Source organism: Psammomys obesus, unplaced genomic scaffold, assembly GCF_907164565.1.
Source record: "Psammomys obesus unplaced genomic scaffold, mPsaObe1.curated_primary_1811, whole genome shotgun sequence".
NCBI classification, from domain to species: domain Eukaryota; kingdom Metazoa; phylum Chordata; class Mammalia; order Rodentia; family Muridae; genus Psammomys; species Psammomys obesus.
Genome location: NW_026588752.1, coordinates 4,467,161 through 4,528,406, shown reverse-complemented (window position 1 = coordinate 4,528,406; position 61,246 = coordinate 4,467,161). Strand labels below are relative to the sequence as shown.

Here is a 61,246-nt window from a genome sequence, read left to right as displayed (position 1 = left end):
TGGGACTTCTGATCCCAGTGAGGGGGTCCCAGGTGGTCCCAGGTGGAGAGCAGACAGTGAACAGGGAGGAGGGAGATAGTGAACTTCCATGAGGGAGTTAGCATGAGGACTGGCTGGGAAGTAGGCCAGGCCAGCATAATTGAGTTAGAATAGATGAGTATTATCTGCTCAGCTATCATGCTTGTAGTTTATTAATAAATATAATAGTGTCATTATTTGGGAGCTAGGGCAGGCATAGAAACGCCATAATTTTATAGTGCACATTTAAACATTGAGGAAAAACACTCGTACACAGAAAATAAATCTTAAAAAAACAACAACAATAACAACAACAAACAACAGCCTGGGGTGAGGTGACACATGCATTGAATTCCAGCATTCAGGAGGTAGAGGCAGGAAGATCCCTGTGATGTTTGAAGCCATCCTGGTCTATATACATGAGTTCCAGGACTGCCTGGGTTATATAGAGAAACCCTGTCTGAAAAAAAAAATAGATAAATAAATAAATAAATGTATACAGTTCATTATGGATTCATTTCAAAGCAACTTTTCTTAAAAGGGGGACAGGCTAAAAAAAAACAATAAATAGCTACACTAGAAAAAAAAAAGCCGGGCATGGTGACACATGGCTTTTCACCCCAGCACTCAGGGAGGAAGGGGCAGGCAGATCTCTGTAAGTTCAAGGCCAGCCTGGTCTACAGAGTGAGTCCAGGACACCCATAGCTACACAGAGAAACTCTGTCTCAAAAAAAAAAAAAGATAAATAAAAATAAATAAATATTAAAAAATAAAAAAGAACTGGTTAACATCAATTTCTTCTAAGTTCTATCTTGTGTAAGGATTAAGGCCAAGAAAACATTTATATCTTGTTAATTGAAACCTGTGTTGTCGGGGGCCTTCTGGCACCTTGCTGCCCCCTAAAATTTGGCTTGACCGGACTACTGCCCGGATACAATAGTGCATTCTTGGCTGACCTGGGGCTTTCCATAAGATCATCTTCCTGAAATACCTTAAATCCTCCTCTCCCTCAGGGCTTCCTAAGTAACTCTTCTGAGGAACTTTTCAAATTACCATTATTAGCACATCTTGGTGGGCCTGTTATGCCAGGGTCACGGGACCCTCAGAGACCACCAGGAGACGACTCGATGCAATTGCAAGAGAGCTTTATTACGAGAGCGATCGAACTCAGGACCCAAGTCTCACTGGCGCAGCAGTAGAGAAGTGGGACCCCGAGCTCTGAGTGAACAGGATTTTTAAAGGGAAAGTCTGTGAGCTGGGGGTTTCCATGGCAGCAAGCAGGGGGGCACAAGCCTTGGCGTTACAGAATTGGGTGAAGTTTAGCAGGGCAGGGTGACCTTTTCTGAGGCACACAATCACAATGGCTAAGGCATATAATCACAATAGCTATTTTTCTAAACCAAATCTGAAACATTGGGGAGAATTTTCCCACCCGATTCTCAACCGATTCCCATTGATTATTGCCAGGGAGTTTGTCTCTATTTTCTATGAAGCATTTATTCTGTTATATTTCCTGGAGGCTGTTGCTAGGAGAGTTAACTTTGTTTTCTGCCAGGTGTACACTCTGTGATATTTCCTGGTACCTGAATTCAGTTCCCAGTCAAGATCTTTATTTCAAAATGGAGTTATATTCAGGCTATCTGAAGCTCTTCAGGCCATTCTGTGATTTCTAGTCACTTAGTAACCCTGCCAAAGGCAATTACATTCCTTCCGCTTCTGCCTATATAGTTGTATGGAAAACTCAAATAAACGGAGACTTTGATCAGAGATACTGTCCTGGTCTTCATTTCTTGTGCCCTTGTCTCCTTTTTCATACCCACTCCCCCATTCAGGACCTCCAGTGACAGACCTTCAGGACCGGTTACTGTGTGTTTGGGAAATTTGGCTATTCCTGCAAATTATTTTTCTGAATGTTAAGATAAATAATTTAGTTTCAACTTGGAAATGTGAAGCCTGAGTGATCATTTTGGTTTTTAGCCTGATCTGGTCAGACCTACTAAAGGAACTCATGCCAACATTCCCCTGTAGCCGGACATTTGGCTACTTTACTGGGTTCTTTTTACTACCTCACTACACCCATCCCTTCCAACCCTGTAACACTAGGTAGGAGGGAAAGGGACGTTGATATTGTTAACTACTTCCTGCTTATTAGGGCCATCGAGTTCCTTGAACCAGATTTGATCTTTGTCATCAGGATATCTTCACCCAGTAATCCAGCAAACAACAACAGCAGCAGGGGGAGCAGCAGCCACCATGCCTCTCGGGGCTCTTCAGACACTCTCTGAAGCGTCCCCAGAATTCCAAACACAAACTATCCTCATCTGGAAAAAAAATCATGTACTTGCTAGAGCATGAGGCAACCCATAGTGGGCTCCTGTAGAAAATCTGAAGCAGCCCCATAGCCCACACCTGAGATTAAAACAAAAACATACTCACATAACATTCCTATGTTTTTAAAGAAAGCAAAATTCTCACTAAACTCTCCAATAATTTTCATATGACAGGAGTATCTTTTAATGTGATGCAGTGATCTTTTTATTTATGTTTTTTTGGGGGCCTTGAAAGTATTTTAAATATACAAGTATATAGGAATAACTACCCAGAAGCGGTCTTATCTCAGGGGAGTGTGATGTACGAAGATCTTGCACTCCAGGCCAGCGTGGGCTGCATAAGCAAGAAGTTAAAAAGGTGAAAAAAAGGGAAAAGTTTATCTTTATTTTGAATTATGTGCATGTGCCAGTGGAGCCCAGAAGGGGGCATCAGATCTGGCAGTTCTAGACAATTAATTTGGGTGCTGTGACTAGGACTGGCTCCTCAGCAATAGCACTATTTACTCTGAGCCACTGTGTAATCTCCACAACCAAGGTCCACAAAGGAGACTGATAGGGACTCTTAGCAGAGGTGAACAGAAACTGGGAGTCAGAGTGAGCGTTTGCACTGAACTGCCTAGGGCTGGCTAACGTGCCGAGTGGTCAAGGGATACAAGTCAAGATTTACAACTTGGATCTTCCATCTCCGAGCAGATATGGGAGATTAAGCAAGAAATCGATGTCACTGTAAAACGCTCATTAATTTTTTCTTTCTCTTTTTCGGTGTTAAGAATCTAGTAATTCTTTCTCGACGACTTACATCCCCAGCCCTGTAGTGCTTTTGTTTGATTTTTGGCAAACTCTCCCACTGTAGCTCAGGCTGCCCTTGAACTCACCGCAATTCCCCTGCCTCAGGGCCTCCCCCGGACCCTCAAGCCCCTGCTGCCGAGTGCTGGGATGCTAGGCTCGAGCCACCACTCTGGACCAACAAACAGCTGGCTTTTGTTGACACACCTCTCCGGTCAAGTCCCGAAGCTGCGCTGGCAGGCAGGGTCAGCGTAACCACGTGCCTCCCGCCAGCACGGCTCGCTCGGGGGCGTGACCCGCCAGCCCCCGCCCCTCGCTGCGTGCGCACGTCGCGCCGTCCTCGCGCTCGCCCGCTCGGCTGCGGCGGCGCTGAGGGAGTCGCTGACGCGGAGATTGACGGCCCTGCGGAGGTGCTGAGGGTGAGTGGCCCGCGCTGTCCCGGCCTTCCCCGCCCGGGTCCTTGCCTGGCGGGGGCCTCCCCCAGAGCTGCGCTCCGCTGGCCCGCCGCGCCGCGCCTCACCGCCAGCCCGCGGGGACATCTGGGCGGGGGGCGTCCGGAAGCGGGCCGAGCGGGCCGGCGGGAGACGGGGGTCAGAGAGGGACCGTCGGACGGGCCTTGAGCATCGGGTGAGCCCGAAACCGCGGACGGCGCGCTTCAGAAGACCTCTGAGCTCTATACCCGAGCGTCCGCTGGTGTTCCGGTGGGGCGCAGCCCCTCCCAGCGTCCCGGATGCTCTTGAGGTGACTCCAGGGTCGAAGTTAGTGCAGCCCAGCACTTGAACCGACCTGGGGTCCCGTAGGAGCCCGGGGCGTGGTGGCCTTCTTGGCCTGTCCCCTAATGACTCCTCCCGGTAGAAAGGTCTCTCAGAATCCCTGTGGCGACTTCGTGATTGATCTCTAGTACAGGATGCAAGACTAGGAGTACTCAGACATAGATGTAGCCGGTTGGTCTGGACTGGGAGGTCACCTGTCACCTCCAAAGCGCAGGGCTCCAGGTAACTTAATTGCCTTGTAAAAACTGCCAGGACCGCCTTGCACACAGTGTTTGCACAAGGGCTCTCTGTGTCATAATTGGTTCTGAAGGATCAGTTGTTGTGGCCTGTGGCTGTTCATCCTTGCTGTCTTCTGTTGCTGATGCTGTAAACTCAACAAGAGTGAGTGTAAACGAAAGGCATGACAGCATTTAATGTTCGATTGAGGGAGCGATTCGCTTGCTCTTCATCCTTTTGTAAATCTTTGCGTGTTTTCTTACTTATAAAATGAGATTATTGAGAGACTCGTGAAGTAAATCGACTAACATCCCACCGACAATACACAGATGATTTTAAATCTGGTGGCCTGCCTGGACATCCTAAGCTTTTTCAGAGATGGTTATGTTGTTTAAATGGACATACAGGCCTTAACCAGTCCAGTCATGCAGAAAGAAATAAACCCATTACTGGTTTTGTGCTTTTCTGTTTCTGGTATGGTGCTATGTTTGTAATAGCTATTATAAACATATATATAATTATTATTAAAATATTTTTGGTAGTGGATGTTCAACATGATGAGCACGTGTTTTACCACAGAACCCTCAACCTACCCAGTGTTTTGTGTTTTTGAGAAGGTAATCTTGCTATGTAGCTGTGCTGACTGAATTCGAGATCCTCCTGCCTCAGCCTCCTAACTGCTAAGATTATGAGCTTGCACTTACAGTGCCCAGCCTAAACCTTTTTGTTTTTTCCTTTGAGTTAGGGTCTCTTAAAATTATATAGTCCTGGCTGTCCTTGAACTGGCTGTAGACAGGCCTCAATTCACAGAGATTCTCCTGTTTCTGCCACTCCAGTTCTGGGATTAAAGGTTTATACTGGGAACTGTTTTGATTACAGTATTTATCAATGCTTTTAATTTCTTTAAGGAGTGAAAATGATTTTTCAGAATTTTTTTTCCTAGAAACATCACAAGACATAATCTGTTTGCTAAGAGTTCCCAGCTCAGTAGGGCATTAATAAGTTCACTTGATTAAGATTGGTAATCATTTTCTAATAAAGTGCCTTTACCAAAACACTGATTAGGGTGTGAGAATCTGTGAGCCTTGGAAAGTGACATGCTCACTGGATGACTTGATTCAATGGGGACATGAAGAGGAAATCCGGTGATTCCTCCGGTTCGACTCGAGTTCCTTTTTTCTTTGCTTAGGGCAGTGAGTTGAGAAGCCGTTGAGTCACCAGAGTATTCTAGAACGGATAGGGCCTTTGAGCTGCAGAGGTCACACATTAACTGCCTTTACTTTACAAAATGTGTTGAAACTTGCAGACTTGGATATTTGGGCGTACCTTGATTTTTAATAGCTGACTGTTTACAGAACAGCTTGGCTTTGCATCAGGATTGCACCAGAAACTGAAATATCACCCTTCCAGAAAGCAGATCTTTTAGAAACTGGAATTGTATAGTTTAGAGTAAATTTGTAATCCTGCTTGTCACTTCTTGGAGAAACAACTAAAAACACAACCCTCAAATGTTTTTCTTTGTATCTTACTGGCCATAGTTGAGGAAAACGTTACTTAAATGTGTGCTTCTTTTGGAGGCTTGGGAGTAACCAGTAGGAATTTTGAGGCCCGTACAAAAGGAGGTGCTATGATGCTGCGATTTCAGCATTTGGAGTTGTTCAAGGTCATCCTTGGCTATATAGTGGGCTTGAAGCCAGCCTGAGCTACTTGAGAACCTATCTAAAGCAAAACAAAATAGAAAAAAGTAACAAAAATGGGATAAAGACTTTAAGATTTTTGTTGTAATCTGAATAATTTCTCATTACTTTTGTAGGTGGAAGAATGATACTATTATCAATTTAAATTATTTTTATTATTTTATATACATTGGTGTTTTGCCTGCATGTGTGTCTGTGGGAGAGTGTCTGATCCCCTGGAACTGGAGTTGTGAGCTGCCACATAGGTGCTGGGAATCAAACCCTGGGTTCTCTGAAAGAGCAGCCAGTGCTCTTAACCACTGAGCCATCTCTCTAGCCCCCTATTATTAGTTCGTGGCTATATATAGATTTTCTTGCTAAAAAAAAAAAAAAAAAATTATAGCCAGGCATTTGTTTCTAGACCTCTTTGTGGCATCTGAACTGGGATTGGTATGCAAAATAGTCTACTTAAAGATGCTAGTGCAGCCAGGTGTGACGTTGCACGCCTTTAATCTCAGCATTTAGGAAGCAGAGGCAGAGAGTTCCAGGACAGCCAAAGCTACAAATACAGAGAAACTCTGTCATGAAACAACAAAATTATGTGTGTACATTAGTGTTTCTGTGCTCTCTGGGGAGGTCCGAGCACAGCTTGAGGAACTTGGTTCTCCTTCCATGTTGAGTTCTAGGACTCAAGCTCAGGTGGTTCTTGTACTTCTGCCAGATAAACCATCTTGCTGCCCCCCAAAAGAGATATTTTTAATTGGTTGTTCTGTTTAAGTTTTTAAAATTGAGGTGGGTTAGGGTTGTAGAGGTCAGAGAACACCATGTGGGAGTTGGTTCTGTTTACACCTTGTGGGTCATAGGGATTAGGTTGTCAGGTTTGGTGGCAAATGCCTTTACCCACTGCGCTCTCACTGGTCCTGTTTTGTTTATTTATGTGCTTTTTATGTACATTGGTGTTTTGTCTGCAAGTATGTCTGTGTGAGGGTGTTGGATCCTGGAGTTACAGACAGTTGTGAGCTGCCATGTGGGTGCTGAGACTTGAACTTGGGTTCTTTGGAAGAGCGGTCAGTGCTCTTAACCACTGAGCCTTCTCTCCAGCTTGACTTTTATTCTTGAGAAAAAATAATTTTTTTTTAACTTAGGAGTGTTTTGCCTGCATGTAAGTATGTGTAACATGTGTGGCAAGTGCTGTAAGTGACAAGTGTGAAAGGCTGTAAGCTACCACGAGGGTGCTGGGAACTGAACCTGGGTCGGCTTCAAAAGCAGCAAGTGTTTTAATTTTAAGCACCATCTCTTCAGCTCCCATTATCTACCTACCTACCTACCTACCTACCTACCTACCTACCTACCTATTTAAAGACAGTATCACCTGGCTGTCCTGGAACTCCTTGTATTAGATTGGCCTCAAACTTGTAGGGATCTTTTCTTCCTCTGCCTTCTAAGAATTGGGATATGTATTCCCGGTTAGCCTGAACTTAAAGAGATCTGCCTCCTCTGCCTCATATCATTTCAACTTACATGTTCTCTCTTCAGAAAAGGTCTGGGTTTAGGACTGAAAATATTCACTTTAGTCAGGTGTGGTGGCACATGCCTAAAATCCCAGCACTCTGGGAGGCAGAGGCAGACGGATCAATGTGAGCTCGAGGGCAGCCTGGTCTACAAGGTGAGTCCAGGACAGCCAAGGCTACACAGAGAAACTCTGTCTTGGAAAAGAAAAAGTTCACTTTAATACAGTGGTTATTTTCACTAGAAAGTTCTGTGACTATCCAGGAGCACAGGCAGAGACACTGCATTAGAATAACAGATGCTTTTCTTGGAAACTCCAAGGGATTTGGGAGGTCTGCCTGCCTCTGCCTTTCAAATGCTGGGATTAAAGGCTTGTGCCACTGCACCCACCTAGAACCAAGAATGATTACTATGTCATTGTCTGTAAGGATTCTAGAAGCCATGTGTATTTTAAAAACCTCAGTATCACACTGGTGTATAGACCCAAACTTTAAAGGAGTTGACAGGCTAAGTGCATGTGCCTACCGCCAAAAGGAGACAGGGGCAGAAATGTGAGCCCATTTCATAGGTGTGCATTAAGTCTCCAAGCTGGGCTAAAGACGACAAAAACCTGGCATTACTTTTACTAGGAACTGACCGTCAGCTTGGGAAACCCAGAAAAGTACAATTGATGGAAGATTTATGATTATCCTTCTGATGCTCAGTGTTTTGAGGAGTCAGGGAAGTTAAATAACTGAGAAATTGAAAGTATGAGGAACTAGAACCAGACCCACAGCAGGTCAAGTAAAAGGAAGAGGAAAACAGGAAGGAGACCACAGAAAGGAGAAATCTGTAGAAGAACCTCAGGTTGTTGTGGAAGTTTCATGCTCACAGAAAAAGAATTTCCTAAAATTACACTAAGTGGGCTGGAGAGATGGCTCAGAGGTTAAGAGGGCTGGCTGCTCTTCTAGAGGTTCTGTATTCAATTTCCAGCAACCACATGGTGGCTCACAATTATCTATAATGAGATCTGGTGCCCTCTTCTGGCATGCAGGTTCACCTGCAGACAGAATATTGTATACATAATAAATAAATCTTTAAAAAAATTTATGCCAGGCACATAATTCAAGATTAGGACAGAAGATTCAAGTTAGCTTTATGGAGACCTGTGCTTGCTTGCAGATGGAATGAGAACTTCTTTTTCTGAATGGAAATGTGATTTGACCTAGAGCCTTCATCTGACTCTCAGTACAATGAAAAATGGCAAATGTCCTTCCTCTATATTCAGAGATGGACAGCTGTATCTTATACCTGTTAGACAAGCACTCTACCAACTGACCTATATCCGAACTCAGAGTTTTGTTTTGTTTTTTGCTTTTCAGCAACTTACGGGCATTGGTTTATTTTTTCTTTATGATGACACCCAGTGTGAACAAACATAGGATGTGAATTTGTTGTGTAGTTGTATTGGTTTTCTAGTGGTTGGCTCCTTTCTCCAAGGAACAAATGAGAAAAGACCTTGCTGCTGTGAAGTACAGACTGTCAGGACATCTGAGAGGACACAAAGTATACAACAAGGAATGTCTGGTGGAGGCTGAGAAGCATTTGTTGGCATGATTGTTAAAAAGTTGCCACTGGAGCCTGTAGAGTTGGTTCACTGTTAAGAGCAAGAAATGCTCTTGCAGAGGACCCAGGTTCAATTCCCAGTACCCACATGGAAGCTCATAACCATCTACAACTCTAGTTCCAGAGGACCTGATACCCTCTCCTGACCTCTGAGGTCACCAGGCACACACATGGTACTTATAAATACATGCAAGCAAAAACATTAATATACATTGAATTTTAAAAATCTATTTTTTTTAACTTTATTTTTTTTGGAATTTGACACAGGGTTTCTCTGCATACCCTGGCTGTCCTGGAACTCACTCTGTAGACCAGGCTGTCCTCAAACATGGAGATGCACCTGCTTCTGCCCATGCTAGGATGAAAGGTATGTGCCACCACTTGGCTGAATTTTTTTTTTTTTTTTTTTAATTTGCTTGTCTCTGTTTCTTAACTCCCCTGGAGACATTCACTAGGAACACTAGGAACACTTTTCTCCCCTCCCCCCCACCCCTTTTTTATTTCTGTGCTGGCACATGCCTCTAATTTGGGAGGCAGAGGGAGATCTCTTGAGTTCAAGGCCAGCCTGTTTTACATAGCGAATTCCAGGATAGCCAGAGCTATATAGTAAGGCCATGTCTTTTTTTCTCCCCTATATGTGTCTCTATATTATATATGCATGGGTATGTTTGCCCGAGTTTGTGTGTCTATGTGGAGGCCAGAGGTCAACTTCAGGTAGCCTTCGCCTCCTTCCCCAGAGAGGGTTATGCTGTGCAGCCCTGGCTGTCCTAGAACTCACTCTGTAGACAAGGATGGCCATCAACTCACAGAGATCCATCTGTCTCTGCCTCCCAAGTGCTGGGTTGAAAGGCATGGACTACCACTGCTTAGCTGGTTCTTTATGTCCAAGATGATCATGTTGCCAGATTTGGTTTCTATTGAAGCTTCTATGCTTGGCTTGCAAAGGTAGCTTTAGTTACTTTCCAGTGTGTCATTGAACCCAGGGCTTGGAGTTTTGGCTCAGCTGTCTTTTCAGTGAGCCTGAAACCTTCCTATCTTTGCATCTCTCATCCCCTAGCACCGAACTTGCAGGTGCCTGCCACCATTCCCAGTTTTTATGTGGTTACTGGGGAATCTTAAGTCTTCCTGCTTGCATAGCAAACACTTTACCCACTGAGCCGGCTCTCTAGGGCAAGCATTCTATTACTGGATTGTACTCCAGTCATCCTGTGCATTTATTTGTTTATTTTTAAAAGGTGAGGTGGGGGTTTAGGGTTTAACTTGCTGGCAGAGTGCTTGCCTATTATGCCCCAAGGCTCTGGGTTTGGGCCCTAGCACTGCCTAAGCAAAACAAAAGCACAGAGGTGACTTGCATTCTCAGACTTTTCCATGACCTTAACACAGAATTTAAAGGTCAGGTGCTCACTGGACCCTTATCTGTGGAAGTGAGGGAACCTACTTAAACCAATGTAACCCAATATTTTTCCTCTAGAAAATGAACAGAAATCACCATATGATTGATAACCCCCCAAGGCCAATCTTACCCTACTAAAAGTTTCTCTTTTGTTTGATTGTTTTGTTTTTGAGACAGGGTTTTTCTGTAGGGTTAGAGAAAAACTGTCCTGGACTTGCTTTGTAGACCATGCTAGCTTCCTCAATCGAATTCACAGAGACCCATCTGTCACTGCCTCCCTGAGTGCTGGGATTGCAGGCATATGCCACCATGCCTGGCCTTACTAAAAGTTTCTGCCATAAAAATGCTCTTAAAAAATGCTTACTCCAAAAGAAAACAAAATTTTAAAATGCTTACTTTCATAGAGTGTGGTGATGTATACCACCTATAAATCCCAGTTGGGTGTCTGAAGTAGGAGGTTAGCAAGTTCTAGTAGAGTCTGGATTACACAGTGATATCCTGTTATAAACTAACAGGCTACTCCCTAGCTAGCTATTTTCTTTATTTCTGTAAGTAGATTTTGTTTATATGTGTGTCTGTGTATACGTGATGCCTGTGCAGGTGTCCACAATGGTCAGAAGAATGTGTTCACTGGAGCTGGAGTTACAGACAGACTTTCCGTTGGGTGTTGGGAATCTTTCTTGGGTTTTCTGGAAGAACAGCAAGCACTCTTAACTCCTGAGCTTTTTTAGCCCCTCTGGATTTCTCGTTATTTATTCTTTGTTCTTTATCATCAGCTCTTTTGAGTGTGCCTCTATTTTGAGAATACCTGATTTTTTTTTGTTTGTTTTGTTTTGGTTTTCCCTGAAACAGAGTTTATCGGTGTAGCCTTGGCATGTAGACTGTGCTGGCCTAGAACTCACAGAGATCCACCTGTCTCTGGCTTTGAGAATACCTCTTAATTCTGGAAATCATTTATTCACTCAACAAACTCTTGATTATGTGTATGCATTGTAATGTATAATGATGCAGGAGAAACTTGAGGTAGTAAAATTAATACTATAAAGGATTTATGAATCAACCTGCTTAGGAAAGATTAAATTACACAAAATAGAATTTAATTAAAGGAGCTCTGCCTCCTGGAAGATAAGTAGTGTACCTACCAGGCTTGTTAGAAACTGTTAGAAAATTTTGTGTTCAAAATAATTGAAGTTTGGGCTTGCTGACTTAAAACCAGCCATTAGGCCCATCCACATATCAAAGAACATGCTCAAGGGTAGCTCAAGTGGGCAGCTCAGAGCCACAGCCATCATGAAGTCCTGGTCTGCCATTAAGTTCCTCAAGCTCTTATCAGGAAAAGTATAATTTTGCCAAGTAGGCAAGGTGAACCTGGTAACAAACTCCCAAAAAAACAACACAGTTGTTCACTCATTTGCTGTTTGCTACCTCACTCCTTTCTCTCTTTCTCTCTCTCTTTCTTTTTCTCTTTCTTTCTTTCTTTCTTTCTTTCTTTCCTTCCTTCCTTCCTTCCTTCCTTCCTTCCTTCCTTCCTCTCTCTCTCTCTCTTTCTTTCTTTCTCTCTCTCTCTTTCAACACTGATGTACTTAAATAATTCTAGGGGCTGGAGACATGGCTCAGCCATTAAGAGCACTGACTGCTCCTCCTGAGAGCCCAGGTTCAACTCCCAGCACTCAAATGGCAGCTCACAACTGTCTGTAACTTCAGTTCCAGGGGACCTGACACCCTCACACAGACATATATGCAGGCAAAATACCAATGCACATAAATAAAAATAAATTATTAAAAATAATTCTGGCAATATCAAGACCTAATTCTGGTGATATCTTTGCTGTACAACTCTCCCACCTGTCCAAATGGCCAGACTTGCAGTATCCTGTCTCTGTTTGAGTTGTTCAGTGTAGGGCTGGAGAGATGGCTTAGTAAGGGTAAGATCACTGACTGCTCTTCCAGAGGTCCTGAGTTCAATTCCCAGCAACTACATGGTTGTTCACAACCATCTATAATGAAACTGGTGCCCTCTTCTGGTATGCAAGCTTACACATAGACAGAACATTGTATACATAATAAATAAATGTTAAAAAAATTAATCAATTTTTCAGTGTAATTTGGTACCAGGATTGAAAGAGGTTTAAGGATGATGATGTATGTGAAATGTGTAAGCCTAAAGTATGTATAAATTAGTAAAATTTTCTATTTGTGGCTGGCTTCTCTTTGGGCATTAGCCCAGTCCGGCTCTTGCTATTGAAGTTTTTTCTTTTCTTTCCCTCCCTTCCTCCCTTCCTTCCTTCCTTCCTCCCTTCCTTTTTTTTTTTTTTTTTTTGGTTTTTTTTTTTTTTCTTTTTTTTTTTTTTTTTTTTTTTTTTTTTTTTCTAGACAGAGTTTCACTGTGTACTCCCTGGCTGCCCTGGAACTCGCTCTGTAGACCAGGCTGGCCTCATGTTTTTGAAATAGGGTCTTACTGTATGGCCCTTGTCTAGCCTAGAGCATACTATGTAGACCAGGCTATCCTCAAATTTATCGCAATCCTCCTGCCAGCCTCTTGACTGCAGTGATTTCTGCTGTGCACCACCATATCCAGCTTGTTGTTTTGAGACATAATCTCTCTGCCTGGCCTCGGACTCCAGTTTTTCTGCTTCAGTATGCTGAATTTTAGGATTACAGGTGTATATAATCACGCCCTGCAGTTTGACAGGTTTAGAACTCATTTCTCATAACTACCTTGTAGAATTGTTACTGCAAAGACAAAGAAAAATTAAGAAATTAAGAAAGAAAAATTAATTAATTAATTAATTAATTTCAGAGAAATTAAGTAGCTGTTCCTGAGTAACTCAGCTGGTATGTGGCAGAAATGGGGTTTGCTCCTGGTTGTGAGCATTGAAAGCTTGTGCTTTAATCACAGCCGCATCCACCCTGCCTTTTGTCTTCAGTAGACTTCTCTGTCGATGGCTGATTTCAGTTAGCTTTTATTGAGTGCTTACTCTCAGTGGGGCTCTAGAACTCATGACTCTACACCATTTCAGCTTCTTGTGGGTTGTGATAACACGTATGGTGGACTGCTATGCAGGAAGGATATCTGGGCATATGCCTGCTGTTAGATTTGGTGAATTCCTTTTCTAGAAACTTTTCAGATGGAAGGATTCCATCTTCAGGTCGTAGAATAATGTAGAATTATACAAATACTGAAATGTGTATCTAAATTAATAGTCATATACTGCTTTCATGCAAATGGCAAAAACTGTTGAGTTGGAAAGACTATGTTCTGAGAATCCACTAGTTAGGAAACTATCACAACTCTGGAAATTTCTAGTGTAGATCAAGTAATGAGGAGCTGAAGTGTCTTGAAAGCTTTTCTAGAAATCTAGTTGAAGGTTATTCTGCTAAGTAATCACCGTGTTACTATTAATTTTTACCTTTTAAGTATGATTATGAGGTATGTTCAAGTAATTTTTTTGCTAATAGTGAATGATTATGAATTTATTTTTAAAATTTGGGGATATAGTTTGGTAGAATGCTTGTGTTATATGTGTAAGGTTCTGAGTTCAGTCCTCAGCCAAAATAAACTTTTGATTGGATTAAGGTATTTGACCTGCATCTGAGAGTCCTTTTTTCAAGTACAGTTTTAGTTAATCGGTTTCTTTATTTATTTAGTTTAGCTTTTCAAGACAGGGTTTCTCTGTGTAGCTCTGGCTGTCCTGGAACTTGCTCTGTAGACCAGGCTGGCCCAAACCCAGAGATTCTGCCTCTGCCACCCAAGAGCTGGGATTAAGGGCATATTCTAGCACTCCCTGCATTTTATTTTTAATTATGTGTATATATATATATATCTGAGTGTGTTTGTACAGTGCCTGCAGAGGCCAGAAAGGGGCATCAAATTCTTAGGAGCTGGAGTTGCCAGTAGTTATGAGGCACCCAACGTAGGTGTTTGAATCTGAATTCAGTTCCTCACCAAGAACAGTATTGTGGAACCATCTCTCCAGTCCCTGTGAGGCTTTTTGTCGTACAAAAAAATTTCATGAGTCTATACTCTGGTATGTGGCTCTTCTTATGAGACATCGTTGTGTATATGTAAATCAGCCCTTATTTGATAAGAAAATACAGTTGAGGACCCCTGCTCCTAGCCATTTCTAGTGCCTTGCTTATTAAGGTAGGAAAACAGCATAAGATGGAAGTTCACTTTTTCTGACACTCCCTCAAGTATAGGCTGTTCTAAGAAATTCAGCTGTTTTACTCTCGATCATCAATTCTGCTTTATTCTCTACTAGCACAAAGCTGTATAAAACATAAACCAGTCATTGGAGTTACTTGAACCTGTTTTAGGAATGTCACTGTTAGGAAGTCTTGGAATAATCCCTAACTCTCTAGGACCTGAGGAAGTGCCTTGTAGAAACAAGGTGAAATATGGCACCAGTTGATGAAAGTCTTATCCTGTAAAGTTGCTGATCTTACCCTTTATCCTACCATTTCCGAACAGCATGCATTTTCTTTTAGAATTTTTAAAAATATATTTTTTAAATTTTATATGTTTTACTTGTATGTATGTATGTATGTTTGTATGTATGTATATGTACCACTTACATTCCTGTGGCCAGCAGGGGTCAGAATAGGATATTAGACCACCTGGAACTGGAATTAAAGATAGCTGTGAGCCACCATGTGGGTACTGGGAATTGAACCTAGATCCTCTGGAAGAGGAGCAAGTGCTCTTAACCACTCTCCAACCCCATCAGCATACATTTTCAGAAGTACACAGGACTGCTTAGATTTTTAAATGACCAGTATACAGAGATTCTTTTTTTCTTTTTCTTTTTCTTCTTCTTTTTTTTTTTTTTTTTTTTTTAAGCAGGGTTTCTCTATGTAGGTAGCCTTGGCTGTCCTGGAACTTATTCTGTAGACCAGACTGGCCTCAAACTCACAGAGATCTGCCTGCCTTTGTCTCCCTGCTGCTGGGATTAAAGGCCTTCATCACCACCTCATAGAATCTTGTAACTAGATCTTGTTTCTCTCAATTGCTATGGCAACTAGTGCTATAGAGATGTGGAGACCCTATTGTGACCTCTTTAGTGTAGGAATGCCCTCAGAGCCTCTGACTTTATTGTCCACCTAGGCCTATAGGTCTGGCTGCTTCTCTCCAGGCACGGAGTGTTGGGGTGTGCCACCTCCTCCTTTGGGACCACCTTGGGTTGCCCTCTTTAAAAAATTGTCCTTACCAAGGAGCTTGGATTGTATAACCTGAGCCAAGGGACAGGAAATAGCAGCTCTCAGTCTTGTTTGCGTGTATGTGAGTAAGTGCACATGGAGACCAAAGGGGTCAACATTGGGTATTTTGCTCAGTCCTTCTTCACCTTAGTTATTGAAACAAGTTCTCACTGAACTTGTTGGTCATTGATTTGGCTAGGCTGGCTGGTCAGTGAGCAACAGCGATCTGCCTTTATCCTTACTCTCAGAACTGAGGCTACAGATGTGCCACTGTTTTTATGTAGGTCATATGACTCTGAATGCAGGTCTTCATTGCTTTTACCCACTAAGCTGTCTCCTCAGCTCCCTGCTCTTTAAATGGAAGCTTACGCATTTGTTTCAGAAATCATAGAGTCATGTTTTTTCATTCTGAAATAGCAAGCTATGATTTAATGCCTTCCTGTAGGAGTAAATCCAGTGTGTTACAGGCGCCAGTACCTCAGTTTCTGTGTAGCCTATAGTGTGTGGTAATACTGTACTAATTCTCACACATATGAACCAGTGAAAATTAGTTGGGGACACAGGAAGAATCTCGTGCATTCTGAATGTCTCAGGTTTGGTTACAAAGCTGGCCTCACATTCACTTTGTAGTCAAAAATGACCCTGGGCTTTTGATCTTCCTGCCTCCACCTCTGGAGTGCTAGGATTACAGCTGGGGATTTAACCCAGGACTTTGTCTGTGCTGGACAAACACTACACCAACCTAGCTATAGCTCCAGCCAGATTTCAGTCTCTCTTTTAATATATATATAATGTGTATCAGTATTTTGCCTGCATGTATGTCTGTGAGAGTGTGCCGGGTCCCCTATTTCCTTCCCTTCCCTTCCCTTCCCTTCCCTTCCCTTCCCTTCCCTTCCCTTCCTCTTTTCCTTTCCTTTTTCCTTTCCTTTCTTTCTCTCTCTCTTCTTTCTTTCTTTCTTTTTTTTAATTCAAGACAGGGTTTCTCTGTAGCTTTGGTTGTCCTGGACTCATTTTGTAGACGAGAGGCCTTGAATTCTTCCTGCCTCAGCCTCCCAGAGTGCTGGGACAACAGGTGTGTGCCACCATGCCCAGCTTTGATTTTAATTTCTTTATAGTCAAGGGAATACTGCTCAAAAGTGATTTAGCCTGATAGAGTATCCAGATCTGTCATGCTTGTAGCCTGATGCTCTGTCTTTCATCTTTTTCCTTGCAGGAATAACTTCTAAAGCTTTTTGGTGTTACTAAATTGGAAAGTACTGGGAACCTTGGTTTGCAAAATGACATTTTGGAGCCATCTTAATTATGGACTCTTTCCAACCCCAAATGTGATTCCTGTAGGGACTGGCATCAGCTCAGGACATGCCAAAACCAGGTTCTCAGCACAGAGGAGATTTATTTGCCCCAAAGGGACAGAGGGCAGGGAATAAGATAAAGACAGGGGAAAGAGGATGAAGGAGAAGGGGAAGAGAACAAAGGGGAGGGGGCAGAGGTTATTGTCCTAGTAGGATGACAAAGAACTGCCCCTGGATAGAGAGGAGATAGATGTGGCCCATAGGCCAGTAGCAGTTTATAAAGGCAAAGAGGGAAACACCATGTTAGGATGAAATGTTTAATTTTGATTGGCCATGTTAATTAGGTGATCTGAGAGAGAGCTTTTGATTGCTAGGCTTCAATACTTTGATAGCTGGGCCTTGGTACTCATCCTCAGGAGGAGGAAGTGGCCAAATAAGGGAATGGACCTTGGTGGCCAGCTTAATCAACATTTTAGCAAGGCAGAGGGAATTAGAAAGAAGGTCAAGGCCTGCCAGAGAGCCATGTTTGGGCTGGCAAGAATCTCTTTAATTCTGTTCTTTTTAAAATATATCTTTTGTTTTTATAAATTTCATACAATATATTTTGATCCTATAATTTATAGTTGTTTTTATAGAAGGTGAAACAACTGATGACAATCTTTTTGCCTGAGTGAAAGAAAATGATTGACTGCATATCCATAGGGTACATGGCTTTAAGCTTGCCCAAAGTCATCAGAGCTTTTTCTTTTCCCTGGGCTCCCCCAGGCCCTGCCCCCGACTCCTTCATAGGGTTTGTGTAGTCCTGGCTGTCCTGGAACCCACTCTGTAGACTAGACTGGCCTTAAAATCAGAGATCCACTTGCCTCTGCCTCCAGAGTGCTGGGATTTCCAGCTTTTATTTTTTTTCTTTTGGTCACAGCTTTTCCTTAATGCTTATCTGTGGTTGACCTGTGGTTTTTATTTGTTTGTTACCTTTCTATTTCCCCCAGCATTTCTTCAGGGAATGTTGTTGTCTACACTTTGTCCTTTAAAAAAGAAAAAAAGAGGACCTGCTGAAGGAGCTAGAGAGATGGCTCAGGGTTTTAGAGCACTGGCTGTTCTTTCAAAAGGACCGGGATTAGATTCTAGCACCCACATGGCAGCTCACAATTATCTGTAATTACAGTCCGAGGGAATATGACACCCTCTTCTGGTCTCTTCAGGCACACACATGGTACACTGATAAACATGCAGGCAAAACACCCCTACACGTTATTTAAAAACAAAACAAAACAAAAAAACCCTGCTCAGATCATTTAAAAATTTAGTCACAGCTCTCTATATACCTTTCATTCTTCTTATGATACTAGAATTGTTGCCTTCTATGAGATTTATGTCATACAGCGTATGACAGATAGTAGTCAGGGAGCAGGAGTGAGTCTGCTGTTGATTTCATTTGTTGTAGGAAGGCTCTCCCCCTTCTCTCTCTCCTTCTCTGTGGCTGTCTTTCTTCTTGGTCTGGGGCTGTGAGAAGTGAAGTTAGTGTCTCACACATGCTGGGCAAATAGGAAGGCTGTTGACCAGTGAATGAAAGAAAAGGAAACATGACTGTTTCCAGGTTTCTGCACCAAATGATGGGGGGTGGGGGGAGGAAAGGAACGTGACTGCTCCTAGCCTAGGTATGGTGGAGGGGAAAGTTTATTTATTTCAGACATGTGGGGGAGTATAGTTAGAGGTGGGGAGAATCCAGAGTTGACCTGACCAGGTTGAGCTGTGCCATGTGAGGAGAAGGGGGGAAAGGAGGAGAGAGGGGAACCAGGAGGCCAAAAGTACAAAAAGAGTAAACTGGTAACCAGAATGGTTGGATTATATGGGGAAGAACAGCAAAACCCCCTTGAGGTGGAGTAGGCCAACCAGGAGGACCCTGTAATAGGTAGGGGCTGAGGGATGCTGGGAGAACCTGGCTGGTTTAATATGTTAAATAGGCACTTCGGCCCTTTGTCCCTGGTTTGAAACCTAACAACCAGGACTCCTGATTATCTCAAATGTTGGTCCAGGCTCCTTCTCCCATACATGTTTACCATTGCATCCTTGGTATCTGTTTTGACTGCTCTTGCAGTTGTATTTGGACGTGCTAGAGATGAGGACACTTACTTTCCTCAGTTAAAAAAAAAAAGTTTATGGAAGGAGCCTAAGACATCCTGAGCTGATGTCACTTATTAAAGTTTCTAAAAGGCTGGTGCTTTTAGATTAGGTTTTTGTTACTGTTTTTGAGATCAGGTTTCACTGTGTAGCTTAGGCTATCTGTAACTGCCTCATTCCGTTCTTAACCTGGTATTAAGATTACAAGGATGCAAGGCCAGTGGTGGTGGCACAGAGCACATGCCTCTCCCAGCATTTAGGAGGCAGTGGCAGGTGGATCTTTGTGAGCTCAAGGCCAGCCTGGTCTATACAGCAAATTCCAGGATAGCCAGGGCTTCACAGAGAAACTCTGTTGGAAAAAAAAAAAAAAAAAAAAAGACAAAAAAAACAAAAACAAAAACATTACAAGGATGTACCTCTACACCCTGATGTGTTTTTGTTGTTGATTTTTCCAGTGCTGGGGCAGAATATAGGACCTCAAGAATACTAGGAAAATGTTCTGCCAAGGACTAACCTAGCCTGTGCGTTTAGTTTTTTGCAATATGCAAGGGCATATTTCACAAATCAGACTTAAGTTTTTGTCACTGGGTTTTTACTTTTCCAGGCTTTCTTGGCTGGTCTTGCTCTTTATCAAGAGGTTAATAATTATCTATTTAGTGAATTGTGGGATTCAACCTCCACAAATTAAGTGAAGAGTGACACTTATGTATCAGGTTTCCTGAGGAATGGTTAGGCCAAAGTTCAGAGACCTTGGGCCATTTATTGTAGAAACTGAAACTGTTTACCTAGATAATGTGGTTGGTTTCCTTAGGGTGGTGAGAGGCTCCTGTTATAAATGTCTTGTTGAGTTAGCTGATTTAGCTGTCTGCTGTCCCCAGCATTTACATAGCTAACATGGAGCTGTGAGCTACCCCACACTATAGAGTGTGAGCATTCTTTCCTGCCTTGGTCACATGTTTTTACCTTGAACAGGTATTGCCATTTCCTCACACTGTCACAGAAGGCCTGGGTTTTCTAGTATGACGTGTCCAGAATCATATGAATTGGCTGGATTTTTCGTATTTCCTTAGTGATTGTTTCAGAATCTTCCAGTTGTTCTTTCTTAGTTTTTATGTTGCTTGGGACAGAGTCTCATGTATTCCAGGCTGGCCTTGAACTCATATCTATCCAAGGATGACCTTGAAATAAGAGATCAGCATTTGAGGCAGCATTATATTCCATACAATATGTATAGCATCTCATTTTAGTCCTCACAGCATAGTTGAGAAGGTAAAGCAGTTTTTGTTGGCCTTTTTTATGGTTGAGGAAACTCAGCTTTCAGGAAATTATGACTCGTATACTGCCAAAAACTGTTGAATATGGAGACTTTATCTCTCAAACCTAAGTATTTTTATTCCTGAAGACTAGGCCCTTTGTGCAGGGTCAGTTTCTCAGACTCTTGAAGATAAGCTGAGTTTCTAGTAATATTTAGTAATAAATAGGAGTCTAGCAGTAGCTTCAGTATACTGGCAGGTCCACTCAGTATGTCCCTCCAATACCACGTGGTGGCTTACCTAGAAAACAGGTTCATATCATCTCCTTACATCCATTTGCTAAATGAGATGGAAAACTGGCCCTTGGTATTTAGTTGATTCTTCTCTTTTCTCTCCTTTCTCTTCTCCCTCTCTCCCTCCCCTCCCCTCTTCTTCTTTTCCAGATAAGCTTTCTCTTTGTAGCTCGGGCTGCTCCTTTCCTTCAGTACAGAATGAATACAAGAAGTCTTATTCTTTAGATCATCAGATGGGAAATGAACCATGATATGGTTGTATCATGGTTACTTAGATTATGTTTCTGTCTAGCAGCAGTGCTCTGAACTGTGTGGCCTTGTGAAATTTGGTGGAGCTAGTCTCTATGAAGGAGAGTTTCTTTGAATAACATCTGTTATTTCAGAAAGTCTTAGTGCTTTCACAGTGGTTTACAAGCAGCAGCAGCTTTGAGTTGGATGTTCTAGATCTGCTGGGTGGGTCTGCAGGAACTCATGCTATAGACGTCTCTGTGATAAGAACTTGATGCTTCACTCATCAGGTACTAGAATAAAAACAGCTGCCTGCGAAAACAGCTGGCAGTACAAGAATTAAAGACTAGCAGTCAGTGTTTTAAAAGAGGGGTGCACAGAAGTGACCTTTCTGAAACTTGTGATAGCAGAAGGGCCAAGGACTGACTTCCTGTTGCCTGTTCAGGGCAGATCTTAACTAGTTTGCTTATACCATCTAAGTCCTATCTCCAGGTTTCCTTTTTACCCTTTCCTTCCCTGCATTTCTCTCCTCCTTCCTGTTTTTCTTTCCAATAGGATCATGCTACATAAAAACAAAACAAAACAAAAAACAACAGCCAGTTGGCTAAGTTGCCCAACAAAAACCATGACTGAAGAGTTTTCCAAATTTCTATCCTATCATTGTTAATGTATTTGTATCCTGATGTAATTCATGCTAGGCAAGCACTCTACCTCTGACCCAACCCTGTCCTGGGCTGTTATGCATAATTTCAGTCAGTGGTTTGGGTTTTTGTTTTTTACTTCTTCTTTGTTTAAACTATTCTGTGCACGATCACAGCTTATCAGCTTTAGTCAGTTGTGCTAGCATTCCATTGTTTACTGTCCTTTGAGTAGCTTATTGTTCTTGGATGTTATGCTGTATGATTTATTTTCTTACTTCATTGTATGACTACTTATTATGGCACAATTGCTATGAGCAATTTTTAAGGATTATACAGATCACAGAGGATTTGGAAATGCAGCTTTTCAGAGATTGAAGATAATTATTTCCACTGGGGCCAGGTAACCTCTTAGTGTCACCCTACATGGTTACTCCCTTGAGGAATGGTGACTAGGCAACAAGAATGGGTACAGTAGCCTATGCTGGAGCTTTCAGACACCTTGAGGACTCAGTGTTTTTCAAAGGGAATACATAAATTGTACTTGGAGTTTAGAAAACTATTAAAGTGGTAGACAGCAGGTTATTGGTATTATTTTATAGTTTTTTTTTTTAAAAATACATTGCAAATTGATGTGATACAATTTGAGGTACTTTTTTAAAAAAACCCTTTAGTTAAGATTCTTACATATTTTTTCTTCCTACTGCACCCCAATCTCTTCCATCACCAGATAGGAGAGAGAAAGGGCTAGTGGGAGAGGGATGCAGTTCTTTTTAGCTGCTTCCTGCTGGTTAGAGTCATAGAGTTCCTTGGAGCCAGGCCAGTCTTGTTTCAGAAGATCTCCAACTTTATTTTTTAAATATTAGTTACAGTTTATTTACTTTGTATCCCAGCTGTAGCCCCCTCCTTCATTCCCTCCCAACCCCACCCTCCCTTCCTCATCTCTTCCCTGCCCCTCTCTATGTCCACTGATAGGGGAGGTCCTCCTCCCCTTCCATCTGACCCTAGCTTATCAGGTCTCTTCAGGCTGGCTGCAGTGTCCTCCTCTTTGGCCTAGCAAGGCTGCTCCTCCAGGGGTGGGGGTGGGGGGGCCAGCCATTAAGTTCATGTCAGAGACAATCCCTGAATCTCCAACTTCTTGTCTGACAACAGCAACCAGGAGCAGCAAGGTGAAACAGGAGCAGCCATGTTCTTTTTTTTGGAGCCACCACAGTCTCTGGGCTCTGGTATTTGTTTTCTCTCCAGAGTCCTCAGATTTAAACTATCTGCAGTTGACAAGAACTCCTCTCAGAGCCTGCATGAAGTGTACTGCTGTGGATGACTTGAATCAGTCCCACATCCCACACCTGGGACCAAAACAAAAACATGTTTATATCCACAACACATGCCTGTGATCTAGAAGGCATTGGAGGATTGAGATTGAAAATAGTCTGGGTGAAACTGGGCCTAGTGGCACACACCTTTAAGGTAGAGGCAGGCAGGCAGGCCTTGTGAGTTCAAGGCTAGGCTGGTCTACATAGTTACAGGACAGCCAGAGCTACATAGTAAGACCCTGTCTCAAAAAAAAGAAAGAAAAGGAAACAACCTGGGCTACATAGCCAGACTATAGCCTGTCTTGACCTGCCAGCCACCCAAGTAACGGACATAAAAATTATGTTTTTTTTTTCTTTTTCTTTTTTTTTCTATGCCTGCCCTAGGTCCCAAATAAAGCTTCAGGCATTGTAGCTGGGCAGATAATGAGCTATTCTAACCAGACTATGCTGGCCTGGCCTATTTCCCAGCCATATGGCTCATTACTTACCATCTTAGTCTTGCTCTAGCACCTCCTTGTTCATCACTCCTCATGGTGACTCATTAGTCCCCATCTGAGACCCTCTCTTTTTTCCCTGGAAGTCCCAGCTTATCCTCTCCTACCCAGCTACAGGCATGTGCCATTATACCTGGCTCTTTCCCCCATTTATATCAATCTGTTGATATAAATCCATCCATCCATCCATCCATCCATCCATCCGATTTAGTTTGTTTTGTTTTGTTTAACACCAACAAGTATTTATAGAAAGCCCAGTGTTCCATGTTAAATAGAGCTAAATAGTGGAAAAGACAGCTGTAGCCTTTTTGTAGAGCTAAAGGTTAGCCTTTCACTGGCTGTAAGGACAGAAGGCAGGTGCTGGCAAGTGGTAAAATTGAAAGATGGTTAGTGAAAGGTAATGGGGGGTGGGGAAGCCGACACAAATTAAATGCTCAGAATTCGAAAATGATGAATGGGTACCAGCGAAAGCCAACTCTCCTTTTTCCCTTTGTATTTTTAAGAGATGAAAAAGGTCTTGTTGCTCAAGAAAACTACATTCCCAGAATGAGCACTAACTACCAGATAAAAGTGATTAAATTTAGTTACTGCTACCCATTATAATTGGGTGCAAATATTATTTGCAGAACTATTGAGGTGATGAATGGCATTAGTATTTTATTGTTTTGTCTGCCTCACTGCAGCTGGTAATCTGTGTGACTATGCTTGTCCCTGATATTGCCATGCTGTACTCTGAAAAGCAGGGGACCTGCAATTTTAAGGTGCTCAGCTTCGTTTTCAACATCATGGTGTACCTTAGAAGCTCTGGGACACTTTACTGCACTGCACCCTTCTCTAATACGGGCAGCCAAGGGCTCTTAACTTGGTACTTTGCCTGTTGCTGCTGCCTGGCACTGAAAGGCCAGAAACACTTCTTGTCTGTCAAGATTCCCAGAGATGTGGGGCATTATTCCCCCTCCCTTTTTTTGTATGGTCTTAACTAAGTAGCCCTGATAGCCTGGAACTCAAATTACAGACCAAGGCTGGCTTTGAAGCTGCAGCCATCCTCTTGCTTCTGTAAATCTACATTAGTTCTTTGAAAATCCTTAGAAGGTAGATGTAAAGGTCACCCTATAGCTAATAAAACTTGCCTCAGGCCCTCATGAGAAAACATGACAGGGCAGCCTTGTACAACTGTCTTTTTCATATTGTTCTTTAATCTGATGTACTCCATCCCCCAGCTTTGAAATCCATTCGTTATTGCTGGTTTTCCTGAAAGCCTCTCTATGTTCCATTATTGATGGCCACCTGCCTTTACATTTTAATGGGCAATTCTGTGTACCATTTAGTTCAGAAGTATGTATGTTTTGGAGTCAAGAGAATGTTCTATCTTATACTGTTTTTTTTTTTTTATTTCATTCTTAGATTTCACTAAACATCAGTCAAAATACAAGTAGAAGACCTAGGATGTTGGCACATATCTGTAATTCAGCACTCAGAAAGCTGAGGCAGTAGGATTATCACAAGTTTGAGTTCAGTTTGGGGATACAGAGCTATTTCAAAGCAGCTTAGGAGGTTTAAAGTCTGTTTAAAAAAAAAAACAACAAAAGCTGAAGGGGCTGAAGAGATGGCTCAGCAGTTAAGAATACTTACTGCTCTTACTGAAGATTGGGGTTCAGTTCTCAGCAACCACACAGTGACTCACAAACATTTGTAACTGCAGTTCCAAGGGATTCAACACCCTCTTCTAACAAATTAAAATAAAGCCATTTAAAAATTAAAAAACAACAACAAAAAAAATGACTGTGCTGAGAAGACCATCCCTCCCCCAACCCCTTTAAAAAACTGGAAAGATGGTAGATAGAAGAACTGATATATACTAATGTGAACCTGTAGGGGAAGATGTGTTTTCTCGCTTTCCAAGGACCTTTTTCTCTTTCTTTTCTTTCTCATTCTCCCTCTCCCTCTCTTGATAGAGCTACTCTATGTAGCTCTGGCTATCCTGGAATTTACTCTGTAGACCAGCTGGCCTCAAAATCAGAGAACCTGCCTAGGCCTCTTGAGTGCTGGGATGAAAGGCAGGGTACCATCACTGCCTGGCTTCCAAGAGCCTTTTCTATAGTGCCGGACATTAAACCTAGTGTCTCACACATGCTAGGCAAACCTGAGCCTCATACACTCCTACCTCAAGGGTTGTTCTTACACCTAATTGTTTCCTTTGTAGAAGATGCTCATTAAATAAGTGCTAATTGAGGTAGAAAATTAAGTTTATTTTTCCTTGGCCCAGATTGGCCAGATATAGCTCCAGAGTTGGAATTTTTGTCTTTATGAGTGACTTTATTATTAGTTGGTGCTGTTGTGCCACACTGTTCATCTAGAAAGTTCTCCAAGTGGGCTCCCCCTTTAGGTACTGCTAGAGTAGAAGTCTCCAGGGATGGAGGATGAAATTATCATATTATGGGATTGTATTTCCCAAGCTTAGCCTTAAAGTAAGCAATGGGAGTTAATCAGCTAGCTTATTATTTCATGCAGCCCAGCAGAGTACAGGCTAGGTTGGGGACAGTTTGCTTGCTAGGTGACACACTTAAAAGTATCTCAGGCTTGTTGACCTGTTCTGTTCTACAGTGGAACAGTTAGGTATAGCCTGGCTTAACTAAATTCTTGCCAACATTCTGCCCTTATTCCTTTTTATCCAGCAGCCCACACAGGTAGAACTGTGGTAAAATGGAAGCCTTGCATTGCTTAATAAGCTGAGAGCTCCTGCAGATTTTATCTTTTTTTTTTTTAATGTTGCTTCCTTTTATGTCTTTAGTAGGTTTTTATCTTATGATTTTAAACATGCAGAAAAAAACTGGTAACTTTTGTATCCCTTTTACTTAGACTGTCAGCATTTCTGCCTCATTTGCTTTCTTGCTTTACTTAACCTAAATTCATCCTTAAGTGATGACAGTAATTGTAGACAGCATGCATACTTCTGAATGCCAGGTTGTGTTGCCTAAGAACAAACTCAGCATTATTGTAACTCAGGTCCATATTCAGATCTGTCCATGCTCCCAGTAATGGCAGAGCTGTGTTGTGAAAAACAAATTTTTTTTTAAAGATTTTATTTACTTAATTAGTATTCTATCTGCACGTGCGCCTGCATGCCAGAAGAGGGCAACACATCTCAGCATAGATGGTTGTGAGCCACCATGTGGTTGCTGGGAATTGAACTCAGGACCTCTGAAGGAATAGAGTGTTCTTATCCCTTGAGAAACACAATCTTGAGGTGCAGGAGTGTCTCCTCAGTTATGATGGCCTAAATCAGAGGTTACTCAGTTACCAACTCCTTGTGTCTCTACAGGACCAGAGTGAAGGCAGCAGGAAATACTCAGCAACAATGTCTTCAGAGTTGGAGACCTCAGAAGGGGTAGATGAGTCAGAGAAGAACTCCATGGCCCCGGAAAAGGAAAACCATACCAAGTGAGTGATAGCACCTGGCTGCTTCCTATCAGGAGGGCCTTGCAGCTGTCCTGCCACATGCCAGTGTGTCTGGTTCAATCTGGTGATGGTATTAGGGAATGGTCATCAGCCCTGAGCTGTCTAGACCCTGGGATGTTTTGTTGGTACTGTAGGGCTCTGTCCAACCTCGGCAGTTCCACTCTCGTTTTCTTTCTTCTGTTACCCAAGGAGATAGGCCAGATGCTGCTGGGAGTGCTGAGTTAAGTTTTATGGTAGTTATTTTTCTCTTTCTGCTTTTAAAAACCAAGTGTTGCCAGGTGTGGTGGCAGAGTTGGAGGCTAGCCTGATCTACAAAGCAAGTTCCAGGCTGCCAGGCCTGCACAGAGAAAACCTGTCTCAAAAAAGCAAACAAAACAAAATAAAAAACCCTACCTGAGCTATTGAGGAATGAGAGGTAAAGCTGGTTCATTTTACAATGTCACCTCCCTACCAAATTTGGAATCTGAGCTTGACTCTAGGGCAGGCCTTTACTTGCTAATCTCTCCAAGACTCAAATTACTGGGCCCTGCTGTGCATTGTTCTTAGGCTTTCATTAGAGTCCTATCATTGGCTAAGTTATTTCTTATAGCTTATATCTTAAAATAATTGCTAATAAACCAGTTCTCAGGATGTGGGGTGATACAAATTAATATCCTAAAAAATAAAATAAAAAAATTAAAAACTGCAGATGCTAGACCACAAGAGAACCAAAATTTTCTCATTCTAATAGACTGTGTGGATACACAGGAATACTCCCTAGGTTCCGTTGTCCTTATGATACTTTCCTACCTTATCCATTTACTGGTGTAACTATCCTGTCTGATTCTGTTAAATACAAAACTAGGAAGCAGAGGCAGGTGGATCTCTGAATTTGAGGCCAACCTGGTCTACAGAGCTAGTTATGGGATAGCCAAGGCTACACAGAGAAACCCTGCCTGGAATGACCAAAAGGAAAAAACAAAAAACAAAAAAACAGACCCAAAATCTTGGGTCTTTCCCTCAACTATCTTATCTTCTCACACCTAGGCCCATCCCATTCACACAGCATCCCTAGAGGAAGACAGCTCTTTCTGGGCTGGATTAAATTTTGTTTCTTCAGCTACGAAGTGGCCAGAGAAGCAAACTGTCATTCATTTGGGTGTTTACTAACACACACACACCCATGGATCCAGGCAGTCTTGAGGAAACCATACTAATCTTCATGTCTCCTGAGTTTTTGCGGCAGATTGTCGTATCTGCTTGTCTTGTGCTCGCTGACAAGGCTCACCTGGTCATGCTCACTGAAGTAGGGTCTGAGGCGCTTGTGCTTGCAGTCTGTATCTGGGGTCTGAACTGTCCTTTGCCCTTGAGTCCTTTCTGGAGAACTGGAAAGTGTTACTGTCTCACAAAATTCATCTCCACAGAATGGCAGACCTTTCTGAGCTCCTGAAGGAAGGGACCAAGGAATCACATGACCGGGCAGAAAATACCCAGTTTGTCAAAGACTTCTTGAAAGGAAACATTAAGAAGGAGCTATTTAAGGTTTGTGCCCTCAGTCATATTGGGGTGAGAAGTGGGGTGGCTTTAGTTGGCTGAGGAAGTTGCCCTGCAACCACTCTAAGTGAGAAGATGCTGGGTCTTTTCTAATTCTTTTTGGCAATAGTCTGGCTGCAGGTGGGCTCTAACCCTGGATCCTCCAGCCTTAGCTTCTTGAATACTGGGGATGAAAGGTATGTGCTACCATGCCCAGCCATATTTTTTTTTTTTTCTTAGTGTTAAGCCATGGCTGTTCAAGCATAAATGGAGTAACAAAAATGTTTGCAAATATTCACTGTTGTTTTTTTTTTAAAAGAAATTACAGAAGCTCCTAGGTGTATTAAGTATAAAGAGTCACAGTTAGGTCTTTGGGAACTGGACAGTGACTTCTATCTTGAGCTACTCTTAAAACATGATGGGTTCTAGAGCTGCTGTCTTGGCTTATAGCTCTCTTCTACAATCTTCTATCATATAGCTGGCCACTACTGCACTTTACTTCACATACTCTGCCCTTGAGGAGGAAATGGACCGCAACAAAGACCACCCAGCCTTCGCTCCCTTGTATTTCCCCATGGAGCTACACCGCAAGGAAGCGCTGATCAAGGACATGGAGTATTTCTTTGGTGAAAACTGGGAGGAGCAGGTCAAGTGCTCTGAAGCTGCCCAGAAGTATGTAGATCGGATTCACTATGTGGGGCAGAATGAGCCAGAGCTGCTGGTGGCCCATGCTTACACTCGTTATATGGGAGATCTTTCGGGAGGCCAGGTGCTAAAGAAGGTGGCCCAGCGGGCACTGAAACTCCCCAGCACTGGGGAAGGGACCCAGTTCTACCTGTTTGAGCATGTGGACAATGCCCAGCAATTCAAGCAGTTCTACCGAGCCAGAATGAATGCCCTGGACCTGAGTTTGAAGACCAAAGAGAAGATTGTGGAGGAAGCCAACAAAGCCTTTGAATATAATATGCAGGTACTACTGGACACTGACTGTGGAGCCTGCTCCGTGGGGTTATAACCATGGATGTATGAGCTTGATTCCTTTAGCAGTAGAGTCAAAGCCAGAGGATTCTCAAGAGGCTGTGGGAAGCACAACAAATGAGCTCCTACATGCCCTAGAAAAAAAAGTGAGGAATCAGCCATCAGAAAGCATGAAGCAATATGTGGCTCCCAGATGGAGAGACCTGGCTTGAGGCCCATGGCACAGTATTTGAAAGGTCTGAAAATAGAGCCATCTCCCTCTTTCACTGCAGGATGCTAGAATTGAGGAACGGGTAGTTTCCTCATTGTGTAGCAAAGATTGATATAAAAAGACCTTGCTTGGTATGGACCTAGATTCATGGGAAGTAGAGTTAGGTTTCCCAAGTCGTAGGGCTGATCATGCAGAAATCATTTCTGTCCCCAGAACCCCATGTCAGCCCTTAGTGTCAGAACAGTCATGGGTATTCAAGTAAGAGTTGTGAACAGCAGTCACCTAAGCTCCAACTAAGATGTGCAGGTACTGCTTGCTTTTCTGGCTTGATGTTAAACTGGTTTGCAGTCCTGTGGCTCTAGCTTCTTGGTGGGTGGTGTGAAGACTGCAAATTCTGAGTCTGCCTGGTTCAGGGATTGCTCCTGATGATTTCTGCTCCTCAGATATTCAATGAACTGGACCAGGCTGGCTCCATTTTGGCAAGAGAAACCCTGGAGGACGGACTCCCCATACATGATGGGAAGGGAGATGTACGTAAATGCCCCTTTTATGCTGCTCAGCCAGACAAAGGTAAGTTGTGGATCCTGAATTAACATTTCTGGAATGGGTTTATCATTGTCCTCCACTGATATATCATGTCTCCTGTTATGCTGCATGCAGGTTCCCTGGAAGGCAGCAACTGCCCCGTCCGGACAGCTATGGCTATGCTGAGGAAGCCTAGCCTTCAGCTTATTCTAGCTGCTACTGTGGCCGTGGCTGCTGCACTCTTTGCCTGGTACTACATGTGAAGGACCTGTCATGTTGCATCTTACCCCAAGTGACCTGCTCCACCCCATCTCCACCTTTGACTAAAACTACCACCTCAGGTGACTTTTTTAATGCTGGGTTTGAGAAAACAAGCAACCAATAAAAGCCAGACGCTAGAGCCTCTGCCTAACAGCCATCTTCTCTGCCAGCCAAGTGCACACCAGGCACAGGCTATCAATCATTCTAGTGCCAGTGCAAGACAGCCTTGGACCTCTGATCTGGCAGTGCTCCAGGACTTTTGCCACTTAAGAGGCCTGGGTACATTCTCTTCATTCCTACCAATACTTGTAGTCATTGTCTTGCTGGGAGTGAGCTGCCCACACACCTAGGCTTTGTGGGAAAGGGTCATGCTGGCTGATGATGGTTCAGTTTTCTAAGCTCCAGGGAATCTTTTGGGGTGGAAGCTCTCCTCCAAAGCCTATCCTGCTCAACCAGGATGTCCCTAAGAAGTCTATTAGCATGAGCTATTGCCACTGTTTGACTGGTGTACTTGCCACAGTGCACCAGACACCACATACTTCCCTCCCTCCTGTGACAGGATAGAGGCCTTCAGAAACAGTGGCATGTTGCATACAAATGGACATCTTCTTTGACGACAGTCCTCACCTGCCTTCTGACACTCCTGACCAATTCCTAGCACCTTTTCCCGTGTATTCATGCTAAACACCATAAAGATCCTTAATTATGTTCTTGGACCTGTGGTTTTTCTAACTCAGAAATTCTTACTATAAAAGCACATATTTATATTTAAACAATTCATGGTCTAAAATATTTTATTAGTTAAGAACCTATTCCTATAAAAGTCTTGTGTGAAAAAAAAATGGTGAAACAACAGGGAAACTCTTTAATGACTTGAACCCACCACCTTCACAGTTCAGATGATTGGTTTTACCAAGGTCTAAGTGCCCAGACTTCAGTGTTTATCTTCAAACTGTAAGATCTTAGACCTATCTTGTTTTTGTTTAAGGACTGAAGAGCAACAGCTATAGGTTAGGAGGTCACTAAGCTAGGGCAGGGCTCCAGTTCTCAGGTTCTGCAGCCAGGACACCTAATTATGTAAATAGTGGAAACCAATGACCTGGCCTAGAACAAGGGTTCCTGTGTTGTTTCCCAGGCCTGGGGTACTGCCTGCCAGTAGAGTTACCTGTAGTCCCACCCTGTCCCCTCAGGAAAGAAGGAAGCCAGGCAAGACAGCAGAGGCCCAGGGCAGGGGAGTGTAAGGGCCAATTTAATGAAACTACAAACTGGGACTTGGCCACAGTTCACAGTGATAGGAGGCCATGCAGTGGTAGTGAGACCAGGAGAGGGACAGCAGCAGGATACAGCGTCCACATGGGCATATATTCACAGACCATTCAGGAAATGGAAAGGTTTGGGCTTACACCCTGGGCACGACTCATGTCCCTAGGACATCCCCACCACTTGTGACTTCTTCCTGGTCTCCAGCCCAGTGCCACAGCTGTCCCTACTAAAGTGTTCCAATATTGAAGCAAGTCAACTATAGCAAAAAAGGCTGGGACTTACTCCAGTGACAATGAACCTACAAGGAGGTTCGTCTGGTCTTCTGTCAACAACCAACCAGGCAGAAGTTGCACCCATACACCACACAGATACAGAAGTTGACAGGACAGGCTCTTGGGCATTCATTCCTTCTGGCCCCAGAAAATACAGGGGTTCACAGATGTGTGGCCAGAAAGGAGGTCTGTACACTGACTGATTCAAAGAAGCTAGATAAGAACAGGGGCAAACTTTTCTTGGCTACCAGGGCTTTAACTTGCCCAGCATTCTCTTTGCCTTATACCAGGCAGCTCTTAGGTACCTCCTGGACAGTGGGTAGAAGTCCTGGGTTTCCATACCTGAGAGTTCTGAGGTCCAGGGTAGGCAGTCATTTCTTTTTTACCCATGCTGGTACCCCAGACAACATACCACACAAAAACCCAGGCCTTAAGACCCTGTCCCTGTCATCAGGCTTGGGTCCACTTAATCCTACATGATACCCTGACCTCTTCCAAAAGGTCAGGAACAACTGTTGTTTCAGGCACAACCCTCACTGTCAGCCCTCATCTGGGACCTGTTGATGTTTTCTGGGTGTTCTTGGCCCCAGGAAGAGTTAAGGGCCAAACTGGACCTTATACAGAAAAGGAGGAATGAGGACCCCATTAAGAGACCCTCTCCAGCTTATCTTCTGGATTGCAGATGCCCAAGCAACACACAGATTATTGCCACCCCCATGTCACCCACTGGCCCTTGGCCTAAATCCAACAGAATGTTTGCTGGAAGAGTCGGATGCTCAGGGAAGGGCAAGGGGAGGACAGGATTTCCAGGGTACAGTAGCAAAACTTCCAACCCTAAATGGGGGTTGAGGAGTAGTGACCACTGAGCACAGGGAGCAAAGCACATGGGGCCAGACTGATAGGTGGGGGAGTCCAAGTCTGGCACCGTTAGCACAAGCGCTTGTATGTGTAGATGTAGGCTTTGCAGCTGGGACACGTGTGCGTCACATCCTTGAAGTCATTGATGAGGCAGGGGATCAAGCAGCAGCCAAGATCACACCTGCATTGAAGACAGAGATAGGCTGAGGCCTGAGAAGAGTCAGGCAGCATACAGAGCCCCAGCAGCAGCACCACCACGTGTCTATGCCCCACACCTACCCCATGAAGCAGCAGAAGAAACCCAGCACAAAGTTCATCAGGCCAATCTCGTAGGAGATCTTGGTGGTGATGGCCTGCTGGCAGTGGGGACACACTGTCTGTACAGGTGCACCTTCAAAGATCTCTCCCTGCAGCACTGTCACCGTAGTGGCTGCCCCTGATGGAACCAAGACCGTGGCCGTGTGGCCCCCAGGGCCAGGGTAGGGCCCTGGTGGGTAGGGTCCTGGTGGGTAATAGCCCATTGGTGGGTGAGGGCCTGGAGGAGGGTAGAAACCTGTAACAACAAACAGAAAGGTCCCTGGCTGGCTAAGAGAGAACACAGACAATAGCTTCTTGCTATCTTCCCCAAGAGGACCAGAGTGTCAGCAGGAACAGGCCTTACCGCTGAGGCCGTGGCTCAAGGTAAGCATTTATAATGACCCATTTGATCCCTACCACATTTCGACCAAGACTGTTCTTCCATGTTTTCAAGGATGAGGGCTTCAGCAAGAGGGAAAGTATCATTCCTCTTCAACCCAACCCCAGATATTATAGGCACCAGATGAATGTAGCCCAGAGAATACTGGTGAACAAAGCTCTAGGCCTCCATTGGGGGCTTGTATCCTTAACAGGGACAAGCCCCACCACACCACAGCCCTTAGCATGAACCTTCCCTCAGTGGATGGCAAGTTCTCCTTGCCACCATTTTCATTTCATACGGCTTGACATAAGTGAATTTGGGGCGGCAGCTGCCTTAATGCTTCCTTCAGTTCTCAGCTCACCTGTAGGCATGTAGGTGCCATCTGCATTCATGTGGGGGGGCACAAAGCCAGGCTGAGGCATTGGATGACCAGGTGGCTCATAGGGTGGGGGGGCAACTTCAGCAGAGGGCAGTGGCATGCCTGATGGTGGCTGCACCACTGCTGGGGAGGTGCGGCCTGGACAGAGAGGGACAGAAAGGTAGGTCAGCTAATCTCCACACACAGGCTGGGCACAGGGTGACCCTAAATTGAAAAGCTTCAATTATATTTGGATACAGAAAGAGCTGTGACAGAGGCAGAGGTCAAGAAAGACCCTTAAGACGAGCCAATCCATCCCATCTAGGGACCTTACCCAGGCCTCTACCAGGGTAATTTAACATCCTTACCTGGGGTAGGTGGGGCTCCACTTTTTTCTTCCAGTAGTGGGGCTGTAGGGCCTCCTGGATAAGGAGGGGGTGGCTCATTAGACATCTTGGCTGCTGATACTCCTGGACCTGGAGGAAGAAAAAAATTCAGCTCCTTGCTTCCATGCAAGGCCAATATACTAGGTTGTGACCATCTTCAAATGCTACCTTTTCCTGTCCTCAAAAGGAAATCTCAGTGTGTGGAAGATCAGGGTTGGTGGTTAGATCCAGTACCCTTGGCAGCATCAGTGACCACTGAGCTCCTTCTGACACTTGGGATACTCTATCTCTGCTGGGGACACCCCACCAGAGCTACCATCCTTTATACTTTTCTTTGGAAGCTGGAGGGTAAGGAGAGAGCTCTGGTGACAAGGCCCAGCAATTCTGTCACTACTAACCTGCCACTACTCAGGGAAGCTTGGTACCCAGTCTTCTAACTCTTAACCATGGAGGGGTGTACTTCTACCACAGGCTATAGCATGGTTTGGAAAGGTGTCTGGATTTCTTACCTCAGATTTCTGGTGCACAGAGAACAGATGCAGGTGAGAGTATTTCAGCTGCTTGCTGAGAACAGGGATCTAGGAGGCTATTTCAGGGAAAGAAAGCAACACCTTTAACCACAGGCTTCCAGGTGAACTACTCCCCATGCTTGTTCACAGCTTAAGCGTGCCACTCCCCAGGTGGGCACAGCTGCTGAATCCTCTGTGTACCCACCACTCTCCATCAATGCCTACAGATCCAGTTCCCATGCAAAAGGAGTCAGCTCTGCGATGGTGGCACTAGCTTGTCTCCTTAGGCATAAAAAGGAAAGGAGTTGTCAAAGTCAACACTTTGTTTTATTCCTTTCATCAGATGTCCTGAGTACTTGCTGAAGGCACTGGAGGCAGATACACTCAGGTCGTACTTCACTCTATTTAACATAAAAGACTAACCATTAGCAGTATTCTGAAGTAAGGACTTCTTTTTGCTAATTGAAAAGCAGTAACAAATAGAAAAACTCCAGCACTGTAGTATATTCAGTAAAAATAACATTTCTAGCAAAGCCTAGAGCAGACAGTGGTACCAAGTCTACCAAGGGTGAGGGATCCTGGGGTTCATGATTCTTTTCATCCCTCTACTCACAAACCTCACTTTTTTTTCCCTTTAAAAAAGAATCCCACTGTGTAGTCCAGACTAGTCCACCTCTCCATCCTCTTGCCTTAGCCTACCATGTGCTAGGATTATAGGCATACACCTGGACACCTTGCTTCCTAAGTTCAACAAATCAGGGGTAAGGGCAGAGGGATCACATCCAAGCTTTGGGTTCAATTTGTGGTGGTCTGAATAGTAATGGTCCCCATAGTCTTTTGTTTGAATGATGGCCTGTAGGGAGTGGTACCATTAGGAGTTGTGACCTTGTATGAGGAAGTGTGTCACTGTGGAAGAGTTGCCATGGTCATGGTGTCTCTTCACAGCAATAAAATCCTAACCCCAAAGCAAAATTTAATATGACAGTTTGAGAAAATCCATTCATGACCAATGCAACCTAACATCTCCCATACCCTTCGGCAGGAAGTTATTCAGGCAACTGAGTACAGGGCTCTGCCTGCACCCCACTACAGCTACAGTCCATCTTTCCACAGCAGGCCCATAGCTGAGGCTTCCAGGAACAGGTCATAGTTCTAGCCCCATTCACTGCTCCAGGTTGTAGGGCCACTCTTCTACAAAGCCATCCTGATGTCTTACAGCGCCAACCTATAGATAATGTTATGTGCATTTTATTCAGCTGCTTTGGGGGCTGCTTGTTCCAAGTAGCAATCGTGGAATGGAGACCTGTTGGGCATCCCAGCAGTACAGCCCTGCCTGGCTTCCCCCCTCGCCCTGTATGAAGCTCTACCAGGGTTGCATACTCTACCTTTGCTTGGCCACACCCACCCATCAGACTGAGCTCTTGCTTCACTGAAGAGCTTCCAGATGGGGGTTTTCACAGGAACAAGGACAGAACTGACATTTTGAGATGCCTACTGAAATTACTAAAGAGCCATGAAATCAAGCAAAAGCTTTACTCCCCCACCCCCATCCCAGGCCATATGGAATATGACTCAGCTCCAAGGAAAAAAACTCTTACAGTCAGCAAAGCACCAGAACTCCATTTCCCTCTCCCTTAGAGGAGAAAGGATTGGCCTTGTATCAGGCAAACAGAATGACCAACAAAGAGATCTGGAGTCAGACAAACCTGGCCTCAAGCCCAGGGCCTTGGTATGTCCTATATGAGAAACCCCCTCCCCAGGTACCCAATTTCTAGTACATCCCATGGGGAGGGGTCTAGGGGTTCATAATGTTCTGCAGTTACATCATGGTGATAGATGTATAGCTCTGTCAACAAATTAAAAGCACCAAACATAATAGTGGGAAATCATTCTTAAAAATAAACTGTTAGGCAACTATATGTATTACAGAACCTAAGATGACTATGAAAATAATCTTATGGGACTCTGTCATATATGCAATCCATCCTTCACCAAAACATTGTTATGTAGCATACTGCTGTACTTTGAAAAGAACACATTCTAAGATAGGACCCTGAAGGATAGTACTGACTGGTATGATGGCTAATCTTGTCAACTGGGCATACCTGAGAAGGAAGAACCTCAAATGAATAGCTTATGCAAGATTGGCCTGCAGCATGTCTGTGGGGCATTTTCTTCATTGCTAATTGATGTAGGAGTCACCAGCCCACTGTGGGCAGTAATAACCCTCAGCACTTGGGCCTGGACTATCTATGTAAGAAAAGCAGCTGTGAGTCTGGCAGCAAGCCAGTAAGTAGTAGGGTTTCTGTTTGCTTTTTGGTTTTTCAAGACAGAGTTTCTCTGTGTAGCCTTGGCTGTCCTGGACTCCCTTTGTAGACCAGGCTGGCCTTGAACTCACAGAGATCCACCTGCCTGTGCCTCCCCAAGTGCTACTGTACTTGGCTAAGTAGTGTTTTTGTTTGTTTTTTGTATTTTTATGTTTCTCTCCTTGAACTCCTGTCCTGGCTTCCACTGGCAGTGATAGACTATAAGCTGTAAACTAAAACAAATCCCTTCCTCTCCAAGCTGTTTTTGGTCATGGTGTTTACAACAACCACAGATACTTGGGATGGAAAGAGAGAAAGAGATGAAGGCTGGACTTCTGGTGTGCTAAGTTCAGATGCTCTCCTCTGGGTCTCTTGTTTCCCAGAGAGGAGTTCCAAGCAAAAGGCCTCAGAACCTGAGAACTACCCCTGGCATTCTGCTTGGCTTTCGGCTATTCATTATGCAGTGAAACTTATCTAAGGCCAAACCGGAGCCTGGCAGTTTGCCTGCTGACACAAGGCCCCTTACAGGGGTAACAGCAGGGTACATATCTCCTGGCTAGTACATGTTACAGGCCACAGTTGTAAGGTCTGAGGGCAAACTTAATTCTGGTTGAAACTGTCCTAACACTCTAACGGGTACCAGCAAACTCCATGGTCTTTTTTGTCCCCCAGAGTTCCAGTAGGCATACCACCAAGTCCCGATGCAGCAAAGCCCAGGAGAGAAAAGGGGAATTTTGAATCTTGAGACCCATTGGGGCAACCAGCCTGACACAAGTTCTCACAGGACTGAAGAAAAGAAATGAGGGGATGAGGCAAAGGTGACAGGACAAGACAGACAGACTTTCTGACATGACTTTTTCCAGGTTTACCAGACCAATGAATGGTTCTCCAAATGTTTCATCCTGTGGACTTCTTTACACCTGATTATTAAGAACTTCAAATACACTATCTCTCAATACCATGTTAGAAATATCTCTTAAATACTTTATAAAATAACGAATTTTAAAAATTAGTTGGCCAGGCAGTGGTGACACACACCTTTGATCCAGGCAGAGGCAAGTGGATCTTTGAGTTCAAGGCCAGCCTGGTCTACAGAGCTAATTCCAGGACACCCAGAGCTACACAGAGAAGTTTGTCTTAGAAAACAAACAAAAATTAGTTCAAGGCTAAGGGTGTAACTCAGGAAGAGGGCAATTTCCTTATATACGCAAGATCCTAGGGTCAGTCTCTACAAGTAAATGAATACATACATATACATGCATACATATGTATGTATGCTGGCAGTGGCAGATTAAGTTTCCAAAATTCTAATTAATACCAACAGATCAAATTTTAAAAGTGGCAAAAAATTAATTACAAATTTTCCTGGGAATGGCTCAGCATTTGGGAGGCTAAAGCACGAAAGTTACTGTAAGCTTGAAGCAAACTGAGCTACAGAGTGAGACAAGGCCTCAGAAATCCAAAGCAGGGATCAAAGAGATGGCTCAGCAGTTAAGAACACTAGTTGTTCTTATAGAGGACCCAGATTCAGTTCTCAACATCCACACAGCCCACAACCATCCAGTTGAGAACCCAAAGCCCTCTTCTGAATGCCACAGGCACCAGGCACATATGTGACTGACTCTGACTCTCTCTCAAACACTCATACACATAAATAAATTTTTTATAAATCCAAACCAGTGGGGTATGAATATGGGTCAAGAGGTGAAGGTGTGTGCTATGCAAGTCTAGGAACCTGAGTGTGATCCTTGGAACCCACAAAAGGTGAAGAACCAACTCCACAAAGTTGTCTACTCACCTCTATACAAGTGCTGTGATACACACAACACCGTCACACATAAAACAAATGCAAAAAGTCACTAGCAACATATAAAGAGACAAAAATTGTTTCTCAGAAGGGAATGCTGGCACATGCCTGTAATCCCAACACTCGGGAAGGCAGAGGCAGGTGGATCTCTGTGAGTTTGAGGCCAGCCCTGGTCTACAAAGCAAGTCCAGGACAGCCAAGGCTACATAGAGAAACCCTGCCTTGAAAAACCAAATAAATAAAATGGAAATTTAAAAATTAAAAAAAGTTTCCCTATAGTATGGAATTACTTTGTTCATATTCAAAACAGTATCTGTTGAATCCCAGTATGTTTGTGCTGGTAATTCTTTGGGGAAGGTGACGAACATGAAGAGGGAACCTAGGGTCTCTTGACCTGCACTTTGCCACTAATACTCCCAGCAACTTCATTTTTTAAAAAAAGTATGTTTATGTCTGTTTATCTGTTTTCTAATATATGTTTATGGGTGCCTTTAGAGCTCAAGAGTGTCAGTATCTTGAGCTGCACTTACAAGCATTTGTGAGCCACTTGAGGTAGGTGCTGGGATCTGAACTCTAGTCCTCATGATTGAGCAGCAAGCACTTTTAACTGCTGAGCTATCCCTCCAGCTCTCAGTCAGTTGTTTTTCTGGGCATGAGGGGAAAAAAGCAGCTTTAAACCATAACTTGAGAAATTATAACTGTGTATACGCTTTACTTCCAGACAGCCATCAATCTTGAGGTTTTCTTGCATGCCTCACACTTTATACACAATGTTGAAAGGCTATGTACTTACTTACATACTAAGAACTAATAAAGTTGTGCTTGCTTTGACAGCACATATACTAAAATTCAAGTGATATACAGATAGCAGCCCCTGCACAGGATGACATGTAAATTCAAGTAACTTCTGTAGTTTTTTTTTTTCTTGTTACTATAAAACTCTTTATCAGTATGTTTAAGTTTAATAACCATTTTCTTATGAGGAGGCTTTGTATAAAGCTAGTGGAAAAGGTTTTACCATACTCGTTTTGGTAAGTTCTTGATGGTTTAATGTTTTTTTAAATTTTAGTGTTTGTGTGCACATGCCATGGTATCTGTGGAGGTCTAAGGATAACTCTTCAGAGTCAACTGTCTCAATCCCCCTTATGTAGGTTCTAGAACAGAACTCAGGCAATCAGGTTTGCATGGTAAGCATCTTTAACCACAGAGCTATCTCACTGGCCAGGCACTAACTTTTGACAAAAACCTATCTTTAAATGGGCAGTGGTGGCACATGCCTTTAATCTCAGCACTGTGGAAGCAAAAGCAGGCAGATCTCTGAGTTTGAGGCCAGCATGGTCTACGGCAAGTTGCCGGACAGCCAAGGCTACACAAAGAAACCCTGTCTTGAAAAAAAAAATCAAACCAAACCAAACCAACCAACTAGTTAAACAAAAACCCAAATCTATCTTTAAAAATAAAAAAGAGTAAAGTTAATTTTTATTACCTTTATGTGTCTGTGTATGCTATGTAGTGGTAAAGACAGGTGCAGGTCAGGTCAGGTTAGTGCCCCTGTCTTGATCCAACTCAGACTCTAGTGCCTCTTCCTTTCATCCTGATTCTGAGCCATCCATGCAAATGCTTGTACAATGCAAAGTCAAGGTAACTAACATTGTCTTTGCTCTACTACTAAGGTAGTCAGACCTCCAGTCAGACCCCAAGAAACCCTCCCGCAGGCTGCAGACACCACACCACTAGACTGAATGCACTACCAGGTGCCTAAAGGCAGGGTCAATTCTCCACTCCAGAGAGACTTAGAGTTAGGTTTCTAGGGAAAGGAAAGCCTCTTGTTGTTCTATCTGGATTGCACCCCAGGGAGGCATCTGCTGCTGTGCAAGCTTTTTAAATTAAGCAAGCAGTTGGGACAAGGACTCTACATCAACCTCACATGCCTATGATTTTCTGGCTGCAACATCAGAGCCTTGGTTTACTCATTTGCCTTCCTCTCAGAATTGAAGAAAGGTTACTAAAGGGTGTGCAAAATGTCCTCTGCTGGAGGACAGGGGTTGGCCCACAAGGACATGGAATAAAAACAATATGTTACAACATGAGCTCCCAGTGGTGGTGGCAGTGGTGCATGCCTTCAATCCCAGTGCTCAGGAAGCAGAGGCAGCCTGGACTACAAAGTGAGTTCCAGGACAGACAGGACTATATAGAAGCCCTGTCTCAGAAGCAAAACAAACAAATTAAAACAAACAAACAAACAAAACCTGTTACTTTATTACTCAGCAATGATCAATGCCTCTCTCCTGAAGTTATCTGATCCCTGATCATGGTGCCTGTGGCCATCTACAACGACCTCATTCAGAGACCTTCCAGCAAGACCTCAGTCTGAGAAGCTCAGCTCTGTAGTGTCCCTTACCAAAACAGCAGAGATCACAGCCTCTGTGAGAAATCCTCTAGATTGCTCTCCTGGTAAGACTTGCCTGGAACTCCCCAAGTCAGCAATACCTTTGGGAAGGCATTGTACTCTGGATTTAGTGGCATGGAAGCAAGGTACACCTGCTGTGGAGCTGCATTCCCAGGATCAGCTGATTTCTACTACCCTGTCCCAGAGGTTTAGTCCCCTGTGGCAGTCTTGGCTTAAGACATCAGCTGGCCTCAGATGGACTCCTCTGCCTCTGGGAGCAGAACTCTGGCATCTGGCCAGTGGCCAGGCATTCTTCCCCACCCAGAGTCTCCCATTTGCTAAATACGGCAGGAGACCATCCAGTGTGATGGGTCATTACAACCAGTGGGCACTAGGACCCTTACTGTTTGTTTACTAGCCCCTGGGCAACATCATATTGCTGATTTCCCAAATACCCCAAGGGTAGATTTTAGCAATAGGTTTCTGTGGTGGCCACGTGAAGGAAGGCCATGTGGATGAGATGAGATCCAGATGGCTGGTGATCCCTCTTGGAATAACCAGCCACCTGAGCTCATGTCACAGTTGAGTCAGCACTCATTCCAACATCTACTCAGTGGTCCCATTAAAAACAAAACAAAAACCAGAAGAATCAGTGTCCTGGAGTCTATACCCAGCCCTGTTCAAGGCCCAGTAGGAAGGCTTGGAGGAGACAGAGTCCAGTAAAGCAAAGTGCAGCGGGCCAAGCAGAGGAATAGGAGAGGACAGCAGCCTTGAGGTTTGCAGGGTGACCCAGCTATAGGGATTGCTGCTAAGCTCCAAACCTCAGATCCTTAGACACAGCAGGACAGGGAAGATAGTCCTAGACCTGAGGCTCAGGCTTTTGGGATCCCAGCACCTTACCACTTGATTTTTTACTCCGAAGACACTAGCAGGACTGGGATATATGTAGCTCAGCGGTAAAGCATTTGCTTAACAGCCATGAGGCCATGGTTCAATTCCTTGAACTGAAAAGAAAAACTCAGAAAAGTCAGAGCTACATCGTGAGATCCTGTATTGAAAACAACAACAAAGTATGTAAAATAAAAATAAAAGAAACAAGCAAAAAGCCAAGTAGCAGTGGGAGCAGAGCCCCCTTCCTTTCTTGACCATCAATGACATACTAAGACCAGGTCTTCCTGGCACTCTAGTATCATGATAATGGCTGAGGCCCTAGACAAATTCCTTTTTCTCTGACTTCTTTTGGAAAATGATGTCCTTGTGAGGTGGAAGTAAACTCTTCATGCTGGGCAAAACAGGCTTCATGGAGGTGACAGGTACTAGTTATTTCAGAAGATGCTTTTAAGTGAACTACTATGGAAAGAAACATCCATTCCTAGTGAGATCAAGGCTATGATTATGTCATACTGAAAATAATAGTGACAGATTGCGAAGAATGACAGCCTCATAAAGTAGGTGGCTCAGACAGTTAGCTGCACTCAAAGCCATCATTCCTGTGTTTTTCCTTCTGTTAAGAAACCAGGGGATTAACACTCCAACCCTAATTACAGTTCCACGAGCATCTGATTAAGCTCTGGCCAAAGTTGGCCTTAGTGCCTGCATGGGGAGGCACTGAGGGAAGTTAGCTTGGTCTAGATCACAGACCCTTTTCTCCTTCTTGCTGGCTGGGCCATAGGACATAGTTACTATAGTACAGCAGCCTTGAATAGATGTACCAAGGATGGCCATGGGACTCCAGCCACCTCTAAACTCTTCCACATGATAGAAATATACTTGTTTTAGTCAATTACTGCTAAACAACTTCCAAATATTAGGAAAAAACCACTAGCATTAAAAGTTAGTGTTCCTGATGTCAGATGTGGTGGTGCACACCTTTAATTCCAGGGCTCAGGAGGCAGAGGCAGGTGGATCTCTGAGTTTGAAGCCAGCCTGGTCTACAAAGAAGAGTCCAAAACAGCCAACACTGTTATACAGAGAAGAAACCCTGTCTCCAAAAAAAAAAATAATAATAATAATAATTTTTTTTTTTGAGCCTAAAAGTATATGTCTTTCCAGGAGATGAACTATTAAAACACACCCATTATCTTTCCAGTTAAGTGGGTTTCTCCAGGTGACAAAATATAGCCTGTTAGTCTGGCAAGCTGGGGCAAATGTTCTTGTTTAAAAACAAACCCCAGACCTATCTCCTGACTGCACACAACCATGGAAGAATAATCATCTATGCTGGATGCAAACTTTCCAGTATGGCTGCTTTAAGGTCACTACACACTAAGCTCAATAAATAAGCCTAATAAATTCAGTGGTTATCCAGAATAAACTTTGGTAGAATCACACCTTGGTTTGTTGCTAAGACCACAGAAGCAGGTAGACATTATTTATTTTATGTCTCCCCAAGGGAAGGGATTTTAGCAACAGAAGCTATCATGGGCCTCTATGTTGAGATCTTCTCTCAAAAAATAAAAAAATTAAGTCTTTCTCTCTCTCTGTCTCTCTCTCTCACACACACATACACACAAGGGCAGGGGATGTAGTTTAGTATAGATCACTATGTAAAGGGGGGGGAGAAAACAAATACAGACAACTAGTGGCCCTAAAATGAGGCCATACAATACTAGTGCTCACTTCAGTGTGACCACCTGATTGCAGAGGCTGATGCATAGGGAATACTGATGGAGCATTAACCATGTCAACATAGATGCCCAGCATGGGAAAGATAAGAAAGGCTCAAACTGAACACACGTGCACCCCCTATGAGTGACTCTTGTAGGGACAGTACATCAATGTCTCAAGCCCTCACCATCTTCTCACCAAGCTCTGCACAAATCTGCAGCTAATTCAGGCACTTATTAGTGTGTAACCAGGCTAGAATTCCTACAGCTGCCCAGAGACAATATGCTAAGGAAAAAAGACAGAGAAAGCCAGGCATGGTGCTCCATACCCTAATCCCAGCACTCAGGAGGCAGAGGCAGGTATAACTGTTAAGTTTAAGACCAGCCTAATCCATATAGAGAGATTCAGTCTCAAAAGAAAGAGAAGGGGAAGGAGAAGTGTCCTTCACAAAGAGAACCCTAGGGAAAGCTGAACTTTTCTATGACTGTGCTAGGAGGACGACCACTATGCTCCCACCCGAAACCTGAGACTGGCTGAATCAGCATTGGGTAGACAGTGAAATTCTGTGGTCCCTTTCCACCCATTCTCTCTGGAGGCAAACCAAGAGGGGCAATAACTCCACTGTTGGCACTGACCATCTCTGGCTTGTAGCTATGAGGGCACAAGTATAACATGAGAAAGAGGAAGTAAAAAAGAGAAGCAGAAGCCCAATCAAGATAGGACCAGCAGCTCCAAACTTAGAAGTAGGCATTATGTCTAGGCCATGATGAGGACAATAACTGTGCATTGATATCCTAATGATCTCTTGTCCGTGCTCTTCGCAAACTCCTTTCCCTTCCTGTGACATTAAAGTGGTGGCCACAACAGAGCAGGTTAATGGTACTTTTCTGGAAGAAAGATGTGCTTCCTGTACATTCTTTTTGATTTAAAAAAATCATTTAATTTTAAGGTAGTTATCTTAGAGATAGAATGGACACAGACAGGGGCAGCAATTCCCACAAGCAAAGATATCTATATGTATTATCTTGATGTTCAGCCAAAAGGATGGCTAATTCCACCTGATTCAAGTACAAAGTAACTGCACTCACACTTAAAAATGACACCTATCTACTTTTAACCAATATGGAAAAATAGTATGGACAAGGAACTGAGTACAAGTAATTAAGAACATGGAAATCCTCCTTCAGTGGTGTTCTCTGGGTAGTGAGATCTTAGATTTGTTTGTATACAAATATAAATGCAGAAGCCTTTTATTTATGTGTAGTTTCTAGTTTTTCTATGATGAACATCAGGTCCTTGAATGATTCCTTCTTCAAATTGCTCAAAACTGTTAAATGTTATTTCTAAATCTAGAACAGTGCCTCAGACTATGACTGAATTCTAGAGCAACAGGGACTTCTGATAACTCTCTCTCTGATTCTAATCTTCCTATGTCTCCGTAGGTCTGGTACAGTGACTCCTACCTCTCTTCCGGAGAGCAAACAGCCCAAGGCTTTGAGCAAACTGTCAAGTTTGCTAGGTCTTGCATGGAGAGGCAGCAAGTCACCTGATGGAGGAGGGCAAGAAAGTAAATCCCCAAAGGACACATGATACACTAAAGAGTGATGAAGTTACCCAGCCTGAGGCTGATGACGGTTGGTTCTTAGCCAAGAACAGCCTGGGCTCCACCATGGTCCTGTGCCCTGCTCTCTGAGCTGTTTCTGTATATTCTGCTGCTGGCATAAAACATTATGGAAGTTCACACAGGAGAGGAAACGGGGAGCAAAGGGTGGAAAAGGAGCTACAGCTGCAGGCACAACCAAAGATAAACAAGCTGTCAGCACCTGTTCCAAGACAGGCCATAGTGACTGAAAACTAATTTTAGAAATACCACAAGCCTAAAGACCCATCTCTTAAGCCACCAAAATGGAACCCTGGGGGGAAAAAAACCTACTGATATCTGCCTGCAGTAAGTTTACACAAATGGACATAGTTAAACTATGTAGTTAATGAAAATCATAGTCACCAGGTACAAGCTTTTTGTTTATAAGATTTTTATTTTTTGTATATGCCATGTGTGTTCTGGTGCCTGCAGAGGCCAGAGGTGGGCATCAGATCTCCTGAAAGAGGAGTTACAGATGGTTTTGTGCCACTGGAAACTAAACAACCTCTGGGCTCCATTCTTTCATATAGCTCAGAGTTGCCATATATGCTTTGTGCTTCCCCACCAAACTTTCTCTACAGCAATGAGGTGACATCATCTTTACGATACTGAGCTCTCATGCAACAGGTCACTCCTATTATTCTGCAGAAAGTTCTGCTTGGGGGAAGATGATAAGCTGCAGAGGTGTGTTTTTGATAGTACTGGGCACTCTACAGAAGTCACAGCAATTAGTAAAAGGAAAGAAAATACCACAAAACACAGCAGACCTGGGCAAGACCTCAACAACTCTTTAATGCTGCTGTCAACTGCTTTTTCAAGAGCAATTTAAAAGAAACAGGACCCTATGTTGGCATACATTTTTAATACCAGCACTAGAGATTAAATTGTGAGTTCAGGGCCATCCTGATTCACTTTCCCAGGCCAGCCAGGGGTACAGAGTGAGACACTGTCCAAAAAACAAACAAACAAAAACAGCAGGCATTAAGAAGTGACCCCAAAACCTGAGGAAAATGTGCCTACTTCAGTGTCACAGTGAAATCTTTCTTTCTTTTTTGAGACAGGGTTTCTCTATGTAGCCCCAGATGTCCTGGACTCACTTTTTTGAAGCCAGGGTGGCTTCAAACTCACAGAAATATGCCTGCCTCTGCCTCCCAAGTGCTATGATTAAAGGGGTGAGCCACTATGTCTGGCTTCACTGTGGAGTCTGTCTTATCAATAGCCTTCCCTGTGGATCCATGCTGATGTCAGCAAAGGCACCAGGAAAAAGTGGGAATCAAAGTGCTACAGGAGTGGAAGACAACTAGAATTTTATATGTATTATATAACACAGAATATAGAAGTTGAACCAAATTCTTATTACCTGAAGTTGACACAGGACCCTGGGATGTTCACTCCTATCAGCTGGCATGGGAGAACTCTGGATTTTCTCTTTGGAAAAAAGGGGAATGTGTGTCAAGTTTGGAGTTGTCACTGGCATGTGTAGGTATCTCTCTGACTCAGATATCTCAAGTGTCTGGCTAGAAAATCATCAGAGATAACTAAATTTGAAGTTTCAACTAACATTCATTTGGGTGTCAAATACTTATTACACACCCAAGGGCAGGAGCCATGTGAACTCCTGGAGACTGAAGGAGAGAGAAAAAGAACAGCAGGTTGGGGATAGGCTGAGGAGGGATGCTGCTATTCTGGCTGCTAGAACAGACACAGGACTCAGCTGTCCTGACAAGCACCCCAAACACCTGCTGCAGCCCTCTCAGCCCTTCTCTTGTCACTCTCCAAAATGTTCAAAGCACCATTGTTGCCCAGCATGGTGGCACAAGTGCATAATCTCAGTATTTGGAAGGTGGAGCCAGGATGACCAGAAGTTCAAGGCCAGCCTCAGCTACGTAGAATGTTTGAGGACCGCCTGGGGTATATAAGACCCTGTTCCAAAATCAAACAACAATAACACTGCACCAAACTTTTTTTTTTTTTGTTTGTTCTGCCTCTGTCTCCCTGAATGCTTGGATTACAGGTGTGTGATACCTTGCCCAGTGCACCTGAGTGTGTGTGGGTCTTATGCTCCCAACAAAGAGCTATACCAGTGAAATCCATCCTCTGCACTTAAGTTTACATGGATTTCATGGTACCTAGAACAAAACGGTGGTGAAGTCTCCCTACCTAGCCCCTGGCTTTTCCAATGAAAGCAGAGCTGGAAAGAAAGTGGGAAACAAAATGACATGTTTCCACATTTCTCAAAGCTCACAAGCTAGTCAAGGACTTTACGGGGCAGTTTGACCTTATGAGGTCTTTGCTCTACTAACTGACTTTAGAACTGATCCAATGACTATACCTGAGAATTGAACTCTCCATTCAAAACTATATTTCGAAGGAAGAATGCATACGCCATGCTTCTGTGCCTTCAGAACTGATAAGCTCATAGGAAGACAAGATTAAATGTAAGTCATGAAGTACCTGATTTTATTCAACCAATAAATACTAAATGTCTGCCATGCGTCAGATATTTTTCTAGGCAGTCAAGGTGGGAGACACTTCTCTTAACAGATTGGAAAGAGGAAGCTATAAACACAGAAATAGAAACAATGGTACAGTGATGGAGGAACAAGAATTAGGGAAGAAGTCCTACAGAGCTTAAGTCTACATAGAAAAGGCTTCCCTGAACATGGAACATTTTAGCACAGGCAAAGGTGAATTACATACAGTATGGGAAGAAGGTCCAGGTAAGAAGCTACATGGAAAAGCCTCCTGAGCAGACTGATGAGAGGGGATCCTGGGAGAGCTTCCACACTGAGGGCAGGGCAGTAGTCAGGACAGCATTTGGACTATAACCTCTTTTATACCAAATAATTTAGAAAATGGGGGTGGGGTTGGAGTTAGGTTGTCCCGGTTTCCCTTTGCATTGTATGGTATACCATTATCAAATAGGTGGCTGCTAGAGGGAAGAAACCTACAGTACTTGGGTACTTCTGGCAATGCTAAGTACAGTTTCTTTTTGGTCAGTTTGAAGCCACACAGAACTGGTCATAGTGTGGCTAATCTCCAGGCCAATCATGCAGATGTGGAAGCTGAGCTTGACTATACCAAGGGCCAAAAAATGAGGCCTTACACTTAAGAGATTCAGAACTCCCAGGAAATCTGAGACCTGAGTTGTGATCATTTGAGGTCTTCCCTCAACAGGGCAGGGTTATTCAGGTCTGAATTTGGGCCAGTTTTACCTAGTGAATCCATCATTAGTCAAGTTTCCTTTTCTAAGTGACTTATTCAAGAGTCAAGACCCTTAACTCCTTAATTCAGACAATTCACTGCACCCCTAAGAGTAATTACTCAATTCACAGTCCCAGTACTCACGGACCTATAGACCCACCTGGGAACCTGGGGCACCCTTCGGAAGAATTTACAAAATATGCAAGAGCAGCAAGTGGCTCTAGTCACCAGAGAGATCTGTGGGCTAGGGATCTGCAGGATGGCAGGCAGTGAGTTCCTGGCCCAGGGCATTAGTCACTCCCAGCAGAAGTTCAAACATTGTGCCCAAGAACCCAGACTTGGGGGATAGTATCATGACAGCTCATAAAATGTGTGCTACAGCTTGACTGCCATTCCTGGGCAGAATCTCCCCACCCAGAAGAGTTATTTCTGTTTGTCACACCCTAGTCATCAAACCAGATGGGTGAAAGGGGTTCCAAACATGTTTTGTTTTTTTCAAAATTACAATTTATTTATTTATGAATATGTGTGAGCTCATGTACCATGGTATGCCTGTGGAAGTCAGAGGACAACCTAAGGGAATTGGTTCTTTCTGTTATGTGTGTTCTGAAGATTAAAGTCAGAAAGTCAAATGCCTTTACCTGCTCAGCATCTTGTCAGCTGCTAATGTTTTTTAAAATTTTTATGTGTATGGGATTTTGCCTGCATGTACGTCTGTGCACTGCATTCACTCAGTGCCTGAGGAGGCAAGAACAGGGTGTAGGATCCCATGGAACTGGAGTTGCCATAGCTGCTAGGAATTGAATGAAGGCTCTGGAAGAGCAGCCAGTGCTCTTAACTGCAGAGCCATTCCCCAACTCTGAAAATTTAAAGTATTTCCTTCAAACTTTGACCAGAATTTCTAATTCTGTGAAAAACCAATAACTAGTCTCTCTCATCTGATGGCCAAGGTTTGAGAGAAAAGGTCTAGGTTCAGGTTCAGCCCTATGTCCCAAACCTGCTTCTGTCCACTACAGCTCCACCCACTGTACTTTGCACATCTCTGAACATACCTGCTGAATACATGAGTCCATGAGCTTTGGGATTAACTTCTGTGGACTCTCTATACTGTCTCTAACCCAAATGCCCACTACCCTTAACTCCACAGCCAGAACAGACACAGCTGAGGTAGACATCACTGTCTTCTTTCTGAAAGGGCCTTTATTTATGGCCAAAATTCAAAACAGGAAAGAATTCCACTTCTTGAATAATAAGCTCCAGGGAGGAATAATCAGTGGAACCAGGAAAGCTCCCACTTCTGTATTCCTCCTTCCCTTTAACCCCTGTTATCTTAGGATGTGAAGGCCTGCTTTGTCATTATTTGGAAACTCTTGCTGCTTTCTCTGCTAGAACTATAGGCTACCTCCTAGACCAGTGGTTCTCAACCTTCCTAATGCTACCTACCTTTTAATACCTCATGTTGTGGTGAGCCCCCAAACATAAACTTATTTTTGTTGCTACTTCGTAACTGTAATTTTGCTACATTGTAGTGATATCTTCAAAAATTCTGAAACTTTGGTTTCTTTAAAAAACACAGAAATGTTCTAAGAAAGTGTTTTTGTTTTAATCCCAGGAGTGGGGATTTGGGAGTGATTTGCCTCCTGCTCTAGCAGAGGCATGTTTTTGCCAGCTGCAGACAGGTTCTGCAATTGTGGGTATATAAATGCTAGGGTCCCAAAAGGTGAGGTTGGTTGTTGTTGGTTGTGGTTTTTCAGTAGTCATGCTCAAAGAAGAAACAAGAAGAAATTAAATTCAAGAATGTCTCTCTTTCCCCTCCTTCTCTATTCTTCTTTCTCTCCTATCTAGTGATAGGGGTGAAATAGGGAGGGAGTTAAAGAACCCACAAAGTAGCAAAGACAAGCTACAAATAATAATGTATATATGTGTGTTTTCTGATTGTCTTATATGACCCCTGTGAAAGGGTCATTTGACACCCAAAGGGTTGTGACCCATATATATTGAGACCACTGTCTTAGACAGATGACAGGTAAGAGTCAGCCAAAGAGCAACAATAAATACACAAAGGACATTGTATTGAAATCTTATTCTACTTCCTCAACTTGTAAGGCTATTGTACTTAAGTCACCGAACCATAACAACTGCTCACCAAGTAGTAAGAGGTTAGAATTCTTCTCAAACTCAAATAACCCTTGCATCTCACTACCAACTTTCACTTGTACTTCTTCTAGAAGGAAAATCCCAGACACAACATGCAACTGGATCTGAGTTTAGATTAAATTAACATTTACTGAATATGTGGCTTTTCAGGCATATTCAGAGGTTTAGCTGAACCCCTCTGACACCTTGTAGTCAAGAACTGGGTAATGGTGGCACACTTCTTTAATCCCAGCAACCAGGAGGCAAAGGTAGGCAGACCTCCGAGTTCAAGACCAGCCTGGTCTATAGAACCAGTCCCATCCAGGACAGCCCAGGCTACACAGAGAAACCCTGTTTCAAAAAACAAAAACAAAAATAAACGAACAGGAGGAGGAGAAGGAGGAGACAAGCCACATCACCCAGTGGACAGGCTAACCAGGGATTCTCAGCACACATCAGGAGTATAGAACAAGAAGTATTTTCTATAATGAAAAAGTTCTACAACTGCTTTCAAGGGAAACCAGCATCCCCTGCCCATCTTCTGGATTCAAGCAATCAATCATTCCACCTCAGCCTTGACTTGACTCCATCTCCTGGGCTCAAGCAACCAATCCTTCCACCTGCTTAAAAGTAGCTGAGAATACAGGGGTGCACCACCAGGCTGTTTGTTAAGACTCCTTTGTGTTATGCAGCTTAATGTTCTTTCTTTTGCCTCTCATGAATGAATCCTAATCTTTTCAGCACTTAGAGCAGACACAGGTCTTCATCTGGTCTGGGTAGGGAAATGCTTGTCATAAAGCTTCAAAGTAACAAAGAGGGACCCTTTCAGGGTAGTCTGCCTTCTCCAAGTCTAGGAAATACTTGTCCCAGAATCCTATTATCAACAGACTTAAAAAAGAGGCATCAGGTAGGCCCAAGGAGCCACAGGCTCAGGACTGTGTGAGTGGGTAGTTGTGGAAGGGTAGGAAGCTCTGAGGCAAGTCAGGGCCTGAGGCCAGCTTGCTGTCCCCTCTGCAGTGGTATACTACCACGAAGCCTCTCCTACAAGACATTGTTTAGGAGAATCCTAGGTGGAGATCTTTGGTGGGCTCCCAGAAATGGGTCCATTTCTATTTTGTACAATCTACTAAGTTCCCTCATAGGACGCCTCCAGCCACATGTCCAGCCACTCTCCTTCTCCTTGACCCAGTGAAGATCAAGTCCTCTGTAAAACACCCCACGTATTGACTTCCCACTAGTACATCCTTCACTTACAAGACACCTTGACATAAATGATGAGACCTCTACTGCCACATCTCCCAATCAGTATCTCTTTACATTTTTTACTTTTGAGTAGTGTTTCTGAAAGCAGAGAATTTTCATAGAGCCTGTCTCTACTCCTTTCAAATGAATACGGTGTGTGACAGACTTGTGTTCAAAGCTTTGGAGCCAAGAACAAAGAACTGTGGGACTCAAAGCTATAACTATAATTCATCAGTACTGTGAGGTTACCAATTGTGCACTTCAGCCTTGTTCTAAAGCTTAGAAAAACATCCACCAAACCAGCAGGTTCAAAATGGGCAAGCTTGGAACATACAAAGGAGCCAAGAGAACAAGGCCAAGGGCTGAACAAGCAGACAACTCACTTTAATTATTGCCAACAAAATCTGTTGGGACTACACAGCCTCTGGGACACATTCCATTTTCCCTCTCTCAAAACAATTTTGTTCCCTGGAGTATTCTTTACACATTCCCAATTTTTTCTGATTCTAGAAACATGGTCAGTTAATTTAATGGACTCTCAAGAGTCCATGTAAAAGTCTTTGCTGGTTCTAAAAACATATTCCAAAGAAACCCTTCAAAACCATTTGGATCTCTAGGCCTGGGGAGCAGACTGACTTTCAAACAGCCAAGGTTAAAAAAAAAAAATCAATACACAACAACAAGATTTCTAAGTCTAGTTAATAAATGCAAGCTTTACTAGGAATGGAAATATACTCTTATCTGCAGTGTATTTTGGCAGGTGTAAAAATAAGAGACTACTAAAAGTAAGTATACAATAAAGGATGATCTTAATAGTACATTCTAGTTGGTAATCCATGAGTGTGCACTGTGAAATTCAGCATTTTCTGTATTCTTTAAATTTTTCCTAATTAAATGTCGGGGTAGAGGTCTTTCAGACAATGAATGACTGAAAAATACCTTATTATGAGCAGAGGGCAAGAAGCGCAGACATGCCCACCTCTTCCCACCCAACTCAAGTCAGCACCAACAAGAAGCAATCTTGTTGCCCAGACAAAACCCTGTTTGGAGTACACTACAAAACTGATATAAAAGCTACTGAATGCTCTCTCCCCGGAGTCCCTGATCCTCACTCCTGAGACACAGGTTCTCAGTCTCAACTGCGTGTGAGAATTTCCGAAGAGCTTACTAAATGCAGATTTCTGGGCCTCACCCCATAACTACTCAATCAGACCCCGGGAAGGCGATGGGGAAAGTTCAGGTCTTTCTCATGCTCACTCCACCTTCCTTGACACCTGTTGAGAGGCCCCTGGGGAGCCACCTCCTCCAAGGTCTTGGATAGCTTGGGGCTTCGCCAGCCCACCACCTTTCCTAACTTCCTGCCTGAGCGCCAGTAGAGCCACGTCCAGACCTGCAAACCCGCAGGAGAAGGAAGGCGAGACCGGCTCCTCCGGGACCGCCAAGGTCACCCACGGGTCTCTGAGATGGCTTGGCGCAGGGATCCTCCCCCACCGGCCGCAGCTCCTCTGCCCACCATAACCCGAGGAGAAATGGCACCCACTGCCTTCCCTTACAGAAATATAGAAAGGCGTGAAAATCACCCGAGTGGGCTGGCCTTTCTCCGGCCCATAACCTCAAGTGTGCAGGCCCAGTCGCTCGCGGCCCTCAAATGCTGTCCCTCACAGCCCCGCAGCTGCAGCCACCCCGAAATCAACTATCCGCCCTGGTTCTGGACTGCGTTTCAGGGGCAATGAACTCTACTGCGCCAGCCCAGCTCCGTTTACCTCAGAGTCCCGGAGCCCGAGGCCGGAGGAACACAAAACCGTGCAGGTCGCGCCTGGTGCTCTGAAGAGCCCCTCTACAAGCGGCTCGCAGCGCACGCCGCCCCCGCACCCAGAGGCGCCTGGAACTTGTAGTCCTTCTGCGCACCCGCAGCATTCCCTGAGGCGGGGGCCTACGGCTCCCGGCACCCTCCGCGCGAGGGGCGAGGGCGGGGCTCCGCGGGCTAAGTCACGCGGCCCCAGCGTTTCGAAGCCCAGCCCCCGCCTCGAAGTGCGGAGGGAGGGGGCTCAATGGAAGCCGCCCGGAACTCTCAGAGGTGACTCATCGTCGCTGGGCTCCTGTCAGCCCGGGAGCAACTGCAGGACCGGCGGCCTCAGTTCATGGCTGTCGCGGCCTGTGGAGAGCAAAAGCGTAGGCTTTGGAGAAAGGCTCCTGGCCTCGCGGCGAAGGGCGGAGCTTCGCGCCACACGTGACGTCTGGGTGACGTCAACAGAGGCGCGTTGCAGGTGTGAGACGAGCACGTGGGCGTACCCCAGGCCTTGCAGCTGGGGGAAAGGCTCAGGAGAGTGAGCTTGGCTCTGCTTTGGCTCCCTTCCCCCAGCCAGCCGCGCTGTGCAGGGTTAGGGCGAGAGGCACCATCCCTGCCCTGGGCCACCGAGGCTATGTGCGTTAAGATGGGACTCACACCAGCTGTCCCTGCCCTCACACAGCTTCCACTCTGACGGACCGTATACAGATAAGCCACGTAATGCCCAGCACCACGAAGGAAAGCTCCAGGATGTCCCAACACAATTACAGAGCGTTGCCTCTGGGTAGGGAAGTAGGAAAGACATGGGGCGAGGTGGGAAGAAGAGAAAGGGACTAGCTTAGATGAGCAAGAACTTAAAGGTACTTTGGCCAGCAAGGTGAGGACTCTGGACGGTAGGCTGGATCCAAGTCGTGGAAGGAATTTGGACTTAACCACAAGTGGAAACAAGCTCTTGGCTTGTTTTTCTTTTGTACTTGGGTATGTATGGGGCAGTCGTGGAGGTAAAAAGACAACTTTCAGGAGTCAGTTTTGGGTTTTGGCCGTCAAGCTCCTATGAGTCATCTCACCGACCCTGTGTGTTTGAGTCAGGGTCTCCCTCCGTCCAGGATGGCGTTGGACTCAGACTCATGACCACTCTCCGACCTCAGCCTGCCAAGTGCTGGATGACAGGCAGGGAGCCATCACATTTTGAGGAGTTTTAAGCTTTAGAATTACTGTTGAGATTCATTAGTCACATGTTTTGAATTGCAAATCTCACCTGCTCATTAACATAGTTTTATTCCAAAATCAATACTTGTGCTTCCTCACTTACTCATGGGCATATGGATCCTGTGCATTTTTAGCTGGGGTTAAATAAGAGCAACCCGTTACAAAGTATTCCAAGTTTGGTGTTAGTGGTTTTGCTGTTCAAAGTGACCCTAAGAGTAGGCTTGAAGTGCTGTCTAGTGTTTCTGAATTTAAAAAGATTTGATTTTTTTTTGTGCGAATTATACCCATTAGTGAATAACTTGGAATCACCACTAATTCATCACATTAATGAAAGAAATAAAAGCACATCCCCTTGGAGTCATTTGATCAAGAAAAAGTTCAGGTTTTAATTGTGTACTTCGTGCTTCTTGTGTCTTCCGTCCTCTGTTGTATGAGCCTGAATCTGAGTCTGAAAGCTGTCTTGTGAGTATTTGTTCCTGTGTCAGTGTGTCTGTGTCCCTATGTCTCTTTCAGTCCTTGCCCAACAAAGGTCTTCATTCTGTGTTTATTGAATAGCACAGAAGACATCACATGGGGAGAAAATGGATTCTTTACAGAAATCTTTGTCGGTTTACAAAGGATTAAGCTCCAGCTGATTCCAACTGACCCAGATAACAAACATTGTTTATCAACCAATATCTTAGGATGGTGCTTTCAAACTTTACAGTATATTTTAGGAAGTTGCTTTCAGCTTCTATATTTTCTGCTTCCAGGAAATGATACACATGGGTTTCTAGGGGGGAGGCATGGAAGTGTATATAATCTAAGATCATAGCTATATATTTAGGTAGTAATACTGATTACTGATTACTGATTATTTGGGAAACCCAAGGCAAGTAAGGATGATTGTTACCTTGTTCTCTTAAAGACAGGTTAAACAATCAGTTTGAGTAGAATAGCAGTCCTAAGACTTTTATTTTTGTTTGTGTGTGTTTTTGAGACAGGGTTTCTCTGTGTAGCTTGTCTGTCCTGGAACTCACTTTGTAGACCAGGCTGGCCTCAGACTCACAGAGATCCACCTGCCTCTGCCTCCCTGAGTGCCAGATTACAGGCGTGCACCACCATGCCCTGCTGAAGTCTTAAGTCTTAAGGTGTATTATTAACTTTGGCTGTGAGGTCAAGCAAAAGTTCCAGACTCTAGAATTTAAGAAATGTTTTCAGAATATTGCATTGCCATAGTGCCTGAGAAAATGTATTAGTTGAGTTTTTTATAGACTTGGCTTTGAGTTTAATTAAGCAGAATCAATAACATATGTTAAGTAAGGTATCTTTAAACATAAACACTCAAAAAACAAGGTTGTATACTAATTATTGACAAAGGAAAAAGATGTTGTAGCCAGAGGCTACCTAAGGAACCTAACACTTTATTTTTCCCAGAAGCAGTATTCTACTTATTTCAGCATTCACTACTTATTTGTAGCAACGTCATAGAATACACCTACCTCGAATAGTGTTATTTGACTAAATATGATTGGACCCATACTTCATGAGCTCATTCTGAACTAACGTGTAAAGAATCAGACCAAGAGTGGCACTTAGGAAGCTGGAGAGCAAGCACTTAATGCAAGTTAAAATTTTCTACTTGCCATCTTTTGCTGACTCTAGCATTAGAGGGGATAGAGAGATGGCTCAGCAGTTATAGAGGACCCAAGTTCAAGTCAGGTGGCTTACAGTGAACTGCTGGTAACTGCAGCTCCAGGAGATTTACACTTCTGTCCTCCACAGGTCGCTGCACTCACCTGCACATACTCTACATACAATTAACAGTAATAAAAATAGCAGTTTAATGAGGGGGATCACCAGGGTAAAGTACTCGCTACCAATCCTGAGAACCTGATTCCAATCCTCAGGACCCACACGGTAGAGAGAAATGACCACCTAGTTGTCCCCTGAGCACTATGGAATACCGCCCCCTCCACACACAAATAAGTAAATATGCAAAACTAATTTTTTTTTTCAATTTGCCATGCATTAAACAGCTGGGTGTAGTGGGGCAGTTGTGGCACAGGCCTTTAATCTTAGCACTTGGAGGCTGGAAACATGGGTCAGAGGTTAAGAACATTCACTGCTCTTCCAAAGGTCCCGAGTTCAATTCCCAGCCACCACATGGTGGCTCATAACCATCTATAGTAAGATCTGGTGTGCAGGCAGAACATTGTATAAATAAGAAATAATTTTTTTTTTTTAAATCTTAGCAGTTGGGAGGCAGAGGCAGGCATATCTCTGAGTTCAAAGCCAGTCTTGTTTACAGAGCGAGTTCCAGGACAGTCAGTCAGGGCTACACAGAAAAACAGTCTTAAAAAAAAAAAAAAAAAAAGGTAGGTGTACCACGTAGACCTCTTGGCACAGTCTTTGAGGATATGAGGCCAGCCTGGTCTACAGAGGGTTAAGCCAGCCAAGGCTCCACAGAGAAACCCTATCTCAAACAAACAAACAAACAAACAAACAAGTTGGGTGCAATGGTGCTTTTAGTCCCATCACTATAGAGGCCGAAGCAGGAAAATCTTAGTTCTAGGCCAGCCGAGGCTAATGGCCGAGCTACATAGAAACCTAGGGCTAGAGGTCTCAGTGATAGAACACTTGCCTGTTAGTGTAGGTTCCTAGGTTCCATCCCTGGTGCTACACACACAAACCCTTTAATTAAAAGACAACTTAGGAGCATAAAAAGGTAAAATTAATTTTGGTAATATCGTATACTGTTTGATGTATACTGGGTTATTGCTTCAGTATTTAATCAATATAAAAATATCAATGAAACATCTTACTTTTCTTCACAATGCCTTTGAAATCTACACTATTTTATTCTTAGAACACATCTAAATTTAGACCAGCTACATTTCAAGAGCTACCACATGTGGTTGTGGCCGCTGTATTGGATAGCCCTGATCTAGAACACTTACTCATTTATTCATTTAGCCAAGTGAGGTCTTGTAGCCCTGGAAATATACAAAATGTTGTAAGGCCAATCTCTACCCTCAAAGTCCACACTGTCCATCTGGGAAGACTGGTACGGTAGCTTGTTGTGAAAATGATAAGGAACTTTGACAAGGCTGTGTATGCTGGTATGTATAATCCCAGTACTCGGAGGCTGAGGCAGCATTGCCATGAGTTTGAGACCAGCCTGTGCCACACACCAAAACCATCTTTTTTTGTTTGTTTGTCTTTGTTTTTTTGCTTTGGTTTTTGAGACAGGGTTTCTCTGTGTATCCCTGGCTGTAGGCACTAGTTTTTTAAATTCTATTTTATTATGGTTTCTTATGCCTCTTTCTCCTTACTCCACCCCAGTCCTTTCCAACACCCCAACACCAGCTAGGAGAGAAAGAAGGTTGTGGGGAGAAGGGGCTTAGTTTTCCTTAGCTACTTCCTGCTGTTCAGGGTCATCGGGTTCCTTGGGGCAAGTCCAATCCTATTTTCAGGTTATCTCCAACATCTCATCACACTGCATCAACAGCAACCAGGAGCAGCAGTGGGGAAGCACCAGCAGCCTTTCTTGGAGCCCCCCTTTTCTCCCTAGGCTCTGGCACTTATTCCCTCTCAGAGTCCCCAGAATTAAACTCTCTGTAGCTGGCAAAGAGCCCCTCTCAGAGGCCGCATGAGGCAAATAGTTTGCTGCTATGGACAATCTGAGTCAGTCCCATATCCCACTACTGGGATTAAAACAAAAACATGTTTACATATCATAAACCAAAACTTCCACAACACCTGGCTGTCCTGGAACTCACTCTGTAAACCAGGCTGGCCTCAAACTCCCAGAGATCTGCCTGCCTCTGCCTCCTGAGTGCTGGAATCAACGGTGTGCACCACCACCACCTGGTGCAAAACCCTGAGGAGAAAAAAACAAAAAACAAGGAGCTGGGTGTGGTCCCAGCACTCGGGGAGGCAGAGGCAGGTGGATCTTGTGAGGTCAAGGTGAACCTGGTCTACAAGGCAAGTCTAGGACAGGCAACTCTACACAGAAAAACCTTGTCTTGGGGAAAAGGGGGGGGGACTATGTAAATAGTTTAGTCATTAAAGTGCTTGTTGTACAAACATGAGAACTCACATAAGTATCCATGGGATGAGGTGCTATGTACTTTTAATCCCAGTTCTGAGGAGGCACACACAGGTAGATCCCTGGGACTTGCTGGCCCCAACCTTGCCTAATTTGCAAGTTCCTGACAGTGAAAGACCTGTCTCAAAAACAAAGTGGATAGCTTCTGAGGAAAGATATTGAATATTGACCTCTGGCCTTCACACACGTGCAAACACATCTAAACACAAACACATAAACATACACACACACTAAAACAAACAGGACTAGGAGGATAACTCAATTGGTAAAGTCCTGCCTTACTGCCATCTGGGTTGGTGATCAGCCCCTAGGACCCACGGAAAAATGTCTGCTCTGGCGGCCCATGCTTATCCTCCCAGCACTGAGGAGGTAGAGATGGCTCTCTGGCCAGCCAGCCTAGCCTACTTGGCAAGATGCAGGCCAACAAGAGACCCTGTCTCAGAAAACCAGATAGATGGCTTCTGACAATACCCAAAGTTGATCTCTAACCTCCACACATACACACAGTAATATGTACCCACACATACATGAACGTGTGTGTGCTGCACACACACACCCCCACCATCAACAAAAGTGCTTTGAGAATTTAGGAGGAGTACCAAGACAAAGAAGCCTTTAGAGATGAGGTGAGCATGTAAACACTAGATTTGTGCTTTCTTCTTTTGTTTGCTTTTTGAGACAAGGTCTCACTATATAGCCCTGGCTGTCCTAGAACTAGCTATGTAGACCAGGCTGGCCTCAAACTCACAGAGCCCTGCCTGCCTCCACTGGGATTAAGGAACGGGTCCCACACCCTGAAGGACTAGAAATGTTATCTGAGAAAACTCCTTGGGATGGTAGGGATGGAGAGATGGAGGGATAGAAGGGGATCAAGAGGGAGAGTAGATTTATGTTGTGAGGCATGTTCCTCAGAATTGCAACATGAACTTCAATGGAACATTTCTTCCAGGAAAGAAGCAGAGCCTCCTTGAGAAGAGAAACTTGAAAGATGGGGAAGATTCCCGAGTGCCCCTACCTAGCAGAATAAAAAGGAATAAGCTTGCTAGGGGTAGAGACTCTCAGCAGCTAAACTTTAGAAAGAGATGAGCTGTCTGCAAGCCCATAGTCTCTGCCTCCTCTTAGTCCTCTTCTTCCCCATTCCTTGTAAGTAAGGGTCACGAAGGGGTTATGAAGAGCAGCTGAAGAGGTTTGGCGCTGTAGGAGGCCCAGAGAGGCCATTGGTGAAGGTGCGGCCTCAATAGCAACCGAAGCCTCAGAATTGAAGGAGTCATGGAAAGAAGTTGAGACTGGTACCATAAGAGAACCCAGGATTGGCTACTGGCAAAAGTGCAGCCCAGTTGCATCAGGAGACCCCAGCATTTTGGAGACGTCAGTACCATGGAATGACTGCCAAGGACAGCAGCAGCCTGGAGTGGAAAACAGCCTGAGCCCAGGAGACAAGCTGTGTGTGCTGCAGGGGTGGTGCCAGAGAAGTGACCCAAGCCTTTTGGAGGAGCCCAGAAGATAGTGGACACTGATTTATTTACGGCTGGAGTTGCTCTTGCTTTGTCCAGATTATTACTGTGCCCGGGTTCTTCCCTCTTGGAATAAGAAAGTGTTTATTTTGATTTTATAGGAGCCCACCACTGACAGACTTTGAACTTTGGAGTTTCATAGAGAATGGATTTTTAGAAAGCCTTTAGAGTTTAAGAGACTGGATATTTGAAAGAGACTGAAATATTTTAAATATAAATCTTTAAATTTGTTTGAGGCTGGGCAGCGGGGGCACACGACCTTTAATCCCAGCACTCAAGAGGCAGCGGCAGGTGGATCTCTGTGAGTTAGAAGCCAGTGTGGTCTGCAGAGTGAGTTCCAGCACAGCTGGAACTGCAGAGTGAAAAAACAAATACAAAAACAAAAAGTGTTTGAATTTTAAAAGACTGCGGGACTTTTAAAGTTATTTGTGTTTTATTTTTTTATATTGCAATATGCATATTAACATGCCATCTTGGGGACAAATGAGAAAGGAAGGGTTCTAGTTGAAAAGTGATGTGTTTGCGTGTCAAGCTAATAGGGGTCAGTTTCCTAGCTAGCTATTTTTGGTAACATTTTACAAAGAAAGTTTTTTATTAGTATATACTAATTATAAATAGTGGGTTTCATTGACTTTTTTTTTTGAGACAGGGTTCCTCTGTGTAGCCTTGGCTGTCCTGGACTCACTTTGTAGACCAGGGTGGCTTCAAACTCACAGAGATCTGCCTGGTCTACAAAGTGAGTCCAGAACAGCCAAGGCTACACAGAGGAACCCTGTCTTGAAAAAACAAAATTAGATTGTAGGCAAGTCTGTAGAACATTTTCTTAACTGGTGAGTGATGTGGGAGGGCCCAACTTACTGTAGGTGTTAACACTCTGGACTGGTGGTCCTGGGTTCTAAAAGAAAG

General features: G+C 43.9%; 2 protein-coding genes and 1 pseudogene across 6 annotated transcripts; 2 read left to right on the top strand and 1 right to left on the bottom strand.

The window, feature by feature from the left end:
- Positions 1-3,457: 3,457 nt before the first annotated feature.
- Hmox2 (heme oxygenase 2) lies at positions 3,458-30,788 on the top strand. Of its 4 annotated transcripts, XM_055604780.1 has the most exons (7): positions 3,485-3,553; positions 9,181-9,280; positions 26,457-26,575; positions 27,997-28,114; positions 28,584-29,075; positions 29,738-29,864; positions 29,955-30,788. In XM_055604780.1, exons 3-7 carry the CDS (start codon positions 26,493-26,495, stop codon positions 30,080-30,082), a joined length of 948 nt encoding a protein of 315 aa, XP_055460755.1. In that variant the 5' UTR covers positions 3,485-3,553; positions 9,181-9,280; positions 26,457-26,492; the 3' UTR covers positions 30,083-30,788. The 4 variants fall into 4 exon arrangements, with proteins under 4 accessions (XP_055460757.1, XP_055460755.1, XP_055460756.1 ...); XM_055604782.1 differs by lacking the exon at positions 9,181-9,280 and having other exon boundaries at positions 3,458-3,553; XM_055604781.1 differs by lacking the exons at positions 3,485-3,553; positions 9,181-9,280 and adding an exon at positions 3,609-3,761.
- Positions 30,789-30,922: 134 nt separating this feature from the next.
- Positions 30,923-53,944, bottom strand: Cdip1 (cell death inducing p53 target 1). 2 transcript variants are annotated; one of them, XM_055604784.1, is made up of 6 exons: positions 53,502-53,944; positions 34,406-34,482; positions 33,879-33,986; positions 33,514-33,669; positions 32,753-33,026; positions 30,923-32,654 (listed from the first exon to the last, which is right to left on the bottom strand). In XM_055604784.1, exons 3-6 carry the CDS (start codon positions 33,961-33,963, stop codon positions 32,543-32,545), a joined length of 627 nt encoding a protein of 208 aa, XP_055460759.1. In that variant the 5' UTR covers positions 33,964-33,986; positions 34,406-34,482; positions 53,502-53,944; the 3' UTR covers positions 30,923-32,542. The 2 variants fall into 2 exon arrangements, with proteins under 2 accessions (XP_055460759.1, XP_055460760.1); XM_055604785.1 differs by lacking the exon at positions 53,502-53,944 and adding an exon at positions 46,517-46,562.
- LOC129674728 (U6 spliceosomal RNA) lies at positions 39,337-39,436 on the top strand (annotated as a pseudogene).
- Positions 53,945-61,246: the final 7,302 nt, after the last annotated feature.

Bases quoted from the DNA above. Each gene is read 5' to 3' on its own strand.
- Hmox2 (XM_055604782.1), top strand. From the start codon at position 26,493: ATGTCTTCAGAGTTGGAGACCTCAGAAGGGGTAGATGAGTCAGAGAAG. The intron at 26,576-27,996 runs GTGAGTGATAGC...TCATCTCCACAG, and splicing joins GAAAAGGAAAACCATACCAA to AATGGCAGACCTTTCTGAGC. The intron at 28,115-28,583 runs GTTTGTGCCCTC...TCTATCATATAG, and splicing joins TTAAGAAGGAGCTATTTAAG to CTGGCCACTACTGCACTTTA.
- Cdip1 (XM_055604784.1), bottom strand. From the start codon at position 33,963: ATGTCTAATGAGCCACCCCCTCCTTATCCAGGAGGCCCTACAGCCCCA. The intron at 33,670-33,878 runs GTAAGGATGTTA...CTCTCTGTCCAG, and splicing joins TGGAGCCCCACCTACCCCAG to GCCGCACCTCCCCAGCAGTG. The intron at 33,027-33,513 runs GTGAGCTGAGAA...TTGTTGTTACAG, and splicing joins TGGCACCTACATGCCTACAG to GTTTCTACCCTCCTCCAGGC.